General features: G+C 39.7%; 2 protein-coding genes, 1 long non-coding RNA gene and 1 pseudogene across 7 annotated transcripts; 1 reads left to right on the top strand and 3 right to left on the bottom strand.

Annotated features, from left to right (window-relative positions):
• Window positions 1-1,431: 1,431 nt before the first annotated feature.
• LOC112184367 (auxin-responsive protein SAUR63) lies at window positions 1,432-1,761 on the top strand. The gene has a single exon (XM_024322626.1). The coding sequence runs from the start codon at window positions 1,432-1,434 to the stop codon at window positions 1,759-1,761; it is 330 nt and encodes a 109-aa protein (XP_024178394.1).
• An 8,547-nt stretch (window positions 1,762-10,308) lies between these two features.
• LOC112188569 lies at window positions 10,309-12,337 on the bottom strand. 5 transcript variants are annotated; one of them, XR_005805611.1, is made up of 4 exons: window positions 12,118-12,337; window positions 11,937-12,026; window positions 11,109-11,216; window positions 10,309-10,995 (listed from the first exon to the last, which is right to left on the bottom strand). It is a non-coding gene; the product is annotated as an uncharacterized LOC112188569 (long non-coding RNA). The 5 variants fall into 5 exon arrangements; XR_005805612.1 differs by having other exon boundaries at window positions 10,309-10,992; XR_005805613.1 differs by lacking the exon at window positions 10,309-10,995 and adding an exon at window positions 11,490-11,539 and having other exon boundaries at window positions 11,072-11,327.
• Window positions 12,338-13,560: 1,223 nt separating this feature from the next.
• On the bottom strand, window positions 13,561-17,674 carry LOC112184366. Its single transcript, XM_024322624.1, has 4 exons — window positions 16,728-17,674; window positions 16,297-16,577; window positions 14,485-15,986; window positions 13,561-14,376 (listed from the first exon to the last, which is right to left on the bottom strand). Exons 1-4 carry the CDS (start codon window positions 17,672-17,674, stop codon window positions 13,561-13,563), a joined length of 3,546 nt encoding a protein of 1,181 aa, XP_024178392.1.
• Window positions 17,675-48,961: 31,287 nt separating this feature from the next.
• Window positions 48,962-50,865, bottom strand: LOC112187333 (annotated as a pseudogene).
• Between the last annotated feature and the right edge of the window lie 21,224 nt (window positions 50,866-72,089).

Below are 72,089 nucleotides of genomic sequence, written 5' to 3'. Positions count from 1 at the left end.
TAATTTACCCAGTTATAAGTGATTTTCAAACAACAATTAAATGTCTTTGAAAATGCATTCAGACAACAGATTGTTAAACAAGCCTTTATTTTGGTAACTTTAGAAAACATATAAATGTGTTCTTATTACATGTCAGACAACAGCAGTTTTATTAAAACTGTAGTTTGTAGTCCATTTGAACAACATTAATCTGTCGTTGTATATGATTATCAATGACAGAAAGTCCCAAATCCTTTAGTGTTGGGTTGTTCTGACGACAGAGTCTTGTGAAACTTCTGTTGTCTGAGTGAGAAGAGATGACAGAGGATATCTGTCGTCTGATGCCGTAAGAGACGGCAGCTGGATAGACAACATATAATTTACATATCAGACGACAGATCTCATCTGTCGTCTGAAGGCTTTATTGGCATAGTGTGAATTAACATTATATATACTTGTGGCCATGTTTGGTTCGCGGAAATGAAGCGTCAGGAAACTTGTTCCTTTCTTGCGTTTGGGATGGAAAATGAAAAGAAATCGTTTCCTGAAGGAAGGGAAAATAAGGGGGAAAGTGGTTCCTTCCAAATCTGAAAGGAATCACTTTCTCTCCTTATTTCCTTGCATTTATTACTCACAACATATTATTTTACTATATTATTTATAAATTTTTTAACAACTTTCCTGATAATATTCCTTACGTTACCAAATATCGGAATGGAAAGTTGTTGGAAAATTTTATTTCCCTTCCCATGAGAAAGACAATTTCCTTTCCGTGAATCAAACGAGGCCTAAGACGCGACTAAGCAATTAAGCAACTAACTAACTTGTGTGCATTGGAAATTGCCCACCCATTTGAACTTTCTTGTAACGAAACCAGAATTTGTACTTTTGGAAAGGTACATCATGTAGGATTCCTACCAGAATGAATGAGTGGTACGTACGGAGGTTCAGAGAGGCCTTAACTTACTATGACCTAGCCTAGTAAACAACTCATAAGTAAGACCTCTTGATAGTGTCCTTATATGAAGAACCTGATATACACTAGAAGAAAGCATGTCCAAGATCAACTGCCGGTTGTCAAACATTGAAATCTTCTCCTTCTCCGTATAATCCAACATAACTAATCACACAGAATATTTTAATGCCATCGAAACTCACTAACATGAAGAAAGCTACATCAATGGAATTATTATTGGATATGTCTATATATTGGAAGCCCACCCCCATGTGTTCTCAATCTACCAGCTTAGCAATAACAGCATTCAAAAGATTAACACACCTTCTCTCTATAGCTGTGTTTTGTTGAACAAACTCAGCATATAATCTCCATGGACATTCTACTTAGTCCAAAGAAGCTCATCAAACTGACCAGGAACTTGCAGAAGCTACCAGTACTTATTGGGAGAAGGAAAACTTCATACCAAAGAGCTAGCAGCTGTCGACGGTAACAGGATGAATACTAGTACTGCAGATAAAGGCACCTTCGTTATCTACACCCTTGACAAGAGGCGCTTTGTGCTTCCCTTGTCCTATCTTTCTAACTACATTTTCCAAGAGCTATTCAAGATGTCTGAAGAAGAATTTGGAATATCGAGTAGTGATCCTATTGTTATCCCATGCGATTCACGCCTCATGGACTACATAGTCTCACTAGTGAAGCTTGGAATGAGTGTAGAGTTGGAGAAAGCTTTACTCAACTCTGTCATTAGAAGTAGTTGCTCCATATCTACTTTTGATCGTCGAGGACAGACAAGCCAACATTTACTCCTCTGTGGTTACTGAGTTCATACATCCACATATGTAATAGATACTTTTGTATCGAGAGAGTATTGGTTAGACAATACGTGGTAGGGGAGCATTACACCCAGAGGGGGTGCACTTCTACTTTTTCCAACGGCAACCACATATGTCACTGTTTTTGTTAATAAGGTTTGAAGTCAATATAAACTCTGTACAAACATAATGGAGAAAAACTAATGTTAAAATGACGTCTTCTCATCAATATCCAACTTTGTTAGGTGAGAATGTGAGATAGATCAATTATTTGTTTTCAACCTTGTAATTGAATACTAATTAACCTTGTTTCTTTCCATGACTGAATCTACTCTCTCAATTATTCCTCCACAGATCAAAATCTATCTGGTCCAGCTACCTAGTTTAGGAAGACTAAAGTCGAAAATAAGCAAGTGGTGAGATTGAAGTACTTCAATAAGGTGTTAGATTAAAAAATGGAGATAGAAGGAAAACTTCAGATCTAAGAGTAGCATGCAGATCTGAAGGCACATTCAAATTTTCGCAACTCAAAAGGAAGCAGCTATTTTTTATGTGCGCAGTACTAAGATAAATTGGTGGTTCAGTTAGCTAACTATGACGACTTCGACCTCCTCGCCGGAAGTCCTTTCTGGGTCCAAATGCGTGTTTCAACCTGGTCGGACTCTAGAATCTTTGATCGATGTCAAGCTTCACGTTTGGGAAAGATTTTGTTAAATTTGCCGTCGCTATTTTTGTCCACCTAACGATAAGAAAACAACTATTCTACTGCAATGGTGCTTCCGTCATCGGCCTATTGGTCCTCTAGGGTTTCTTCAGGTAGAATAAGATTCTCTGCAAAATTTAGGCGTTTCAGCCCTTCATTGGTGGTCCAGATGCAAATCTGTAGTTTTTGGTCTTTAAGTTGAAAAGAAGTCGGGTTTGGTTGTGTGTCCTATTTGTCTTATATGTACGTCTGTGTGTGCGCGCGGGCGCGCGACGTAGCTTCAAAACATATCCAAGATATGGTTAATTACCTAATATTGGAATTGTCTGACACTAGGACTACGCACCTAATTTACATTGGAATTTTCATTCCCCTTTTTATTTTCCTGTAACGAAATAAGATTCTACCTGAATTTGTACTTTCAGAAAAGTACACATGCTACCGGAACAAATGAATTGAGAAGTTAAACAATGACAAATTGACAGTTAATTCCTTGACCACCTATACATTTACTGTTATTAAGCTGAGCTAGGAAAAACATCGATCTATCTCTCATAACAGTGCTGTTCACCTGGTCAGTTGTTGACCAAAGAATTTATGCTCAATAACCCTTAGATTTAGATCAAATGGTGGAAAACAAAACACCTCAACTTAATAATAATTCTCTCAATATAAGAAATTCACCCCTGACCTAGTTTCTCGAAGCTAGGGTGAGATCGGAAACCTAGGGTTTTCTTTGATCTGCATTGTTTCTTGTGGCCATGAACGTGTTGTTCTGGAATTGTCGGGGGATTTGCAATCCTTCCACACGACGTGCTTTGAAGATCTTAATCTCACAACACAAACCGAAACTGGTGTTCCTGATTGAAACTAAAATCAGAGATGAGGATGAGTTCGAGCGACTGCGATGCAACCTAGGGTTTGATCATGTAGAGGGTGTGATGAGCACGGGGTTGGCTAGCGGTCTGGGCTTATTCTGGTATGACGATATGAAGGTCCAAATCCGGCAGCCTTCTACGGCTCGTTTTATCAACGCAGTGGTAGAGGAAGGTGATGGCTTTATGCGGTGGCGATTCACGGGGTTTTACGGCAATCCGAGAGCTGCTAATAGACACGAATCTTGGGATATTCTCAGGGCTTTGAGTGATAACGATAGCCTACCGTGGGTTGTTCTCGGCGACTTTAACGAAATTCTGTTGGCATCGGAGAAACTGGATGGCAGACCGCAATCGGAGAACCAAATGCGTGGTTTCCAGGATGCGTTGGGATATGCGGAATTGGTGGACCTAGGGTTCCATGGGTGTTCGTATACATGGAGTGACTCTGAGACGATGGTTCGGTTGGACAGGGTGGTTGCTACGGCGGCATGGTTGGACAACTTTGTCCACTCTCGGGTCATTCATTTACCTCCGAGCAAGTCAGACCATATTCCACTCCTGCTCTGTGTTAGTTCAGTTCCTATTATCCAGAAGCAAAAATACCATAGGTTTCGGTTTGAATCACTCTGGTTGAAGCATGAGGGATGTCATGTGACGATCCAACAGCAATGGCAGCGACCGGTTCTGGGACAGCCTATGTTTATGGTCCCGAAGAAGATTGAAAGGACAAGTATTGCACTAGATGCCTGGCAACGAAGTGTGTTTGGTGATAGGCAGAAAGCATTGATGGAGATTCGATCAAGGCTGGAGAAGCTTCTTAGTTTGTCATCGACTCCGGCTTTGTTGGTAGAAAAGGGTAGTTTAATGGCCCGCTTGGAGAGCTTACTCTCGGAGGAAGAATTATATTGGAGTCAGCGAGCTAAAGTCTCATGGCTTAAGGAGGGAGATCGTAATACGGGCTTCTTTCATCGGAAAGCCTCTAATAGAAAAAGAAAAAATTTCATTAGGGGTCTTTACGATGAGGCAGGGGTTTGGCAAGAAGATGACGATGGTGTAGAAACAGTGGTCGTGAGGTACTTTGAGAAGATGTATAAAGCAGGAACTATTGATGTTGGAGCTTTGGAGGAAACTCTACAAGCTATTTCTCCTTCGGTTACGGAAGAGATGAATACTTCTCTTTGTTCTCAATATACTTGTGAGGAGGTGAAGGAGGCTTTGTTTCAAATGTATCCTACAAAGTCACCTGGACCGGATGGAATGTCGCCTTTATTTTTCCAACATTATTGGGAGAGTATAAGGGATGATATTACTGCTGCGGTGCACAATTTTCTACAAACTGGCCAGCTACTTAAACAGATTAATTACACGCATATTTGTTTGATTCCTAAAGTTGCTACTCCTGAGTCTATGGCAGATTTGAGACCAATTGCATTGTGTAATGTAATCTACAAATTGTGTTCGAAAGTTATTGCCAACAGGTTGAAATTAATCTTGCCTCAGATTATATCGCCTTTCCAGAGTGCCTTCATTCCAGGCAGACTGATAACTGACAATACCTTGGCAGCTAATGAGTTAGCTCATTTTATTCATAACAAAAGAGCAGGTGAGGAATATATGGCCTTGAAATTGGATTTGAGTAAAGCCTATGATGGATTGGAATGGGGGTTTTTACAGAAAGTAATGGAGCGTATGGGTTTTGCTCATAGTTGGGTGAAGATGATTATGCAGTGTGTTTCTTCTGTTCATTATTCTTTTCTGGTTCGAGGCAAGCCCCGGGGTTATGTGGTGCCTTCTCGAGGATTGCGGCAAGGGGATCCTTTATCACCGTATTTGTTTCTCCTTGGAGCAGGGGTCTTTTTGCTTTGCTGAAGAAAAAAAAGGCCGAGTTAGGTGTGTTACCTGGCATTTCTATTTGTGATGGAGCTCCCATGGTTAATCACCTTCTCTTTGCTGATGATAGTATGTTGTATGCGAATGCTAATTTACAGGCTTGTCAGGAAATTAGTAATGTATTGACGGTGTATGGGAAAGCATCTGGCCATGCCAGCAAGTAAATTTTCGTAAGAGCTCTGTTACGTTTAGTAAAAGTGTGGACCGTGAAACTCAGAGTGGGCTAGCCAGTTTTCTGGGTGTTACTGTAGTAGAGTCTCATGAGAAGTACTTTGGTTTGCCTACATATGTTGGAAGGAATAAAACTAGTACTTTTCAATATATTCAAGAGCGTTTGGATCAGAAACTTCAAACTTGGCAGGGTCGGCTTCTTAGTGGTGCCGGCAAAGATATTTTGATCAGGGTGGTGGCTCAATATTTACCTACATATGCTATGAGTTGTTTTCAATTAACAAAGAATTTTTGTGATGATATTCAGCAGAAATGTGCAAGATTTTGGTGGGGGAGTTCTAATGAACAAAGAAAAATTCATTGGAAATCCTAGCAGTTCCTTTGTAAGCCAAGGAAAGAAGGAGGTTTAGGATTCCGAGATCTACATGCTTTTAATAGGGCTATGCTAGCTAAACAGGGCTGGAGAATTATTCAATTTTCAAATTCATTGATTGCCAAGATGTATAAGGCTAAGTACTTTCCCGAAACTTCTTTTTGGGAGGCAGAATCTCATCCATCACCTTCATTTTCTTGGCGGAGTATTTCTGAGGCTAGAAGTGTTCTAGTCAAAGGGGCATGTTGGCAAGTGGGAGATGGGAATGATGTATGGATTGGTGATCCATTGATACCTAGTGCTGCTCCCTTTCAGTTATTACCTGTTCAAAGAGGTCGGGATGCTTCTTGGAAGGTCCGTAACTTGTTGAATAATGACGGCAGTTGGAATGAAACTTTAGTACAGCAGGTTTGTCATGTTGATGATATCCCCTTCATTTTGTCTATTCCTTTGAGTAGCCGAAGGGTCAAGGATTGTTAGGTGTGGCATTTTGATTCAAAAGGGATGTTTTCACTTAAGAGTGCTTATAGACTCTTAATGGAGGAGGAGATGTTACAAGAGGTTCCCTTGCAAACACAAGATCTATGGATGAAGCTATGGTCCACCAATGTTCCAGGTACGGCCAAAATTTTTCTATGGAAGGTGTTGAACAATTGTTTACCTACTATAGTTAGATTGATAGAGAAACAGGTTCCTTTGGAGATTCGGCCTTATGTTCTTTGTGGAGTGGGGGATGAGACAATTGAACATCTTTGTAGGCTTTGTCCGTTTGTGATCGAAGGGAGTGTTGGAGGCCGTGCCTGGGATAGAACACACTGCCTATTCTTCTGGTGCTAGGCAGTTGCAGTTTATGGAGTGGTTTTGGAGTTGTGCGTCTAACTTGCCTCCTAATTTATGGGCAGCTTTTGTTTATAATTTGTGGGGTATTTGGAAGGAGAGAAATAATAGGGTGTGGGATAAGAAGACCATGGATGTGAACCAAGTGGTTTTGCTTTTGTCCGCTCGTCTCCAGGAGTACCAGAGACACCATGGTAAGGGCCAGGGTGGAGGAAGTCGGCGCGTACGTAGTTCCTTGGAAACCTCCAAGTGGGTGAAGATTAATGTTGATGGTGCCTTTTACAAAGAAACATGTACTGGGGGGATTGGAGTCATTATTAGTGATGAAATGGGGAGATGTTTAGGTGGTTATTATGCCTCAGTATCTCATGTTTCCTCTTCAAAATAGGTTGAAGCATTGGCAGGGAGGGAGGCAGTCTCACTTGCTATTCAGCGTGGCCTCTCTCCAGTTATTTTTTAGACCGATTCTCTTCCTCTTTTTCATGCTACTAAGCAGAGAGTCATTCCCCATACTTCCTTCATTGGTCGTGTGTATGATGACATTACCTTTCATCTACAGCAGATGCCGGGTTCTTATTTTACTCATGCTTATCGTCAAGCCAATATTGTGGCTCACACTTTAGCTCGTTTTGCTTGTTCTTCTTCTAGTTCTTTATTTTGGGGCCTAGAGTCTCCAGCTTGTATTGTTGATTTACTATCCAAGGAGTTTACCTCCTAATGTATTTACGTTGACAGTTTCTCAAAAAAAAAATAATAATAATAATAATTCTCTCTGCCATTGAATTTACATCAAATGGTGGTTGAGCATTATTTTCTTGGTCAATAACTGACCAGGTGAAAATTTTCGTCACACGAGAACTTTTGGAAAGTTTCTCATTCCCTTACTATTCCAATAACTAACTCATCACACGAGCTCCATATCGATCAATATACTTGTTGTGTCCTTCATTAGTCCAATTACAAAAACAAAGAAAATTACTTCTGTCCTCATTGCGTGGTGCGAGGTTGTAAACCCTCGACATATTGTAGGTCAAACAAAAATGTGGTTAATTACCAAATATTGGGATTGTCTCACTCTACGACTAAGCTACTAATTAACATTGGAAATTCCTCCCCCCTTGGACATTCTTGTAAGGAAACAATGGAATCTTACCCAAAACAAAATGAATAGTTCACCAGAATGAATCAACCAATAACAGAATGAGAGAAACTTTGTTACCCACCCAAATTAGCTCTTAAATAAAACCACATTTGGTATTATTTGAGAGGTTGACTGGTATTGATCGAAGAGTTCAGCTTGTTATTGCTTATTGTTTGTATCAATGAGTGGTACGGAGGTACACTGTAGCTTAATTTAACTAATAACTATAATATGATATCTTACGTAGTAAACAACTCAGAATAAGCATCTCTTACTCCAAAACGTATCCAAGATTTGCCAAACATAGGAATTTTCTCAACTCAGTGAGAGTAAGTAACGAAACAGGCATCTATTCCAATTAATGTAATAATTCTTGTAGTACACGTCGAAGGACCTAGATAATCTCCTCACATATATTCGAAGCCCACCCACATTGTTCTCCATCTACGAGCATTGCAGTAACAAATTTTCAGCATTCAAAATATTTACTCACCTTCTCTGTAGCTCTTCCTATTGCTAAGCTCATCACAGACATATAATCACCATGGACGTATTGCTCAGTCCTAAGAAGCTCATCAAAATGACCAAGAAGTTGCAGAAGCAGGTACCAGTTATTGGGAGGAAAAGAACAACACAGCAAACAGTTGTTCGCAGTAACAAAATTAATAGTACTACTGCAAATAAGGGCACTTTTGTTATCTACACCCTTGACCAAAGGCGTTTTGTACTTCCCTTATCCTTTCTATGCAACTACATTTTTCAAGAGCTTTTCAAGATGTCCGAAGAAGAGTTTGGAATACCAAGTGACGGACCTATTGTACTCCCATGTGATTCACTCCTCGTGAATTACATTCTGTCACTTGTACAACTGGGAACGAGTTTAGAATCGGAGAAAGCTATCCTCAACTCTATCATTAGGCTTAGGAGTAGCTACTTCTTATCTACTGTTGATCGAGAACTACAGACAACACAACAATTATAACTTTGTGGTTTCTAATTAAATAGATCAGATATGTCTACATATTTGGATTTCACTATCTATGTCAATGTTACGTGGAATTTGAAGTAAATATAAATTTTGTACAAATTAATATAATGGAGAAAAAGTATAATTTTTGTTATAGTGATGTATTTAATTTTGATTTACTTGCAACTATTTATAGAGACATACCAAGTACTATAATTCAAATCAAGGTGTAAAAGCCTAGCAACCTTCTAAGTTCTAATGATGAGAAGTTGAGAATTAACCCTAATGCTAGAATAATTAAGCAACTTTTTTTTCTCGAATGAAGCTTAATATATGCATGTTTTATAACCGATGCATGTGAGACTAGTTTTTTTAAATTAGAAGGCGACCACGAACATGAAGAAACAAAGATGAATTTCTGAAAGAGTTCTCTGAATATGTGCTTTTCACACAGAGATATTGACTAGTGTTCTAGCAAAGATTAACAGTAGCTTAACAGCTATCTATGCAACCTAGCTAACTACCACAGAACTGTGCATAATTGGCAGCTGAGCTAGTTTTCGGTTATAAAGCTAATAAAGAGAAAGACACTGAGTTTGTAGTCGTTGTTTATAATGGAAGGGATTTATTATGCGAAATGATACCCTTTAATTTTTTGTTAATAGGAAAATCCGTAGTTCCGTACAACCAACGTAAATAATAAAGTCATTTTCAATCTTAACCAAGAAGCATAACCGAATAATTAAGAACAATTCTTAACATGTTCACCTCCATTGTCGATTAACTCACTTTTACTTAATAAATTTATAATCCAACGGTCCATATCTTAAATTAGCCTTTAAAGATTATCTCTGTAAAAAATCAATTGAATCGAAAATCGTTTAATTATCTACTTGAATCAAACAAATGGACGGTTCTAACAACACTTACTGCTATTATGATGAACCGTCCATGTATTTCATAAAAACGAATAACTAAAAAGTCTTCAATTTAATTGATTTTTTACAGAGTTAATCTTTGTATTACATTATACAACATAAATTGTTGAATTAAAAATTTATAAAGTTATTATGCGTTAACCATAAAAGATGGTGAATATGCTAATTCACCCAAGGGTGAACCTGAGAATTGTTAGAAATATGCTTCTGTGTCGTTAATTTCTGGTGTAGAGTTTCATAGCGACTGTGGGTATTTTTATATGCATGTCCAAGCAGCATTTCTGTGGCTCAAATTATGTCCTTATCAAAGATGTTTCGGTTGAAAAACATTGAAGTTTCCTCCACACCGAGACTAACTAGGCCACTAGACTAGACATTGGAATTTTCCTTAGCTCTGGCATTTCTTGTAACGATTTTAACTGAAGTATCCTACCAGAATTTGTACTGAAAAAACAAGAAGCATCCATGAGTGGTACGGAGGTTCATAATGGCTCTTATAACAACTTGAAAACTATCTTTTAAAGCAAAAACAAAAATTCTGTTATATTGATTCCTTCAGGCATCCAAGGACCAAGATGTTTTGGTTCTAAACATTGGAGTTTTCTCCAACAAGTACTAACTAGTACTAATAACAAAAATGATTATCATAGAAAATCACTACAACAAGAAGCCCGCAATACATTTATAAATCGTCTGAAGGTCCTAAGAGAACTTTATATATATAGTTAACCCACCCCTATTGGTTTTTCCATCTCTCATTATCACAGCAATAGCAATATTCAGTATTCTGACACAGAAACTTCAACTGCCTGCAAAGCTGCCACTGCTTTCTTGCTCAATTTCTCGAGGCCACTTCATCCGCATCTAAATATGGACATGATGCTCAGCCCAAAAAGGCTCATTAAAATGGCTAGAAAGTGGCAGATGAATGACGTTATAGGGAGCAAAAAAATTTCATACCCGAGAGGAGTTGGTAGAAAGTCATGTGATACTACTGCAGCGAAAGGCAATTTTGTTATTTACACCCTTGACAAGGCGCGTTTTGTGCTTCCCTTATCTTATCTTGGTAGCTACATTTTCCAAGAGCTTTTCAAAATGTCTGAAGAAGAGTTCGGAGTATCAAGCAATGAGCCTATCGTATTACCATGTGATTCACTCCTTATGAATCACATTGTGTCGGTTGTCCACCTTGGAATGAGCTTAGATTTGGAGAAAGCTATTGTCAAATTTGTGAGTAGGAGTAGTTGCTCTGTATCTAGTTTCAGTCGAGAACAAACAAGCCAACACTTGCTCCTTTGTGGTCAATGGCGGATCCAGGAATGAAAGTTCGGGTGGGCTAGAACTTCTTAACCAAAAAAAAAAAAAACGTTAACCAGCAGGGCCTCCAGTTTGCAGTCATATGTAATATTAAGAAGAAAGAAAAAAAAAGTAACCAAATTATATTGAATAACCCCATACATGAGGAAGTAGAACCTATTGGTGCACCAACATCACTTGAATACACCAACACACTACTTTGCATGCTCTAATGAGTCCATCTATGCAGAAAGGCCTTCCAATCTGTAACTAATAAGGCAACAACATCTTCTCCTTTAGTTACTGCATTTGCAAGTCGAATCAGAAAGTAATTTTCTAAATCCTTGTCTTAGCCTTCTGTGTTTCTCCTTCCTGATGTAACTTCAATAAACAACATATCATAGCTATAGACATTAGATTTTGGTATGATATTTATATAGGTTGGCAATCAGCAAAGATTTCCAGTTACCAATCACAAAGCAGCTGGTTATAACTATAACCCAATTCCAAATTTCTAATAGCAGCTGGATATGGGATGCTTACATCTAAAACCCATGAACTCCTTTTACAATTAATGTCAACAGTAGTCAAATCTGAATCCAAGCATTAAACAAGAAGGTCAGTAAATTGATACTAGTATCAACTTGGTGATTACAGAACACAAGATGAAGCAAAACAAGAATTAAAAATCCATAGAACCAGAGACTCCTGAAATCCCATCATTTTGGGTCTTGGTTTTTTTCGATACCCTTATTCACAACATTGAAACTTTCTCTTCAACTAAGCTTGAGTATTCACCATTTCTTAGAAACACGCTTCTTTTCCAAATTACCAAATCAATTTGAACTAAATTCAGCAAAACAACTCTGTATACACTAATTGAATCAAATCCTAGCTCTAGCTCAAGAGAACCTTAAGCCTTTACTGCCACAGATTTAGTGAAAACTCGAAGAACTTTCAGTCGAAACTCAGAGAGAGAGAGAGAGTTACCATGGTTGTGGATAGCACAGCAGCAGCTATCCCTCTTTTGACCGCAACCAGAGCAATAGAATTTGACCGCAACCTTCATTCTTCAATCCACTACAACATACGAAATTGAATTTCACATCAATCCTTAACCCTATAAATTGTCCCAAATTGGATTGATTCAGTTAAATAAAACTGAACTTACATTGAATTCAATGCCCCAAACTGAAGAGGGAGAGTAAGAGAAGTAGATACGACTTGATCTCTGAGAGAAGTGGGGAAGGGCAGAGCAGCAGAAGGCGAGAGAAGGAGGAGGAGAGACTGGAGAATGACGCGTTCGAATAGGCCGTAGTCTCCAGAATCCAGACCAAACTTCGAGTTCGGGACTCGGGTGTACTTCGGGCGGGTGGGCTTCACTATGGAGTGTACCCAATTTTTTTTTTTTTTTTTTTTTTTTTTTAAAAAATATATATATATATATATATATGCATCTAATGTTTTTTAATGCCCAGATATCTCGGACGGGCTTCACCCTCTACCTAGATCCGCCAGTGTTTGTGGTGACTGATCAGCAATTACCTGAGATATACGTATCTATTAAAATTTTTGTAAAAACATCAGCAAGTAACTGATAGAGGTATTTGAGACTTGAAAACTGAACGTAAATTATGTATGTAAGATAGAACATGGTTTTTCCCTTCATATGTTGTACTAGTATTTCCAATGATTCATCAATTGAACCTGAAATATTTGGCTCCTTAATCGTCATCAATATAATCTTAATATATAGCTCCAAAGGCGCATTTGATCATTTACTCTGATATATCATTTGACCTTGAGATCTTTGATTATGTCTCTTGGTATCCTCAAGCTTCAATAGTTTGTTCCTTTCCATGTGTTGCATAAATTTGAATCTAGTGCTTGACATTAGATGCGTGATATCTTAATGCAGAAATCTAGAGGAAGATTTGAACTTTTGTCATGAGTTCTGCATCATTGATGTCAGGAACTGAATAGCTAATTGCTTTTAGTCTTCTTACTCAATTCGTCATCATAAAGTAATAAAGCGAAAAGCTCTCTCAATCTTCTGCTCCATTCTGTTTTTTCAGTCTGAAGAAGTGCATTTGATTACATTTCTTTTGGCATGAGTGCTAACTTACTGCCCTTGATCTAGATCGACAATCTACTTGTAATGTACATAAAACTATGAATAAATAAATAAGAAGTTTTATTTATTATTTTATTTATGTTTTATTTTATTTTTTTAACTTGGGATTACTCTCTTAAAAATGTTGGTGTATTTTATGTAATGGCTCTTTTTAACAAGCCTCTTGTTTCTCTGGTTCTTATTCTATCGCTGCGCGCTAAAAACATGTAACATATGGTAGAATTTTTTATTTTTTTTTTTGAAATAAACATATGATAGAATATAACAAATACATATAAGTTATTGACAAAAGATGACATAACAAATACATCTTTTAAAGATTGAATTAAACATATAAGAACTAAATCTTACAAATAATGGCAATCTGCTCTCCACTTACCACATGTCATGAGTTAATTTACCTTTTTACCCTTAACTACTTTTTTGACTTCTTATCCTTTTTTTTTTTTTTTGAACAAAGGACTTGTATTGATAAAAACCTCAAGTGAGGTACTGGAGATCGTGACTGAGAACATCACGAATACATTCAGGGACTAGTCCCAACCATACAGAGTTGTGGTTTGCCTCAAAACCTATTCCCGCCAATCTATGTGCTACCAAATTACTAGATCGAGGTTGATAGCAAATGCGAATGCTGGGGATGCATTGCATGGCACATTGTATATCATCTATTAAACCTCCATTAGCTAACATGCTGTGATCTGGGCTGAGAGCTTCAGCAATAGCCACTGTACTATCACTCTCGATGACAGCCTGCTGCACTTGAAGGGAAACCAGAAAATCTACTCCTGCTCTAATGGCTAAAAGTTCACATTGCTTAGGAGATGCAGCATGCTGAACTGGTCTTGCAAAAGCTGCAACAAAATTTCCTGAGGCATCCCTTAACACTCCCCCTATTCCACCTGTGGTTTGTTGAGGTAAGAAGGCTGCATCCACATTCAGTTTGAAGGCCCCATCATCAGCAGGCTTCCATCTTGTTCTTGGCTGTTTGTGAGGCTGCTTCACAGTACCTCGAGCTCTTTGATACTCATCACACCATGCAAAACTGCTTAATATGACATCTTGAGCTGTCTGCCTGGTTCCTGCCCAGAGCACATTGTTCATGTTCTTCCAAAGGGCCCATATTATCATCATTAAACGTGCAAAAATATCTGAGCTTAGAGTTAATGCCCGTTCCAACATCCAATCCTTAAAGTTGATCGATGGCAGTAGGGTAGCTTGTAAATGAAATGGTGGACCTGAAAGAATAGTTGAAGCTATTTGACACATACAGAAAACATGTGTCACATCTTCTAACTGGAGGTTACAGAGTATACATTTGTTGTCTCCACTATAACCTTTAGTAAGTAATCTCTCTCTCGTGGGGAGTAGGTTGTTACACGCTCTCCACACACATATGCTTACCTTTCCAGGTACTTTGGCCTTCCATAAACATCGCCAAAGTTCTTTGTATGGATCACCATTGGAGGTAGACGTGAGAGTATTTTGCATGACTTCGACCCTTGCAATCCAATATGCCGACTTAACAGAGTAATATCCTCTCTTTTCCGGACTCCAAATTAACCTATCCGGACTATCATTTCTGCTCAAAGGAATACAGAGAATGCTAGAGGCTATATCATTTGGAAAGAGACTATGCACTGCCCCCGGTTTCCATTGCCGGTTTGGAGCATCAATAAGATCAGCAACTTTGTTAAAAGAAGTGTTTTGGGGTCTAGTGGCTTGATACGAAGCATGTACAGGAATCCATCGATCACACCAAATATCAACCTGTTCACCATCCCCAATTTTCCATTGGACACCCGCCTTAAGCACTGCCCTACCTTGGAGTATACTCCTCCAGGAGAACGAAGGAGAATCACCCACTTCAACCTCCCAGAATGAACATTGTGGAAAGTACCTAGCCTTGTACAACTGAGCAACTAGAGAGTGAGGATTGGAGAGAATCCTCCACCCCTGTTTAGCCAGCATTGCAATGTTGTACGCATAAATGTTTTTAAAGCCCATACCTCCCTCATGCTTGGTTAAACATAGTCTCTCCCAACTTCTCCAATGGATTTTCTTTTTCTCCTCTGTGTCACCCCAAAAAAAAGAAGCACATAGTTGATGTATATCATCACAAAGGCTTTTAGGCAGCAGGTAGCAATTCATGGCATATAAGGGCATTGTTTGAGCAACTGCCTTGATTAGTATCTCCTTGCCAGCACAACTAAGAATCTTGGACTTCCAATTAATCAATTTCTTGGACAACTTGTCTTTGATATAAGCAAACTTTGCTGTTTTGGATTTACCAACTCTCATTGGTAGACCGAGATATTTATCATCTTCATCCCTCCTGTCCACCGCAAGAATAGAAGCTAGACTATTTTGAAGATCAATGTGGACATTCCTGCTAAAAACGACACTGCTTTTTTGGAAGTTAACCCGCTGGCCATAGGCTTGCTCATATATATTAAGAATATGCTTAAAAGCAAGGCATTCTGCGGCATTAGCTGTGCCAAATAGAAGGGAATCATCCGCAAAAAATAAATGATGAAGGGTAGGAGCTTGAGAACACATAGTAAGTCCCTGAATAACATTGGATTGCACTGCTTGTGTGATGAGAGCAGAGAGACCTTCTGCACAGAGAATAAATAAGTATGGTGATAATGGATCACCCTGTCTGATTCCTCTGGTAGGCAGTATGTGTGAAGTTGGTTCGCCTTGCACTAAAATAGAGTAACTGACCGAGGTCACATTGTTCATGACCATAGTGATCCAATTAGGATGGAAACCTAATTTGGTGAGGATAGCCTGCAGGTATGGCCACTCTAACCTGTCATAAGCCTTACTGATGTCGAGTTTGAGGGAGAAAAAGCCAGTTACTTGTTGACGAAGTTTGTGCATGAAATGTGCGACTTCATTTGCTACCAAGGTATTATCAGAGATTAGTCTATTTGGGACATATGCACTCTGCAGAGGAGATATGATCTGAGGTAGCCAAAACTTAAGTCGATTTGCAACGACCTTAGAACAAATCCTGCAAATGACATTGCTTAGAGCAATTGGTCTGAATTGGGCAGCTTCTTTAGGGTTTTTTTATCTTTGGTATCAAGCATAAGTAAGTGAAGTTGGTGGAACGACTCATATCTCCTGTTTGTAGAAATCCACGCACTGCCACACAAACATCAAATCCCACAATATGCCAATATTTCTGGAAGAAGAAAGGAGACATACCATCAGGGCCGGGACTTTTTGATGGATGCATTTGAAAAAGTGCACTCTTAATTTCTTCGTCAGAGTAGGGCTGCATAAGATGCTCATTTATTTCAGGAGATACTTTACGTGGTGTTGCTTGCATGATTGTTGCAATAGCCTCTGAGTTGGTGTTTTCAGTTGAAAACACATGCCTGAAATAGGTTAGGAGGAGTCTTTGAATCTCACTTGGTTCCACTTGCCATTGACCTTGTTCATCATTAAGTCCCCTGATTAGGTTTTTGCTTCTGCGGTTAGTAGCTCTACGATGAAAAAAAGCAGAATTTATGTCACCATCTTTAAGCCATATTGCTCTGGATCTTTGACGCCAGTATTTCTCTTGCTGAGATAGCAGTTGACTGTGCCTCACATGCAACAACCTTTGCTCTTCATACTGTTCTGGTGAGTACTACCTCTTCATAAGATCATTAAGCTTTTCTTGAATAACCCGCAGTTCTACCTTTTGTTTTGCAAACTCAGTTGCGTGCCACTGCATGAGGTTTTGCCCGGTGTCTTGGATTTTGAAAGCCACCTGCTGAAGTACATTGCCTGTATAAGGTTTGGACCAAGCCTGTTGTATTAATTCCCCACACCTAGGGTTTTCATGCCAACACTCCTCAAAACGAAACTGATTGGTGGCTTTCTTGTACCTAAGCTTCTCAGCGCTCACAGTGATTAAGAGCGGACAATGATCGGATTCACTAGGGTTTAGGGTGATGACACGACTGTACGGGAAAAGAGACCTCCATGGTGCAGTTTGAAAACTTCGGTCAAGACGCTCTTTCGTGTACTTATTACTCCAGGTGAAGCAACTACCAACAAAGCCCATATCCAGAAGGTCACAATCGGCCATGGTTCTTCGAAACGTAGCCATTGGCGCTGCTGCTTTTCGGGGGCCGCCCGATTTGTCATTGTTCGACATGATCTCGTTAAAGTCCCCATCCATAAGCCATGGCAAGGTGCAGGGTTCAGCAGCAAGAGCTTGGATGAGAGTCCAAGTCCTGTGTCTTTCTCCACGAGCTGCAACCCCATAAATACCAGTGAATCTCCATTTGTGTGTGTCTTCTGGTTTACCAACAACTACATCAATGTGATTTGGGGACCGGGATCGGAGAGAGGCGTGTGTATCATCATTCCATATCAGCGCTACTCCTTGAGACTCCCTTTCCTGTGGATAACAGAGATTATCTTTGAAACCAAGGCGTCTGGTAAGAGCATCGATGTGTTCTTTCTGCGCTAGGATTTCTGCTAAAAAGATCAAACTAGGTTTACGTGCTTGGACGACGTCTATGAGGGCTCTTTGTGACTCAAAATTAACAATGCCACGACAATTCCAAACAAGAACGTTGCCTTGAAACATGATCGGAGCTTAGTGGCCGTAGAGAAGCTTAAGGGCGGCGCAAAGGTGCAGCGGCGCTTAGGGTTTTTTTTCGTGTGAATCGTGATCCAATTAAATTCTTCCCGTGATAGTACTAGTGCTTGACTATTATGCACGCGCAAGAAGTCAAAATTAGATTCGCACTTCTTATCCCTTTATAAGGACTAAATCTCATAAATAAGGACAATTTGCTCTCCACTTGCCATATGTCATGAGTTAATTTACTTTTTTACCCTATATTACTTCTTTTGACTTCTTCTTTTTATGTTACATTTTTTTTCTTCTAAGAATAATCCCTTTATGTTACTTTTTCAATTCCTGAGAATAATCCCTTTATGTTAATTCTCAAAAGCCAAAAAAAAAAAAAAAAAAAATTCACTTCCTTAACCCGAGTATTTTGGTCATTTTCCATTAAAATTATGAGTCAGGCTTGCATTATTTGACTTTTGGGTCTGAGCTCATGTCCTTATTTGTATAGATATTTTTGAAAGTGGGTTTTCAGTATTTACATATTTGGTCATGTGCTACTATATAATTTTCTATAGCTACTTTTTTGACTTCTTATAGAATATTTTCAATCCAAAAGGTGGCAATATATCACGGAAGTTGTTGTTATTAAATAGGGTGGTGCTATTCACATACCATTTTTCTTTATTCACACACCCATTCTATTTTTCTATTACTTTAAATAATTTTTTTTATAAATTACCCTAACTACCCCCTCTTGCAATTAAGTTTTTTTTTCTTCCGTTTTTCTTTTTCTATTTGGCAATTCAATCATCCCCAAATCCTAAACCTTTATTTTCTCGCAGGGAGAAAGGATTTCAAAACTCTTTTTGATTCCATTTTCCATAAAAAACTTCTCTAGCATAGTCATTCTATATCTCTAATGTGATGCTTTGAAGTTCAATCAAAGCAGAACAAGCAACTTTAGACCCATCTTCAACGAAAATTTTACACTTGATTTGCAATGGATAAGTGTGAGAAAAATATGAGTTCAGTGATAATTCGAGTCCCTTTGAATCCATCATTCCTGGTACGATTCTAACTGAAATTATTTGGTGTATTTGAATCCATTAAGCAATTATAGAACTTTACAACAGCGAAATAATGATGGCCTTATGATCAAGGTTCGAAAAATCGCTAGGCGCTAGTTGGGCGGCGGGCTAGGGAGGCGCGCCTAGGCGGTTTTGTATTTTTTAATTTTTATTTTATTTTTATAGGTTTTATTTATGTAATTAAAAATATATAAACAATAATAAACTAAATATTTATCATCCTCAAGAAAAAAATAAACTAAATATTTATTTAATTAACCATTTATTTAATTAAATAGAGGTAGCAGAGAGGTAGAACTGAAGTTGTATTCATTATTCAATTATCCAACAGAAAAAAAAGAAGCAGAATGCAATTATACTTCTTGTTGCACACGTGCCCATGAGCCCATCCTATCCTTCTCTCTGCCGACTAAATACAGCCACAAGTTATACTCGCTCTCTGACACAATTAACCACCCCCATTCACTTTCACTCCCTTCTCTCTCTCTCTCTCTCTCTCTCTCTCTCTCCCCTGTCTGCGAAACCAGTAGCCACCATCTCCACCTTCTCTCTTCATTGATTTTTTCATTAACAGAATGAATAAATCATTACCAAGAGTCTAAGAATAGAGGCGCGGAGGAGGCGTGGAGTTGCGGTGGCTTGGGGGGAGCTGCGGTGGTTTTGGGGAGCTCTGGTGGAGGTGTGGAGCAGAAGCGCTGGGGCTTGGTGAGGAGAGCAAATAAAAGCTCCGGTCTATTTTTTCAGTTCTGGGTTCCAATGGGTTCGCTGATGTCAAATTTAGGATTCGGGAAGGAAAAAAACAAAAAAAAAGGAAGAAACCGCCCAGAACTCCCAGACCGCCCAGTCGGACGCCCAAATCCTATCCGCCTAAGGACTCCGATTTGCCACTACTCGCCTCGGTTTGCTGCTGCCTAGCCGGCCTGGGCGGCCGAGTTTTAGAACATTACTTATGATTATAGACATGATTTGTTCTACTATATTATGCTAGAATACGAAAGATTTTGCCATAAAAAAACTATACAATTATGAGTTGGGGGGGGGGGGGGGGGTTTGAGATAAGGAGTGGTTGTTTGTGGAGGTGGAAGTCGGGTTTCAGCAAGGGTTTGTGTTTTCTTTTTATTAAGGGTTGATTAGTTTTGATGCTTCTAGGTACTCTTGTTTATTAGATTTTATTTTTATGAAGCAATGTTGTGGACTGGTACATTAGTTTTTGTTATTTCCTACCAAATTATTTGGATAATTCATGCTCCAATATATATTATGGAAGTATTTGTGCTGACAATTTTATCATTGTTTCGAGTTGAAAGCAATTAAATATGTTGAGATAAGGATAGCTTGCTCTTTGCTGTTGTAAGTTCATGTGCAACTGTTTACTCTCTGGTTTTGCAGCCCCAATTATGGTTTATGCATTTCATTTTTGTATACGAACCAACTTTTTACAATCTATACATTTCAGCTTAGTAACTATAACTACTACTCTAAATAACCAACTTGTTATTGTATTGGCATTTTCTTCACAATGCTGAATTAGGTATGATACATTTTTATCTAAGAATCAGAGTGTGGAGAGCAAAACCATATTTACTGCTGAAAATTAGTGTTGGAAGATCTTCGTATCATAATATCTTAGTAGCAAAAAAAATTGACTTATTGTATCATGATGGTTGATTCATGATTGACTTGTCAAATAGAAAAAAGAAATAAGAAAAATAAACATAATTGCAAGGGAGGGTAGTTAGGGTAATTTGTAAAAGAAAATTAAATTAAAGTAATAGAAAAATTGAGGGGGTGTGTGAATAGCACCACCCATTAAATATTATCAAAAATACGGTGAAAATAATTTATTTTTAAAATATAGAATCATATATAATAAATAAATGTGTACTTATGTGTCGTTGCCGCACTTTCATCTATACCCTGAAGTGTCATGTACTGAGGTGGAGCCTGAGAAAGTTGGAGTATCGTCAACATTTGCTATGATTTTTGATAGAAGTTTATTGTTATTCAATAACCAACAGCCAAATGGCCATAACTTACAAAACTTACATCAGAATTCCAGCAAGAAAATCCGGTAAAACCTATTCAAGCTAAAGCAAACTAATTAACATCATTGGGAAGCTCACAATTAAGCAAGCCTATCCAAGCATGACAAAACTTCACTTCCTACGGGAAAAAATCATTCAACTAACCGTCACTTGCCAATCACGGAATTGTGGTACAAGCAAGAAGCTAGAAACGTCATAGAAAGGCTCATAGAAACTTGATCACACTCTCACAGGCTTAAAACCCTCGCCAAAACACCTAATCAATGTCATGAGAGGCGAACCCCCCAAATGCAGGCCCTTCTAGCCCAGTCTCCACCCCAGCATCAGCTACAACCAGCCCAAGCTCCACAAACCCCTCAACTTGACCCAACTCCATCCCAGACCCAAGCCCACTATCCTCTGACCCGTTAGGGTTTCTCAGAAGAGAGTTTCCCGCTGAGATACACGGAGACAGTAGCGTAGCCCCGGCTGCAATCCTCGCTGCCGCTCCAACCATCGCCCTACTAAGCCAAGCATCCGGCAGCCCCATCGGCGAATCCATCATGAACCAGGACCCACCCTTCTCTGCCATTGACGGACCATCTCCAGCCGCCACTACTAACCTTAACAACATCGATGAACTCAACCCCGAGCCCACGAACGCCGCCCACAAAGGCAAGGCCGCCACCAATACCAGTTCGATCCCAGCAATGCCCGGCTCTAACTCCGACTCCTCTAGATTCTTATCGACCCACAATCCTCCATGAAGAGCAAAGATCGTCGTCTCCTGTTCCTGGGACTAGGAGACTCCCCCTTCCCTTTCACTGATCAGATCCTGCAATCTCTTCACACCAAAGATCGCCGCCGATACCACCAAAAGCCTTGCAGGCCTCTCCAACAATAGCCGGCCACACAGATTGAAGAAAGGGACTTCGATAATCTCTCCGCCCCCCATCAGGCTGGTCATGGCCTTAACCAACAATGAAGGAGTAGTTGCTGCTCCCTCCTCCACCATCGCAACATAATTCTCGATCAGATTCTCAGTTAGGGAGAAAACCCTAGCAGAGAGAAAAGTCGACATAGGGACCTAACAACGATGAAAGTTATGTTCTCACCATCAACGATAACCCGTTAGATTTAATAACATTTGCTATGATGATAGTTCCCTTATTACTAAATCAAGGAACTCGTCCCTTTAGATAACAACTATCCTATCTAGGAGATTTTTTAATGCTCAGAGCCTTAGAACGAAATAAGAATAAGTGAGAACATAAGTAATTTAAAATGCTAATTTTTGAGGTCCAGTTTTTTTTTTTTTTTTTTGAATAATTTGAGATCAAGTTAGCATACCAAAGTCTATTAAAAATTAAAACTAGCTAGTACTAGACAAGTACATATGTGTGATGTAAGGTATCCTTTCAGAGTTCAGACAGCCAATTTGAAATGATTACTGTCAAGTTGCAAGTATTTGAGAGACTTGGATATCAAGCTAGCAATTAATAATTTCCAAATCTTTATAAGCTGGATAAGTAAATGCAAGCATAACTGGACAGCTAGAGTACTTGGATAGCATGCTAAACACAACTAATGGCAAGGAGAACAAAAGGAGAGAAAAAATATACAAGGAAAAAAAAAATGAATAACAAATATTTATTGGAAATCAAAGTTTGGTGTCAAAAGGTTCACCAAATTTTAAAATGCTCACAATACTTTTTAGAATAAAATTAAAAAGTCATAATAAAATTATCCAACAAGTAAAAAAACATGTTTCTGCCTCTCGAAAGAGAGTTCTCTCCTCCGCCTCCTTTTGCTGGTGGAGGCCGTGTACTTCAGATCTAGAAGGATGGTTTTGCCTCCTTCTATGGTCTAAACTGTGGAGGTGAAGACGGGCCTCTCCGTCGAAACCTGCCTACTTTTCTCTCCCAAGCTTCTGATGGCGGAAGTGATGGTGATCTGGTGTTTGACCGGCTATACAGAGGTGTGCTCTTGGGTGAAGCGATTGGTAGCGCTTGGTGTCTGCAGCCGCCCTGGGTTGCAACATCTGGGTCGCGTTGGAGACCTGATGGATCCAATCGAATATGGAACTTGAATTGTAGGAGGCTGAATTTTCCACGTGACGGTGGTGCTCTCGGCCATGGGTGGGATTGGTTGTTTCGATTGGATAATAAATGGACCAGTGGTGCTCTCAATTCTCCTTCCCTGGTAGAGGTGGATGTCGGGCTGGATTTGGGTATCGAGTATGGTGGTGGGGTTTATTATCTTCTGCTAGAATGGGATCCATTTCTGTTTGGGTTTCTTGCTTGTATAGGTGGCATCCAGAAGGGTGCCATCAATGGTGGTGGTAGCGCAAGCGTCGAACTCCGACGAGTAGTGTATGGCAGTGGCGGCTTGACTGCATTCTCATCTAGGGTTTGCCCTAAGTGTTTTGGTTGGGCCTGGTATTGGCTGCTCGGGTTCTGTTTTGGGCCCATGGTATTGTTTAAATTTTTTGTTAGGTCGCAAAAACCAGTTGCTCTGAGGATCATTTTACTCTATTAGCTTTGGAGTTTCTAGGTTTTTGTTTGAAATAATGGTGCATGGACTTTCTAAAAGGTGGGTGTATTGGGGGTTTCCTGGGTCTTATTCTTGTTTTAGAATATGTTTTAGGGTTCTCTATGGAACGATTCTTTCTGTCGACCCCATAGGGGTGTTTCGGTTTTGTATTGCTTGCTGAATCTATATAATTGGCTGATCTCTCTTCTTCTTCAAAAAAAAAAAAATTATCCAACAAGTTTATTACGATAATATAAAAAAATGCAAGAAACATAAAAATAAGGAAGTAGATGAGAAGAAAACTTCTACGTTCTCATCATTTCAATAATATCACGTGCATCGCAAGGGTATGACCGTATGAGGCTAGTAAACAAATAAATCATTGCCTGAACTAGTCTTTTTCATATACCTGATGGTGTGGCTGATAAGGTCAAATGGTCAAAAAATGGTTCAAAAACACCACTAGGGGGCCTACTGCTCCTGAAGCGTCACCATTCCCGCCTCCAAAATGACGAACTCAAATCGTTAGTTACTTCAGACACTCCAAATTTGAATCATATATTCAAATTGTTCAGACACCATGAACTAACTTTACGGTTTTCTAGTTCTAGATCCTAAACCAATGACACATACCACCAGGAAAAACTCCTATTCTTCCTGCAATTCTTCTTCTCCCATCTCACGACGCAAACCTCATTGAATTTTTTTTAAACAAAACGATGATTTCAGCGACCCTTGGCAATCTCAGTCTCAATCTTCCTACGCTCCATCCGAACCAAAAACTAATTCACCAAGTGACCAATTTTCACTCCCCGAAGCTAACAAAATCAAACCCCCACCTTGTCTGAGTTCACCATCCACCTTGCGAATGGAAAAAGAAAAAATCACTCACCATCTCCGATCATACTAAGTCCCTGCCTCTTCGCCTCCACACTTTTACTCTACCACCATGCAATATTGGATCTAGAGGATAGTGACAGTAGCAACAAGTTGTCCATTCTTATTGTGAATTGCATATTAACTCCAGTACTCCACTAACAAAAATAGAAAAATGAAAGATAGAGAAGTGAAGAAAACAAGAAGTTGCTTTGTATGGTTAGTGGGGTCAGTGGCATTAAACAAAATATCGAACATCGAGAAAATTTCGACAGAAAATTTTTTTTTGACAAAAAATCAAAAAAATATCGTTATCAATAAATATATGACAAAACGATCAAAATTTGGAGAAAAACAAAAAAAATGTTAGGAAATGTTTATTTCATCAACTATACTCTATTCAAAAGAAAATGTTGAACAAACATTATTACATAATAAGGCATTGTAATTTAAAGTGAATTGGTATAAATTGATTCACATATGTGAGTACTCGTCGAGCAAGTTAACATATCTACAATCCTTTCTATGCTTGATGTGCGATCCCAGGGAGGCTTTAGACTGATAACTAAAGAGTTCACTCTGAAGTCTGAAGTAGCTTTCTCGAGGTTCCAAAGGAGTTGTTTCACTTTCATGCTTATTGATGAACAAGTTCCTTGCTAGTAGCCAAAAGCTGTAGTTTGGAGTGGGATTTTGAAAGATAATAGATTAGGATGCCACTCTCCACTTGCCAATGACTAGTCATATTTTTGGAATTGTAAGAAAGCATTTGTGAACATGCAAAGCAGGCTAGGCTTCAAAAAAAGATTGGATATTAGTGTTTAGTTAGTACCTGCTTGTTTCACCCTACAGCAGCTTTCTTGAGGTTCCAATGGGCTTGGTTATTGATGAACAAGTTCCTCGCTAGTAGCCAAAAGCTGTAGTTTGGAGTGCTGAAAGAGAATAGATTAGGATGACACTCTCCACTTGCGCAGGGATGCCAATGACTAGTCATAGTTTTAGAATTGTAAGAAAGCATTTCTGAAACATGCAAAGCAGGCTTCAAAAAAAAAAAAAAAACACAGATTGGATATTCGTGTTTGGTTATTACCTGTCTGTTTAATGAGTTAGACGACTGCAACGTGACTGGCACCAGGCTGTGAAGTAGGCTCTTGGCTGTTGGTGATTCCTAGTTTTATTCTCTGGCTTTGGTTCTTCGTTTTTGTGCATTCTTGGCCGGCCTAACTGTTCCTTTGTTTTTTTCAAATGAACTTTGTGAGAGACAAAATTATATAACACATCAGTTGGTTTCAAATTGAGCTTGATTCGTAAAAGAAACTAATAAAATTCGTAGAAATACATGCCAAATTTGATATGTTCAGTTCATGGAATATCTGTGTTTTTTTAAGGCAAAGTTTGATTTTGTCTCCAATCTAACATTTTCTCCAAAAGTATGTTTTTTTATTCTTTTAGTATAGATAGCAAACTGTGTTGAAAGTAAGATTACAATTTATACATATAGAAACTACATCAAAATTAAAAAATACGAAAATAATACAAGATGCTTCAAGGTTTTAGAAAATAAACTTAAAAAGAATATTGCTAGATGCAAGATTGCATCTAATGAAGCGTTGAATGTAAGCAAGACTATGTAAAAAATTACCAATGGTATTCCAATCATGTCTGTATCAATAAAACTAGTAATATGATCGACCAAATATATTTCTCACCAAAAGTTCTTAATAGAGTGCTACCTTCAATCCAAGTTTTTAATAGAGTGCTACCTAGATTCCGTGCTTGAATCTCAAATCTAGCCCAAGACCCACCAACAAGAAACCAGGCCGAAGTGAGGTTTCTCCCAACACCTAAAGAACCATTAACATAAATCCATTGAGCACCATATAGCAGGCAATATTTTGCATTGGGCACCAGAACCGAAATCCCTGCCGTCTTTGTCGTTGATTTACCCCACCAATTTGCTGCCCACCCCAATTTAGGTGGGCAAAAGCCCATCTCATAGATTAATTCCATGTGTTCCCTTGACTAACTATGGTTAAATATTTGACATTAAATGAATTTTTTTATAATAAGAGAGATAACATAAAAGAATGAAAGAATCTGGAAATTGTTGAAGAATGTTGACATTTAGTGTGACTTGTCAAACTAGGATTAGTTCCATGATTGTAATCAAGGACTAAAACTCAAAATTTTCGCCGATATTTTGGCGAAAATTTCATTTTTGAGAGACACCGATACTTTCCTTAGTTACCAAAGGAATTTTGACCGAAATTTTAGGAATTTCGCGATATTTTCGAATATTTTGCTAAATTCTGATCCACTTTTCCTTTATCACGCGGCCCCACCAACCTGAAAGCCCACATGCCCAATGACACTTGAATTTGCAAACAAAAATTATGCCCGGACCAAGAGTCAAACCTTGGTCACTCGTGGAGAACATTAATGACTCAACCATTCTTGCAACACATCCACTTCAGCATTTGTTACATCTTTCAATATAAGTAGTGACCATAAGGTTATAGTACATATGTAATCAATAACCAATTTACGATTATTTTTCTTTTACCCCCAATTCTCAATTTGAAGTACCAATATTTCAAATATTTTACTTCTGGAAAAAAAAAAAGAACATTGTCATCGAATATATTACACAATTCAAGTTTCGTAGCTTCATGCTTCAGGGTAAAGCTAAGGTATGTTAACATTTCTCATACATCAACTATTTTTACTACTTTAAGAACTCGTGTTACCACTTTGATGACTAATATTACTATTTTGAGGACTCATATGGTAAACTAAGAAAATTTACCACTTTAAGGACTCATGTTACCACTTTGAGGACTAATATTACTATTTTGAGGACTCATGCGGTAACTAAGAAAATTTACCACTTTAAGGACTCATGTTACCACTTTGAGAACTAATATTACTATTTTGAGGACTCATTTTACCACTTTTAAGGAAATTGTATGCATGTCATACGTTAACACATTGTAGAATTTTCCCATGCTTCATACCTTTCTCATGCTGTTATTTCGGTAATAAAAATTACTAAGTTTAATATTACTAGGTATACAATTATTTACAATTACTAAGTTTTGGTTTACATATTGTATTTTATTGGTCTAATTAATTATATTCACCATTTCATCTAGTATAAAAGTTGAAAAACATTGAGAGTATTAAGTTAAATATCAAGAAATGTTAGATGACTCAGCATATACTACTTCACCTTAAATTATTACAACTCAATATATAACAATTTTTATTCAATATTTTCATTTGAAATAAAGTAGATAATTGATCAAATAAACATATGTAAAAATTCCATTCAAAATTTCTAAGTTTTTCTTTAAATTTCCATAATTTTTCTCAAATATTTACTGATGTCCATATTTCCATCGAAATTTCCATTTTCCAGACTGTCAATATATCCTCGATATTCGATATTTTAGTCCTTGATTGTAATAGGAGAGAAGGTTCTAGAATTCCTAGTCCTATTCGGAATAGTTTTCCTTGCTTCATTAAAATATGTACTTTGTAATCTCTATATATAGGGCTCCTATTATCAATAGTGGAACACACAATTCTCTCAACAATCTCTCTCAAATCCTTTATTCTTAAACACGTTATCAGCATGAGCCCTAATCCTGAAATTAAAAACCAAAAACTAGAAAATTTCCTACCGTGCACCTAGCCCATGCTAGCCTCACAACCACTGAAGTTAACCGCCGCCACTACCATACTCACCTGCGCACTGCCCCCGCCTGTCCTGCAGCTGGCCCGTGTGCCTTCGCTACCCTCGTAGCCCTCTCAGCCAGCCAAGCAGCCAGCCCAACCGGTCAACCTTCAGCACATCTCAACCAACTCTCGACCACGCCTCGGACAAGTAATAGCAGCCCTCAACCAAGCTTCCTGCAGCCTTCGTCCATCCTTTCTAGCCCCGACTTGCGACCCCAAAACAACTTTGGTTCATGCTTCCAAGTTTTCAAGGTTTCAAGCTTCGATTAACTAAGTAAGTATTTAAGATTATAGTTCTCGCTTTCTTGTCTTTTATTTTCTTTCTTTTTCTTCGGGGACTTGCAACCTCCCTTCTTCTACATCCCACCTTTCTTATAATGTAGGTTCGATTCTTTAAATAGCGGAATTGTGGGGATTCATGCTATATACGAACTAAGAGTTTTCGTAAGACTTCGGACTAGAGCGTCCATAAGCATCGATTTATGACCATATAAACATCATTGTTTCGGTCTAATCCAAAAATTCTTGAAAATCTATTTCTTGGTAGCATAGCTCGAAAATCTTATTTATATTAGTTTTCGTGGAAGTTTAACTCCGAAACTAATCTATTTTCTCCTTTTTCCTTTTTCAGGATGCCGAATGAGCCAAAGCTTGACTTCCCCATATTGGACTCAACAGGATCCAAGTACCATAGCTGGGTAACTGATGTTGAAAACCATCTCACTTCAAAGGAAATTCTATTCATAATCCGGGAACTAAATCCGGAGCTCGTATTTGAGCACACAACTATGAGACTTGCTCAAGGTCTCATCTTGATGCGATAACACATGGATAAATCACTCTGTTTGGAGTACATGTCGATCAAAGATGCAAGAGAATTATGGGTAGCGCTAGAAGAGCATTTTGGAAACGTCCAAGATTCCCTCCTCCCCAAATTGAAGGTCTAATGGAGCAATTTGCATTTTGCAGACTTCAAGTCCATTGCTGAATATAATTCAGAATCTCTTCACCTACAATCCATGTTAAGATTTTGTGGACTAGCGTCGCTTCAATCATTTTCGCTCCACATTACTAGTATAATTTCGAAACTCAATTTCAATCTCAAATCCCAAAACAGGTGGAATAGTAAGATCATGTAGTTGGCTTTTAGACACTAAAGTAGCAACAAAACCCATAACATCCAAAATCCAATTTTGGCGTGATTGACGGTGGGTCTCGCATAGCGATACCAAGAAGTGGGCGACGATACCAATTTCAATCTATGACCACGTTAGGGAGCCCAGGTTTCACAAAGCAATACCGAGAGGTAGAGGGGCACAATGTTCTATTCAAGACACTGTGTAAGGGAGCAAGACTAGAATGGCGAGCTTGTTCGATGCTCAAGTGACAAGTTGATGCGACCGAGACGGAGACTGAGAGTTGGAGCTTGCCGATACCGAGAGGGGATGGTACAGAGTATATACTATCCGATACCGAGTTGGAGGATCGGCGAATAACATTAATTGGTTCTCCGAGAACTGGAGTTGCCTAGAGCTGCCATGGGCGCAGAGATGAAATGGCAACCTGAGTTTGAGAAGAGTAGTTGCAATAGAAATAGATAATGGAGTTTGTGAGAACTTAGAGGCAAGCTCGCCAGGGAAAGTAGAAACCTAGTTTAAAGCTTGATTAAAGGAAATGGAGTTCACGAGATCGTTTCAAAAATTGAGGGAATCACAATAAAAATAGAGAATTGGACTAAGCACAGAGACTTCCTCTCTACCGGCTCTTTTCCGCCTTCTGCCTCCTTTGCTTGATGGATTCCATAAACCCAAATTATGGGCTGGGAGAGTTGTGGGGGAGGCGAGTCTCTGGTGATGGAGATGGTAGTTGCAGCAAGAAAGTTTTGAGGAGGCTCTTGGTTAATGGTTTTAGACCCGATATGCTTGGCTTTGTCAAAGTGTCCGTTGGCGAAAGATGCAGTGCCCCAGAGATGGTTTAAGCAGTGTTGGGCTTAGAGCCAGTGAAAGTGAGGAAGAAGTGGTGGCGGGGTTGCAGGAAGGATGTCTGGCAGAGGATCTGCAGCTGTAGGTTATGAGTTCCAACAAGGAAGAAAGCTTGGGTGCCCAGAGAAAATTTTGAGTATCGACTGTGATGGCTTGTGGGCTCACTTCCAGCTTCGCCGGACGACGTGAAAGCTACGTTGAGCTCGTTGGGGAGTGGTGAGTTCTGTGGTGGTAGAGGTGAGGCACGGCGATGTTTGTGGACCAATGGTGGAGGAGAGAGAGAGAGAGACTCAGATCTACTTTCTCTCTCCTGAAACCCAGAAGCTGAATGAATTGATTTTTATGATGGGTTGTTTTCTGGGTTTGATTTTCAAAACACAGAACCCTTTGATGTTGGGTTCAGAGAGTGTGAAGGAGGTAAGCTGCGTAGAGATCAGTTATGGAGGAGAAAGAGAATCTCATATCTACTTTCTCTCTCCTCAAAGCTTTCTATAAGTTGAAAGGAAAAGAAACCAATCGGCTGAAAAATTCTTGGTTCCTCTGTGATGGAGATGAAAATCAAGAGAAATATGTGAAGAAGATGAACTCTTGATGTGTGAGTGGAAAGATCTGAGAAGAAAGAGAACATTTGTTGCTCAGAACAAATTTTCCGGCTAGGTGATGAAATTGCTCGTGGTGATCTCGTGGCACCACCGGAGGGCTCCTTCTAGCGCCAAATGTTTCAGTGATAGAAACGGGGTTATCGTGGGAGCTTCCACCTCAAAGATCCGATACCTGTCAACCATGAATAGAGGTCAGAGGAAAGACCGGGCTAGTCGGCCTTCGACCCTTCGATTCTTAAGTCAGATACATGTAAAAATGTAGACTAGGTAGGAGAAAATAGAGAGTGGTGGCTTACCTTGAATGAGTGGAGAGACATGTATTTATAGTGTGGAGATGGGCTTGTCACCTCTTTGTTTCCAATGTGGGACTAGCTGTGGTCCACCTGATACCACTAGTGTACGGTATCGGTATCAGTATACCTAGTTGGTATCGGTATCGGCATCATTTTAAGTAGCTAGTGAGCCTTGTGCTTCCGATATTTGTGCCTAGGCGGTATATATACTAACACAACCTATCATCGAGCAAGAGCCAATTGAGAAAACTCTCTCCACCTTCCCTATCTGAGTAGTTTTGGTCTCAAAGCAATACAGAGGTGAGTACAACGATGGACGGATTACGAGGTTTCATCAGCTAATCAATGTTATGTCTGTAGCTAAGAAACATGACAACATCCTCATGAAGAATTATAATTCAAGGCTCGTTGGAACTAAGAGCGTTCCTGAGGCAAATTATAATGCACCCAAAGAAGAGCGCAAGGAGCGGAGCCCTAAAATTAAGGGACAAAACGGACATGTAGGTCCATATGACCGCCCTAAAAGGAAGGAAACCGCCAAAATGGAGCGGGATCACGCCTTAAGAACGCCACAAAGGGGAAAGGAAGGCATGGCGCAGCCGGCCATAGTCATGAAGCCACTGTCCAACATGGACACCAAAATTTCCCTCGTGCACAAGGTGCACCTCAATTGAAGGGAGGCAACCACAATGACGTGTGTCATCGATGTGGATCAAGTGAGCATTGGTTCAAACAATGTAAAGCAAGCAATCAATTAGCTGCACGATACAAGGCATATAAGGACTTGAGAGAGCAAGAAGTCTATCTTGTCGAAGAAGGAGACGATGGTGATGACAATGATATCAACCTCACTACAGCGGACTTCATATCTAACAAAGAAGTGAACAAGGATGCCGCAGATTTTTATTAGAATAGTCCTTTATTTTTTCAAGAATTATGTAATGACAATTATGCCTTAATCAATCAAATGACATTTTGTATTAACTCTTTCTCACTAGGCTCATCCAAAATTAGTTGTGATGTCTAGGAAAGGTCTAAACTAAGAGAACGGTTTTACAAGAAAGCATAGCTCCACCAAAATCTTGACTTACCTTACCTGGTCACAATCAAATTGGAGTTACCGAACGGATTGAGTGACTACGATTTGTCAAAGTTTGATTTTATTTTGGATTAGATTTTTGGTCAAGAAACATTGATGTAATCATTGGCTATTATTGATAAAGCATCGATTTATTTCAATTGAATGTCTTAGGCATATTTTAATTTTGAACTTTATTATTTTTCAGTATGTTTCTCGGAGAGCTCGAATGCCTCATGGATAGTGCAACCACACATACTATACTTCGAAATACGCAACTTTTCTTATGGTTGAATCCTATTTGTTCTTCTGTGACTACAATGGTTGGACAATCACAATTGATTCATCGTCGAGGACCATCTCAATTTATGTTGTTAAATGGCACAAGTATTAATGTCACTGAAGCTCTATATTCTCCTAGGGATGGAAGAACCCTATTGAGTTTTAAAGATAGAAGAGCCAATGGTTTTCATGTGGAAATACATTGTGTGAATGGACAAGAGTTCATTTTTCATCACCTGTAATGATTATAGACATAAACGAGTTTTAGAGAAACTTATGTATCGTTCTAGTGGGCTATATGCGACCATTATTTGAATTATTGAATCCAACCAAGTCATGAGAGATTACTTATGGGATTTCGACACATATAGGCATTGGCATGACCGTTTGGGACACCCAGGTCATGATATGATGATCCATACCTTAAAGACTTCACACGGACATCCATTTTTCAGAACAAAAAGAAGTAAAACTCAAAATTTGGATCAAGGAAGAGCACCTGCGCCTCACAGCACCGTCCCCCTCCATGTCCAGCTATCAAGGGCCCGCACCGCCCTGTTGCCCAAAAGTGGCATTGACGCCACATATGCTCATTCGACTCCAATTTCTACTTCTAAAGTCAATTGTGACTTCATGGTTCAACCAAAATCCTCATTGGTTACTTCTAAAGCCCATCATTTATTCTGCAAAGCATGCTCTTTAGCAAAATTAGGATCGAGACCATCCTATGCTAAGGACACTAAAGAAAACATACCATTCTTGCAAAGAATCCAAGGTGATATTTGTGGACCTATTCAACCACCTTGCGGACCGTTTAGATATTTTATGATGTTAGTTGATACATCGACACGCTGGTCACATGTCATACTTTTGTCCAGAAGGAACGCTGCATTTGCTAAACTCGTAGCACAAATTATTAAGTTAAGGGCTCACCACTCTGATCATCCTATTAAGTCTATAAGAATTGACATTGTTGGGGAGTTTACATCAAAAACTTTAGATGATTATTGCATGTCCACTGGGATTGAAGTTCAATATCCAGTTCCTTATGTTCACACCCAAAATGGTCTTGAAGAAGCTGCCATTAAATGACTACAAATAGTTGCTAGAGCATTGATTATGCAAACCAATCTCCATATTTCTGCTTGGGGATATGCAATATTGCATGCAGCTATGCTTATTCGTTTGAGGCCCACTACCACTCAATCTTTTTTTGTGTCCTAGATGGTGACTGGTTATGAGCCTGATGTTTCACACTTACGCATATTTGGGTGTGCAGTTTATGTGTCAATTGGGCCGCCACAACGCACCAAAATGGGTCCTCAAAGATGATTAAGCATTTATGTTGGATATGACTCTCCAACTATTATCCGCTACTTAGAACCCTTGATAGGCGATCTCTTTACCGCTAGATTTGCGGATTGTCACTTTGATGAGATAGTCTTCTCATCATTAGGGAGAGATAAGAAAAGAATATTGAGTAGGAACGACATGAATTATCGTGGTCTAACCCAACTTTGTCTCATCTTGATCCCCGAACTGCACAATTCGAAATTGAAGTACAGAGAATTCTTGATCTTCAGAACATAGTAGATTCGATGCCTGATGCGTTTTCTAATATCCTTAAAGTGACAAGATCACACATACCTGCTGCTAACGTGCCTGCAAGGATTGAGATCCCTAAAAATAGAGGAGATGGCGTCGTCCCTAGTGTTATTGGGCATGGCGCTGCTGCCCACAATGGTGTTGGCGCAGTGGCTCAGGCCGGGCTCCTTACAAGGAAGTGAGGGAGACCCAAAAGTTCGATGGATTCTCGCCCAAGAAAGAAAGCGAGTTTGGCACAAAATAATCCATTAATCATCGATGTAAATAAGCGGTCTCATGAGAACATTCTGGATTATGGTTATGTCCAAGAGACATCATTGAGGGACGTTCCATTGTCAGAACTAATTCCAGAAAATGGAGAGATCTCCATGAATAGTATACATGAGACGATGAATATGAACTCTTTTTCTATGGATGATGCCTTTGCATATTCTATGGCAAAAGGAATTATAGAGTATGATGATATCGAACCTTGCTCTATTGAAGAATGTCAACAAAGAGCAGATTGACCTAAATGGAAAGATGCGATCCAGGCTGAATTAGATTCACTAGCAAAGAGACAGGTATTTGGGTCTATAACGCAAACACCCCCAAATGTAAAGCCTGTTGGCCATAATGGGTCTTTGTTAGAAAGCGTAATGAGAAAAATGAGGTTGTTAGATATAAAGCCAGCATTGTGGAGCAAAGTTTCTCACAACGCCCTGGAATTGACTACGATGAGACATATTCTCCAGTAATGGACGTCATAACGTTCCGCTACTTTGTCAGTTTGGTAGTTTCCGAAAAACTTGACATGCAGCTTATGGATATAGTTACAGCATATCTCTCTGGGGATCTAGATTCAGAGATATATATGAAGGTTCCAGATGGATTTCAATTACCCAAATCAAGTGGCTCTAAACTACGGAGCGCATTTTCAATAAGATTAAAACGTTCATTATATGGGTTAAAACAATCCAGACAGATGTGGTAAGCTATCTAAGTGACTATTTAATTGGGAAGGGATATATTAACAATGAAATATGCCCATGTGTGTTCATTAAAAGAACAAGTTATTAACAATGAAATATGCCCATACGTGTTCATTAAAAGAACAAGTTCCGGATTTGCAATTGTAGCAGTTTATGTCGATAACATGAAACTAATTGGAAATCTAGATGAGTTAAAGGAAACTGCTAAGTATTTGAAATCTGAATTTGAGATGAAAGATCTTGGGAAAACACGTTTTGTTTCGAGTAAGAACTCGAGCATCGTGATGATGGGATTTTGATCCATCAGTCTGCGTATACTCAGAAAATTCTAAGGCGTTTTAATGAAGATAAAGCAAAGCCTAAGAGTATTCCCATGATTGGTCGTAGTCTTAAACCTAGAAAAAATCCATTCCATCCAAAGGATGAGGACAAAGAATTATTAGAGGCTGAAGTGCCCTATTTAAGTGCAATAGGCACATTATTGTACTTAGCTCAATGCACAAGATTGGACATCTCATTCGCAATAAACTTGTTAGCTAGACATAGCTCTTTGCCAACACGTCGCCATTGGATTGGTGTAAAGATAATCTTTCGCTACTTAAAAGGTACGATTGATATGGTTTTGTTTTATCTCTACAGAGAGAAAATGAATGACGGATGTTTGGGATCAGACCTCAGAAGGTAAGAAGCCGCCATCCATAATACCATAACCGGCCAAGTAGCCTGCGCCGCCATCATCCATGGTGGTCGGCGTCCCCCCTACCCTCCATCAAAATGACAATGATGTTTTGATGGGTTTTGCTAATGCAGGGGGTCTCTCTGATCCTCACAAAGGTCGCTCCCAAACAGGTTATGTCTTTACCATGGGAAGCACTGCTATATCTTGGAGGTCTACAAAACAGACTCTTGTTGCTACTTCCTCGAATCATGCAGAGATTATTGCTCTACATGAAGCAGTACATTAATATATATGGCTAAGGTCTACAATTAGATATATCTGAGGGACTTGTGGTTTGAAGTCTACCACGGATAAACCTACATGCAGTTATGAGGATAATGCAGCTTGTATTGAACAAATAAAGTTAGGTTTCATCAGAGGCGACAACACCAAGCATATATCGCCTAAGTTCTTTTATAATTAGCAACAACAATCACTTCTAAAGATTGAAGTGAATCAAATCCGATCAGAGGATAATGTAGCAAACTTATTCACTAAGTCGTTACCTAAATCTACCTTCGAGAAATATGTGAAGAGCATCAGATTGAGAAACTTATCCGAACTCTCATGATTGTACCAATAAGGGGGAGATATCAACATCAGGGAGAGGTATGATGTCTACATGTTCGATCTCGAAGAGTGAAGGACGTGTTGTACTCTTTTTCTCCTCCTCGAGGTAGTTTTTGTCCTACAGGGTTTTTCACTCGAGCAAGATTTTTAACGAGACAACTAATTGAAGCGTCACCACCAACTTTGAGCGGTACAAGGGGGAGTGTTGAAGAATGTTGACATTTAGTGTGCCTTGTCAAATTAGGATTAGTTCTATGATTGTAATAGGAGAGAATGTTCTAGAATTCCTAGTCCTATTCGGAATAGTTTTCCTTGTATAATTAGAATATGTACTTTGTAATCTCTATATATAGGGCTCCTATTATCAATAATGGAACACACAATTTTTTCATCAATCTCTCTCGAATCCTTTATTCTTAAACAGAAATTAAAAAAACAAAAAACAAAAAAGCCACATATATGTCTCTCTCTCTATGTGTCTTCTATTGTCATTCTTCTGCAACAGAAAATTATATAATAGATTTTGAGAAAATTCTATTACTATCAAACAATAACAACACGTACTACCACCAATTAACAAGAACAACAACAATCAATTAAGCCCATTAGAAATAGAAACAGATATGGAGCTGAAATGAAAGCTGCAAAATGTAATCAAATTTGGTGTCTAAGCGAGAAGAAGAAAGCTTGATGGTGGGCTTCAAAAAGAAAGGAGCAATGAGTTTGTTTCGTTTGAAAATTAAGAGATTTCATACACAAAAGCAAAGGCAAAAGCTTTGGCTATGCAAATCGCATACACACACATACGTATATATACTTTTTTTTTTCTGGTGGCACAGGGAAACAGATTTATTCAACAACCCATTGTTTAGATCAAATCTGGAACGTGACCTAAATGTTAAATATTTAACCATAGTTAGTCTAGAGGACACATATTTAGGGGTGGGCCAGAAATTTCTCCCCAAACAAACCATCGTCATCGACACCCATATGCATCGCCATCACGCTTGTTCCTTCAAGACATGCATTTTTTTTTCTCTATTTTGAGAGGTGAATCTAACTCGGGAGTTTATAAAAAATTCAAAAAGTAATCTCTATGTTTTCATCTTTGACTCTTGATATGATGCATAAACTCTCGCAAACGTATGAATCGTTGTCAAGTAAGGGAAATATTTGAACCTTGATTATCGTACCTCGGGGATTAGGTGTTGGACCTAAAGAGGTAATTGGCGCTAGAATAACTTAAAAGCATACAATGAAAAAAATAAAAATAAAAATAAAATTAAATATTCACAAGACACCAAGCCTCGGCAATGCTGACTTAGCTCACACTAAGCCTAATCAAAGCCACTAACTTGTAGCCCAAATGAGTAATGCACAACGGAAGGTAGAATTTTGTTTGGGAGTTTTGAATTGAAAATTAACTAAATTAAATGCAAACTAAAATAAAAGCAAACAACTAATTATCAATCAAAAAATTAAATTTGGATTTTCAAATTAATGAAAACATAGGAGTGTCAGATGATTCACACTAACACTCTTGTAAACATCGATGTCAATTTCACAAATACATGCATTTCCTAGATGTGTCGAGTCCTGTATCTAGTACCGATTTTTTTTTGCAATTAAAATAATTTATTAATTAAAAAAGATAGTACATAAGGGGGGGGGGGGGGGGGCGTATGAAACCAAGACCCCTTAGAAAAGAAAAAAAAACAGCTAACTCAAAAGGCAACAAAACATACGAAAGATTAAGCAGAGTCGATTGAATCAAAGATCAAGACGCACAACGGGCATTCGATTGCGGGTAGGGTAAGGATCACGTGAATCTCTCTTGGTCTTCAATTTTTTATTTTGAGACTTTGAGAGAGACTTAAGAAGATTCTCATATGCCAGAATTGCTTCACCCTCATCAAACCAAGAACACACTAGACTTATCTCAGCCTGAGCATATGTATGATGACGAAGGGGTTCTTCATTTTCCAAATCACCCCAACAAAACTTAGCTTGATGAGCAATAGATTCTACCAAAGTAGAATTTGTATTATTATTGCCAACAAAATTGTGATTGCGCTCTCCAACTTCCTCTTGCTCATCTACAACAATGCTCTTTCCTTGCTGCATTTGAGAAAGAATCTCAAAGCTATTACCAGTGGAAATATTGACATTAACATTACCTGGAGAGTTTGTTGAATTGAACTTGCAACTGGGCTGGAGATAATTTGTCATATCTCCTGTACTATTGGAACAATGGCTTGCTCAACAACAGATGGACTAGTAGTTGGAGCAGTAAGCTTCTCAACAATTGGAGTTTATTCAACAATATCCATAACCCTATTCAATTCTTAATCAACAACCACTGTTGTAGCAAGAGGATGACATACTTGTGCCAATGAAGGACCCTCTCTAGCATCTACATTCACACTTGGCATAAGAGCAACAACCATCTTCTTTCCCTTATCCACTTGCTCAATATTCTTTGCAACAAATACTTTTTTTGTCTTCCATCGACAACACTTACACGATTGACCTTGACCCATCTCAATCACAGTCTGACCAGAAGCTGCATGATTTCGTAGAAGCTTACAAGTTGTAACGTTGTACCCAACATTGCCACAATGCGGGCAAAGATCAGGGAGACGCTCACAACAATATCTCCGTAGTTGCGACGAACAGCCAATTCATGTGGAGGATCAGAAGATAAATCAATATCAACCAAGACCCCAGCAAAGAGACCAAGTTTTCTATCCAAGGTATTCTGATCAATTTTCACAGACACCCCAATTCTATTTGCAATCTCAAACAGCGTCAGAGGCTCCCAAAATTCAAGACCTAAATCCCAAAATTCACCCGAACCTGAGCATTGATGTTCTTTTGATTTGCAGGGAAAAATTGGGTGCGCACCTCATAAACCTCAATATCCTAGGCTTAAGGGCAATTGCACCCTTCTCCCAAACCCTAGAATAAGCCGCATCAGATGTAAAACTGAAAGAGAAGTATCCCTTGCCCATAGGAATAATTCTCCAATGGCCAATATCACCCCAAATCAATCCCAACTTACGATACAAGTCTGATGGAGAATAGGGTTTATCCTTGGCTACCATATAGAGATGACCCAATAACATGTGTTTGCATTTTTCTAATCCGGATTGGTACCCTTCCTCTGAAATTGTCACAGTTGTTCTCTCATCATGAATAACAGGCGCAGGTAGATTCGCAATCAGAATGCCCTGCGCCGTTGTTGCAGAAGCATAAGACCGAGGTAGAGCTGGCGAAGACAGAGGCAGAGCTGGCGTAGTTGCAATGAGGAACGGCCACGGACAAAACGATCGTGGCTCAAACATACCAAACATGAAGAAGTCAGAATGATTAATAAAGGCAGAAAGAGGGCGAGACTCTGTAGCATGAAAACCCTAGCAGAGCCATCAGTCCTCCTCCTCAGGAAAGAACAGATAAAAGACACCCTAATGACATTCTGATCGTTTAGTTTTTGCATTGACATAAGAAAGATTAAGCAGAGCTGATTGAATGAACGATTAGGATGCCGTATCTAGTGCCGGTTAAGGCTACTAAACCAATTATCCTTTCGGTGTATTGACTATGCCGGTTAAGGCCACAATCAATCCTCCGCCAAAGAATCGAAGGTTACTGCTGCAAGTTTTTTTTTTTTTTTTTACTGCCATGACTTGGGCACAAGCTGTCGCCAAATATGGCATTTTTTTTTTTTTTTTTTTTTACTGCGAGACTTGGGCACAAGCTGCCGCCAAAGAAGGAATTTTATTTTTTGTTGGCCTACCGCCATGTACCTTTGTATATGTGTTACTGCTAAGTGTGGTACACAATGAAGGAAGTCATTGGAAGCTTTTGTGTGCATTTTACCGCTAAGGATGGAATGTGTTGATGCCAGAGCAGCATGCAAAATTTTGACGGAGCATAATTGCCAGAGAAAAATGTTGGCATTGATTGATTTTGATTTGGCGTTTACCTAGCTCAAATGTGTGAAAAAGTGAGGAAGCCTTTGTGTTGGCTTCCCACAGATGGCGCCAATGTTAATGTTAGAAACCGAAGGCTCTAATTAACATTAAAGAGAGAGAGAGAGAGAGAGAGAGAGAGAGAGAGAGAGAGAGAGAGAGAGAGAGAGAGAGAGAGAGAGAGAGAGAGAGAGAGAGAGAGAGAGAACACCGACAAGTATAGTGGTTCGTCTCCCACTTTGGGGGAGACTACGTCCACTTAAAGCTTTACTATGTATCGGGCCTTGAGCCTAAACAAGATTACAAGAGTTGTAATGGGATGATGAGTAAGTGGGAAGGTGATGCGCCTGAAAGCAAGCGCACAATTTAACCCTGAAATATCGTTAGTAGTATAAGCAAATAGGGATCGTTCTATTCCGGGGATTGAGGGTACACTTGTAATTGTGAAACAAATAAAGAAAAGTATTATTTACAAAAATAAAATAAAGAATATAAATATATACAATTGTATAAACAAATAAAGAATTAAAATAATAAAGTATTATTTACAAAAATAAAATAAAGAATAAATATATACAAGTGAACAAAAATAAGGGGGGATTTTGTTTTTGGATTTTCGAAAATAAAACTAAGTTAACAAAATAATTAAAATGCAAAAACATAAAAATAAAATAGAGTGAGAGAACAAAGATCAAAAACCGAAACATATGATTAAAATTGATTCAAACCCTAATATTGTTCATCTAAGTCATGAGAGAGGAGTTGATCATGTGAAACATTCGAAAGCAAATGATTTCCCATATTTTACTTTTCAATGCTAATTAACCTAAGCGAAAGCACCTAGATTAATCCTATCAAACATGCAATCAAGCCCTAGAAAGCTAGTCAATCATGACATGTTTAATGCATTAGACATAGAGAAAGGCTATCAACTCAAGTGTACAACTTAGTTATGGAAAAGTCCACCTAATTGCAATCCTCTTCAATTAAATTCGATTCTTGTCCAGAACCTTTACTACTTTTGATTCAAGTTACACAAAACGAAAAGTCGATTTCATGTTCTTAAACCTAGCACCAATTACATGCAAATCCTATAAGTGTCGACCCAAATAAGATAAACATATAAAAGTTTTCTGTAAAGCAAATTTAATCGAACAAACTCACATAAGCAACTTAGAATCACAATTATATGAATCTAAAAATTCTCAATTAATCATAAAATTCCAGAAATTAATATTCATTCAAACACATATGTCAACTAGAACAAAACCAACGAAATCAAAGCAAAGGTTACAAAGGAGAATCGGATTACACCGTGAGATGGAGATGAGATGAACGAATTGAGGATGTGGTCTCTTGAATCTCGAAAGCAAGCTTCAAGGATGGTGATGGAGGATGATGCTCACGGCAATTCTTCTTCTCCCTTGGCCTTGCTTGAAATGTTGAATGCACTAGAGGATGGAGAGAAAATGGAAAGGAAATGGAGAGACAAAGAAGATGGAATGGATGAAGGAATTGGTGGGAAAATGAAAACTAAGGAAAATGGAGAGGAAATGGAGAGACAAAGAAGATGAGATGGATGAAGGAATTGGTGACTAAGGAAAATGGAGAGGAAATGGTGAGACAAGAAGATGAAATGGATGAAGGAATATGTGTTATGGATTCAGAAATTGGTGATTGAGAGTGAGAGGAGAAGGTGTTTAAATAGGGAAGAAAAAGAAGAGTGAAATGATGAGATGAAGAAAAATAATGAAAGTGGAGTATGAGAGTGGTTTGTAAAATATGTAAAAGATGAGGTAATGATGAAAGCAAAACATGAAGGTGAAGAAATGTGGAAGTGATGATGATCTTTTAGGGTAGAAAAATTGTATCCAAGGAAAAAGAAATGCTTTCTTCATATGGGTGGGAAACATGAATATGTGGTGTTGAGCTGTTTTCAGGTCAGTTTCTTCCCCTTTATTCCTTCAATTATTTCTCCATCAAAACTTCAGAATGAGCCTTCGACTTCTTCATAAAAAATGTTCCACTATGAGTGTATATCATCCTCACAAATTTTCAGAGCTTTATTCCATGTGGTTGGGCCGGAAATGCTGCTGGACCTCTTACAGGTCCAGTTTTCCGGTTTTGCTTCTGTAGAAAATTGGGCTGATTGTTTGAAGGCCTTCCACTCATATTTTTCTCTGGCACTCTTCATAAGAAATGATCCTTTGGGTGTCTAGAATGGATCTGGAGAGTTTCAGCTCATTTCGAGTTCATTTGGTCAGGTGGCCGCTCCTTCTTCCTTGCTTGGCTCTGATTCTCCTAGCCGGAGTAAGAAAATATTCAAGGTTGACTTTTTAGTGCATTTTCATTCTTCTCCATCATTTCTAGGTAATTATGGACGTAACACTCATTTCTTCTTCATCTACTCCAATGTACCTTTATCTTTACTCCCCTTGGTGTTTGCAAGCTCCTCTTTCCATTTATGAGTTCATTTCCATATTTTAGCTCGGAGGTCCTGAAAATAGAAACTAATAAGAAAAATAGAAACTTTCCTAAACTGAAAAATAGAAACTACCGAAAATGGAAACTTACTAAAAATGATAAATAGAAACTATAAAAATAGAAACTTTCTACAAATAGGAACTTTCCCAATCAAAGAATGAAAACTTTCCTAAACAGGGTTTTAATAAGGAAATAACGCAAGAAATGTAGGGAAAAGCAAGTAAAACGTCGCATTAAAATGCTCCTATCAGAAGGAGTCCCCTTTTATAGGGAAGGGAGGCTCCTTCCTTCACTTGTTTTCCAATGTGGGATACAAAAATAACTATTTTAGTCTAGAAAGTATGTTTTGAAGGCAACTTGGCAAGGTTGGGAACTTGGCTTCCCGACAAGCTCTTGAGCACTTCCGACCATCATGGCGTAGTTTGGACGTCGGGGTACGGGATGCATATCATCGTTGGGTCCTACCATGGCTTGTGGGGCCCCCCACGAGGGCGTTGTTTATGCTTGGTGACATAGATATTAACCTTGTTAGTAGAGGTATCTACAGAAACTATTACAATATATAGGATTAAAGAGAAACTAAAGTTGATAATGGTTAACTCATGCAACCGATACAGGATGCCTACTTAGCCTAGTAGGTATGATGTAGTTTATTATTAGCCATGGTAATGCAATAAACATGTAGAAGGTAGATTGGTAAACAGATCAAATAAATAAGTATTTTAGGTCCATTCTACCACCACCATATACTGAATCATACATATCTCTCTACTTTGCAATTATTAGAAGAATCTACTTTATGAGCACTAACTTCATCACTTCTTATTCTAAAATCTTTCCTAACGTAAATACTAATAACCCAAAAACAAGCAAACGATCAAAACCTGAATGAATTGCAACTCATGTCCCAAAACTTCCAAATCCATTGTAAATGTGCTGGGCGAGTTCAACCTGCAACAGCATATACAAACAGTTTCAATAAAACAATCTTTATACAAAGGAAAGCTCTTCGTAACCCAAAATGCATAAAAAATAAATGAAATAGAATTGGAGAGAGAAAACCAGTTTGGAAGTTGAAGTGATGAAAAGGAAGGAGCTTACCTGAAACTGAAATGGGCGACCTTTCAAGAGTTTGCAGTGTTCACTCTCTGCCAAACTCTACATATAATTGGAGTAACTGCAGAACTAAAGAGGTTTAAAGCTTTATACTTCATATCTCAAATTAAGCAAGGAAGAAACTTCAATAATGCTTAAAAGCATAAACCCAACTCACAAAACAATACCAATTACATCAGCACGAATATGAAATCAAAAAAAAAAAAGATCGAACCTGAGAGTATGGTTAGGAGAGCAAGATTGAACCTTTCAGTAGTGAGAGTAGCGATTATGTGGGAGTGCCGCAGCCGCTTCAGTGTCTGCAGGAGACTCCGGTGCCGCCGTTTTTGTGCAAAGACATTTGATTTGGTGGACGACCCGTCGCTGGATTTGATCATATCGTGGGGTTCTACTAGAAGAAGCTTCGTGGTTTGGGATCCTGTGGCATTTGCGAGGCTTGTCTTGCCCCGGAATTTCAAGCATAGAAATTTGCAGAGAGAGAAGGAGGAGAAGTTCGATGAGCAACAGATGTTGCAATGTAGTTTTGACGGTAAAGAGGGGATGAAGATCAAAGCTGAACCCTATTTGTTTCAATGTAATTTTTTTGAAAAGTAGGAGGACAAAATTGGTAGTTTAACAAATTTCATTAAGTTTCTGCGGTTGCTCTGTGTTTTTCCCCAAAGCAGCTCCGAATCAACCAATTGGTAGCTTCTCAAAATCAGCTGTAGGGAGAGCTATTTGGACCTAAAGCTGCTTTTGAAAATTTTACCAAACACTCTAGAGTAGACTCAAAAGCAGAAACAGGTCAGGAATCAATGCCAAACTGAGCCTTAAAGTAAAAAGGGTAAAGAAATGAAGGTCAAGGTGCAAAATCAAATGGTTCAAATGCCATTTCATTTGGATTATTTGGGAATGGTAATGGTGTTTGTTGCTTAAGAAAGGAATACTAGACAATGGCATTAACTATTGAACCTGAACTATATTATCGAAAGAAACATGATCACCATATCCCGAATGAGCTTACCATTCTAAGTAAATTGTTTGGGAATGGTTTCTAATAATTATCGATCATGAGTTATTTGGTGAATTTTAAAGTGAGTTATGAATTAATCACTTATCGGTATAATTTTTGTTAAAGGACTCGTGCATGTGCATTTGGAACTGGACGAAGTATTGAAAGTCGGAAACGACGCTAAGTTTGGACGAGCACTCCAATTCCAGGTAGGGTGAGCTGTCCCTTCCTTGTTAGAGACTTTTCGATATATTTGGAATGATATACTAAGATAGTATGTTGCCTGCAAGTGCGTTTTTGGTTGTTCATTAGTCTATGCCTCGTGATACCTGTGTTTTCATAACTGATAATTCTGATAGCGAAAACTAAGGGTAGACTTGCATGTTGAGATACTGTACCCAATGTATGTTTGTACTGGTGACCTAAAAGTGAATGGGACCTAGATGCGTTGATTCCTAGGGATCCCATGGTGTTGATAACCATGAACCTCCGGAGGGGGCTATGCTCCTATGTTTGTCGACGAAGGGTGTGTACCGACAGTGAACTAGTCATATGAGACTCAGGGCCAGGAAATGGACACTTTCGCTACTTGTAGTCACAAGGACTACAGAATAGTTAACCGGTTCTCGAATGATGACGAACCGGGTTGGTCACTGATTTGTTTTAGTTTAGCCGGCAGGTAAGTATCTCGGAGCTCCAAATTGTGTGAAGCATGCTGCATATGTTTTATAAAGGAGAACAAATGTTTGTGGTTGCCTCTTTTTAAAGTATTTTCGAGAAACGTGTACAATATTATGGAGTAAATATTTTCAAGTATATTATTTTTCAAACCTAATATGGTTGGGTCAGCCCTTATTGGGCATGTGAGGACGAAAGCTCACCCCTACAATAATGTTCAGGTTTGAGCACGTGGTCGGGGAGCGTACAGAGGAGGCACATGGCTCAGCTTGTCATATTCTTCTTTGACTTTATTAAAAGAAGGTTTTGACCCCTTATCGGATTTTGAAGTAGCTTATTTATTTACTTTTTATTTGTTTTCTGCTGGCTTATTTACTAAATTTCGGGAGACCCGTAACCCTGGGGCGCGTCTCCCATACTTGTATTTACTTAGTGATTTATCATTTTCCAAATTAGGCTCCTATTGTAAACCCAAATCCTTTAGCCCATTTCAAATTCCGCTTTTGCAAATATGTTGTTCGGTTGCTAGAATGATTTGTCTAAGAAAGTGTTTTGTAAACCAACAATCTAAACTAAAAAGGTCTTGCGGTTTCAGGTTGATGAGCTCTCGGGATGTCATTCGTGACATGTCAGTTCCTCATAGGCTCGGGGTCGCGGCGCTGTGGGACCCCCTTCTCGGGTAACCATAGGTGGACTTGCTCTTATATTTTATGGGCTAAATACTATTTAGTCCCTGAACTTTTGCTGAAAAAATACTTCAGTCCCTTGCCTTTTAATTTGACATGTTTACTCCTTGCTATTTCAGTTTTTCACCCAATATGTCCATTCCGTTAGACTCCGTTAAATTGTGCCGTTAACTTCCTATTTTAAGGATAAAATTACTATTATAGCCTTGACTTTCTCTTTCTTCACATTTTTTTAAATTGTTTTTATTCTTCTCTTTTATTTTTAATTTTTCTGATTCACAACAATAAAATTACTTTTTTTTATTGTTTTTATTCTTCTCCTTTATTTTTTAATTGTTTTTGTTCTTCTTTATTTATTTTTAATTGTTTTTATTCTTCTCCTTTATTTTTGCTTTCTTTTATTTTTTTAATTATTTTTATTCTTCTCTTTTATTTTTTTTCTCTTTTAAGGATAAAAATTACTATTATATTCCCTCCCTTGTTTCTGCCGTTATGACTAATTTTATTGGGTGTTTGGGTGAGCCGGAGAAGAAAAAAAATAGTCATGGCTATAATAGTAATTTTATCATTAAATTAGAGAGTTAATGGTACAATTTAACGTATATTGGTTATGAATATTTTTTTTCTTCTCTAGCTCACCCAAACACCCAATAAAATTAGTCATAATAGAAGAAAAAATGGGTGGAATATAATAGTAATTTCTATCCTTAAAAGAGAAAAAAATAAAAGAGAAGAATAAAAAAAAATTAAAAAATTAAAGAGAAGAATAAAAACAATTAAAAGAATTAGTAATTTTATTGATGCGAATCAGAAGAAAAAAAATAATTTAAAAAAAATTAAAGAAAGAGAAAGTCAGGGATATAATAGTAATTTTATCCTTAAAATAGGGAGTTAACGGCACAATTTAACGGAGTCTAAAGGAATAGACCTATTGAGCGAAAAACTGAAAGAACAAGGAGTAAACGTGTCAAATTAAAAGGCGAGGGACTGAAGTGTTTTTTCAGCAAAAGTTCGGGGACTAAACAGTATTTAGCCATTTTATTTATTTATTTTGTTTCTTAAATTTATAAATTTTAGATTAACCATAAATATTGTGAGTGAGAAGGTTTTGTCACTTTGTGTAATGCATTAATTGCATCAAATCTTTTTTATGTTGCGAAGATTAAGTTTAGAATTAGAGTGTGGAATTGGGTTAGCATTAGGCTGGGTAAGAGTTCGTCTAATAAATAAAAAAATATTGACCAAGGTCCCAATAGAGAGAGAGAGAGAGAGAGAGAGAGAGAGAGAGAGAGAGAGAGAGAGAGAGAGAGAGAGAGAGAGAGAGAGAGAGAGAGAGAGAGATAATCAATTGGGAAAAGTTATGTCATCTAAAGATTTGTAATTGCATCTGGGCCGTTAATTTCACACGGGGAAATTCAATAGTTTTAAAAAGACCAAACCAAAAAACTAGCATGGACTGTTATGTAGGTAATATTACCGCTAATCACTAACAATCGTATTTAGGAGATGGAGCAAATCAAGACATCTTGTGCGTTTTCAATCGTATTTCGCAGGTGTTTTTGGATTCCTTTGAATTGTGTCAGGGTTCTTAAATATAAGAGTGGGTGATGAGTGTTTGGGAAATTTGAAGGGGTTTTGTAAGAGATTTCGAGGGGATTTCAAACTCAGAAAGATGAATGGTGATGGTTCATTTGAGTCCCCATTCAATCACACTGAGAAGTGAAGGAATCAAAACTGGCCAGTGCCAAAGCCATGCGTCGAATTACTTTGATCTTCTTTCGTTATCTTATTTACATTTATATTGTGCCTTCTTGCTCAAATTCAAAGAAATTCCAAACAAATTCAATATGTGGCTTGGCGGCCAAAAGCAATACATATCAGCAAATTATTTATAAGCCAATAGTGACTTTACATAATGAATAAATGCAATCTCTTGATCTAAGGTCTCCATGTGGACTCAGGATTCAATCTTGATTGTTTGGCGGCCGAGATGTTGGAGGCAGATTGTAGAGACCGCAAAGTCATACATATATTGATCATATGCCCGTTTATATTAAAACGGCGCAAATCAAACTTCAACTGACCGCACATCGCATATATATCGTCAATCCACACTATTGGGGCAGAGAATCAGACTTCAACGGAAACCCACAATCAAATCCGACTATTTCTCATCAAAGAATATAAATTTACAACTGACCATCGCAAAAACTCCAGTTTGGCACGATTTCAAGCTCGGAATTGATTTCAAGCTCCTTGGCGGCGAGGCGGCCAAGGAACAGTGTTTGCCGAGAGGAAGGAATCAGTGTAAAATGGACAGCTCAGATACAATTATGAATTTTAAGATATTGATACCTTAAGTCACTCAAGGGAACCTACCAATTTTAAGTGCATATGCGAACTCAAGAATTTATGATCTCCTCTATTTATCTTAGATTACTTCCATGAAAGTACTCATGGCAGTCTTTTGAAAGTGAAAATCACTTACTTAGGTGAATATGTGTGCTCACACATGGTTTCACAACTACTATTCTGCGTTATAGTTCTTCTTTGCATTTAGCTTATGTCCTCCTTTCTTGGTTTACATGTTCCTATTAATTTATTAGGTAGTAGGCCTGCATATGTGAATTTTATAATTTGACCAATATTTCACAGGTGGTGGATGCTTCAGACAGATACGTACTAACCGTGATTGGGAAAATCCCGTACTTGTTTGAGTTTTTCGAACTCACTGTATCAAGCAAGGGGACTTCCTATTGAACAGAATCCAGAAGTTGTCGTGTGTTATTGATCTATAGGCTTAGGCTTTTCTGCATTTTGAAAGTCTAAAGAGCTCCAACAACAATTCATTCCTTGTTATAAGACTGGGACTGTTTCACCAAACTAATTAAATGCCTAAGCACACCAAAGAAAAAATCCTGATTCATTGTCTCATGCACGAGATTGCTCATTTACAAACGAAACAGGAAAAGGTGAATAACTGAATATATAAGCCACCACTTTAAGGTGGACATAAATCACATAAATACAGCAACTTCTTATTCCAATACGTAGCCAAACATACTTCAAGAATTTAATTCCAAATAATATAGCGTAAGTAATACAATTCTGGACGCACAACTGATGTCTTTTATCATATATTAAGCTGATGAATATGGAATAGCAACGGCCTTAAGAGGGTCTTCTTTATGAATGACTGTACCACTAGCTGCCTCAGACATGTCTAGATCTTCACTTGTTACTCCGCCAGGCAATGTCCAATCAAACTCGTGCACTAAATTTGCTAGAGCAATCTCATTAACAGATGTACCAAAATGAACCCCGGGACACAATCTCCTGCCAGCTCCGAACGGAATCAACTCAAAGTCATTTCCTTTATAACTCAAACCACTATTAGCATTCAAGAACCTTTCTGGCTCGAACTCTTCTGGTTTGTAAACATACGACTTGGGATCCCTCGCGACTTGCCAAGCATTCACTATGACTTGTGTGTTGGCTTTAATGTTGTAACCATTTATTTTCACATCTTGGTTTGATATCTTAGGGAATAGTAGTGGAAGCGGAGGATGCAAGCGAAGAGTCTCCTTGATCACTGCCCTCAAGTAGTGCATATCGATCAAATCATCCTCTGTTAATATGTCGTCTTCAGCTTTCTTTACTGATCCCCTTACTTCATTCTGCAATTTGCTCATGACACTTGGGTGCTTTATCATCTCAGCCATGGCCCGGCCATTCTAGAACCACAGCTGTGGTATCAACCCCAGCAACAAACATATCCTACAAATTAGCATTAATCAATATTAATTAACAATGAGTGATGTAACATCTCCCATGTACTCCTTTCACATTACTTCTGGAACCAATGAAAACACACACACACACAGATATGTGTGTGTGTAATTATATATATGTGTGTGTGTGTGTGTGTGTGAGAGAGAGAGAGAGAGAGTTACCATGAGGACACCCTTTATGCCAATTCTGTCAATACGAAAACCAGGCGAGTTTTCCTTCTGAATCTCAAGTAAAAGGTCTATAAAATCCTTTTCGCCCTCCTCCTTCTGATCAGTACAATCTATATGCTCTTGAACCACTACATCGAAGAAGTCATCAAACCGTTTAGCCACTTTGTCTAGTTTCGCGTCCAAACCAGTGACACGGCTCAACCAACCAAGCCATGGAATATAGTCCCCAATATAAAGACTTCCCAGCAACGTCGTATGCTCAACAGAAAGCTCTTTAAAACCCCCATCACTGTAGTAGCTCTTCCCTAGAGCCACTCTCGAGAGGACATTGTGTGTAAGCGTCATAATCATGTCCCTCAAATTCACTACTCCTTTTGAATCCCTTATCTGCTTGATCATGGCTTTGGTTTCCTCTTCCCTAAGGCCGCGGTAAGACCGAACCCTTTTGGTGCTCAACAGATTCATTACGCATATGCTCTTCAGCTGCCTGAAATACTCCCCGTAAGGCGCGGTGGCCACATCTTTTGAGTTGTAGAGAAGCTTTCTGGAGACGGTGGACTCGGGCCTGCTGCTGAACGTGAGGTCATGTGTTTTCATGATCGCCTGAGCAGCCTCGGGAGACGAGACGACGAGGACGGGGACGCTTCCGAAGTGGAGGTGCATGAGAGGGCCATGGACCTGAGACAAGGCTCCAAGTAAGCGATGTGGCGGAGACCGTGGTGAGACTAGTTGGTGAAGGTTTCCGATGATGGGGAGTTTTGGTGGAGAAGGTGGTGAGTTTTTTCTAGTAGAACTGGAAGCGGAAGTGGAAGACCACCTGTATAGGAAAATGAAGAATATGGCAGCAAGTAGTAGTGAAAGGGTTTCATTATTGATAAGCTCCGCCATTATTTGCAGCAGATTCATTAGCGTACGTATAGCTAGATCTTCTCTGCAGGTGATTATTTTGATAGTTTGGTTTGTGTTATATAGGAAAGTTAATCAAGAAAGAAATGTTCAATGATCAAAATGGGCCCCAGCATCTCAATTAGTCCATAGTTTAATACGGGGAGCGATGGAGCATATATCAGGATTTACTTAATAACTATGTTTCTCCTTTCTTTTTGTTTTTTATATTACAATGTGTTAATGGGGGATTGAGATTATTTTATTTCTTCTAATAGGAACGTGGGTCTCGCAATTGATTCCACCGCCAGCAGTGATGTCCTTTCATATAGATTCATATAAAATATAAGGGAATAGACTCGTAGGAGCCAATGTTTTGAAAAATTTTAGGAACATATTTAGAGAAGCTAATTTGTAAGTGATCAATTAGCTTCCTTAGCTTATAATCATCAGAATGTTAGGATTTGGTTTTCCTACTTGCCCATTTATGTGTCCCAAACGTTTTATCTGGATTAACTGAGAATGTTTTGCGTGGTTTTATTCTGTAACTTTCTCTCTGTCATAAAATAAAAAGTTTTAAAAACTAATAGACAGGCAGTGAGAAGGGACCAGGGTCTTAGGAGCCTATTAAACAATATATAAATAAGTACAATTAACTAAAACAAAAATTATACTAATTAGTAGTAAAATTGATTGCAGACATAATAGAAAGTTTAACATATAATGAGTAGTTACAAATAAATAGTCATTTGAAGTATTTGACAAAATGAAATAAATATTTGAACACTTTTTAACATTTAATGCTGCGACCTGGAGTGGCTGGACTGCGGCAAAACCTGCCAAGTCGTGGATCAGAGTCATCAGAGTCGGGTACTGAACCGGGTCGTATTGAGAGAGAATTGAGAATAGGGTTTTATGACTAAAATGGAAACTTCCCGAAATGGAAAGTTTCCATATACAACTTGCTATTTATAGAAATTTTGTGGGAATAGTAACTTTTGTTTTTCATACCGTAACTTCTTCATACGAACTACGATTTTAGCGTTCCGCATGTCCATAAATTCAGTTTAACGTGCTCTAAAATTTTCATGATGGAAGTTTTTTTTTTTTTAAATGAATGAAATAAAAAGTCAACTTTTAGTGCATCTAAAGTTCAACTGAGGGTAAAAAGTAAAGATAGTTATCATTTACTGTCTAAATGAGTAGTAAACGAATAAATTTAAGTACGAGGCATAACGTCTCGTCGATGCAGCGCAAATATTTATTAGAGGATTGAAACTTCAGAATAGATATAGATAATATGCATGTCCTGGCGTGCAAATTATGAGGAACAGCTGTGAAGCCACTAATGTATTTAATAAGGACGAATAATTTATGTGAAAAGTAATGAAGCAGAAACATTTGTCTAATTTAAGCTCCATCACGTACTAAACCCTTTCGGCGAGTAAGATCACTAAGATGCCAATCTTTTAAGTTAATGGGCTTCGTCATTATGTGCAACTTATTTGTCCTAGTAAAGTGGTGTACTATTTGTTTTGTCAATTGGTTGTGTCATTTAGTTTTATTTTCTTTTATCTAATTGTGGGTAGGGTGAGGCTATTGTCACCCTATAATTTTCTTTGTTCACCCTACTTGCTCATTACACCCTAAATTGTAATAAATTGAAATTTGGATGGAAAAGATGAAGATTAATGTTATCAGGAGAAAAATTAAGTAGTTTTTTATTTAATTAGTTATGTATTTAGTTTTCCTTAAAGATTTAAATTTTAGAAAATTAGTGTGCTTATTAGTCATTTTGTATTTGGGTAATATAGTCTTTCAATAATTCAAATATTTGTAGAGTGAATACAGAAAATTGTAGGGTGGCAATAGCCGCACCCTTGTGGGTATCTTACGGGTCTACGGTTTGTTAAGATCGTTTCTATATGCTTTGCCAACAATTATTTATTTTTATTGTACCACAGTTAAGTGCTAAGGCGGATTAATAGGTAAAAGATGATCTTGCATTGGGAAAACGAGGTGTTCCTAGTGGTCCATGGGCTCGCTCGCAAAGCTAGCTTTAAGGTGTTCTTATTAATGAGCAGTATTTATCAAGTTTTGAGTCAATCAGTTTAGAGTTTCAGATTTTTTTTTTTTTTGTGTGTGAATAAATGACTAGTGCGGCTGTCTCCAAGTCTTGATTAATGAAACTGTCGGATACAATGGGGGACATTATGCCTAAACCCCTGATTACAATAAGCATCTAGAGTATGTCCCGAAATAATATCAGAAATTTCTTCAAAATTCATGTATTCTAACAAGCACTAACTATTAAAGAGTGCTCTACTGGCTACTCTATTTGCTTTGACATAGACGTGACATAAAGAAAAGATAAATCGATATGTAACACGATTACAATGTAGCATAATTTCCAGACGCACAGCTTTCCTACTATGTTGCCGTCAGAGGATAAATCTGACAACACTTAGCTTCACCCTACCACTAGGCGGTAGCGACCATTTGACAAAGCAAAGAACTCGCCGTCTACCTAGAGCAGACAAGGGACTTTAAGTGCACACACAGGTACAAACCCTGACTAGCCCTACACAACCAAAGTAGGGACTAATTGCTCACGTAAAGCGCAACATAACTAGACAATGTAAACAAATAAAAATATTAAATAACATATAACCTAAGGCTGGGCCCAAATAGGCTCCAACACCATCTTCAGCCTACAACGAGCCCACAAGCAGTACCCAATCCCAAAGGGTCAAACCAGAAAGTGGGTCGTATCCAGCCCTCCCGACCCTAGCAATTGCTGCAATGCGCTGCCTCCAAGTCAGCCTCCCCAGCACTAGCGTCAGGCCAACAATGCGAGTTTGATGTTATCCAGGCATCGACGATTGACGCCAACCATCCCCGTTCCCAAGCTGCACTAAACAGCACCTGGAAAATCTACCCTAAGATCTGAAACAATCATCTGATCACCATCACCAGCCAACCAACCAACGTCTGATCTCATCCATCTAACCCGGCCTGCCGACCGCTGACCCCTGACCCCCATCAAACACTGCTCTGACTCGGTAAACCCTCAATCTCCCTCCAATCCCAGCCTGCAGCCACGATTCAGCCAATCCCATCCACCGAGAGAGAAGATGCAGTACACCTCCCGATTCCATACTCCTAGCTTTAGGCATGCCTACCAAACAAGTGACCTGTCCGGCTACACACCTAGTGCGCTGGCTAGGCCAGAGGCCGTCGCCAACGTCTGGACACAGCCGGACAGGCACTAGTACAGCCAATGGCATCCTAGAAAGAGAGTTTTTTTTTTTTTTTTCCTAGGGGTTTTCCATAATTCAATAATCTATATTCATGAATATCTTCGTCTCGGCAGAAAAAGAAAAAAAATTAGAGTTTTAAATTTTATTTATGTACTATTCTGAACTTCGACTTTGATTAATGACATATGTTTGATAAAAAAATAAAAAAATAAACAAAGAACGTCCACTTTGATCATATAAAAAGCAAGACTTATTTTCCACATGATCATATATATACATATAAACAAACAAAGAACGTCCACTTTGATCATATAAAAAGCAAGACTTGTTTTTCACATGATCATATATATGTGTGTAGTTGTTTTGTTTGGACCTACTTTTGGGCTAGTTCTTTGTATTTTTTTGCTTTTTGGATGTTCAATGAAATCTCATTATAACAAAAATAACAAAGGGTAAATCTTCTGTTGTTTAGTGTATGTACGTTACCCCTCCACTCACTTTATAGTCTAGTGGAGACGGGCTATTATATTGATTGAGGTCTTTTTTTCTTGTTTAATGCTCACACGTTTTAGGTTCTCAATTATTGACGAGGGTGGAATGCTTACTTTGATTAATGAAATAAATGCGTTTGATAAAAAAAGAAAAAAAATAAAAAATAAACATAAAGCATCCTTTTTGATCATATCAAAGTGTGTGTGTCTATTGTTACAGGTAAGGGCAAATCTAGTGTACGTACACCACACTTCCACTCACTTTATAGTCTAGTGCAAACGGGCCATTACATTGACTGAGGTTAGAAGCAGAAAAAAAAAATTAAAATTAAGTTACATGCATAAGCTATCTTAACAGTTTATTCTCAAAATTACATATAATAAAAGAAATTTTTATACTACTAGAAAACCCCCCATCACACACGGATGAGAATCCGTGTGAAACCGAAGTATTTCATAGGAAATCTGTATGAATACGTTGATTCACACAGTACAACGACGGATTAACAATCCATCCGTATTACTGGCGTTACTAATACTACTTGCACACCGATTTTTTTTGTCCGTGTGAATGCATATGGTGGGTCCCACTTAAATCACAACTCCACACAAATTTTTTTATTGAATTTTATTAAATTATTTAGATTTTCACATATTTATTTTTTAGTTCTTCAATTGATTGTCCTCTTTCTTTCTTTTTAGCAGACATTAACTGATCTCGTGAGGGTGGCACTCCGCCATTTGAAGCCCAGACTATTTGTTCAAGTTCTTGTGGCTCTTTGCTGCTCCAAGCAACTGTGAATCTGAAGAACACCGCCATGATTTTATCTGTGAGATTTACAAAGCATTCTGGCCATACCAGTCCATCCATTATGCCTCCTAGTACTACTCTACGGATATCCACTAGAAACAGACAACACACAGTTAGTACTCTACCAAACCAAAACAAAACTAATATATCCAAATTGTACATGCTCTCCAGCAAAAGAATAACAGTATCGGAATACCCAAATCGCCTAAGCAACCCTCAGCTTCTTCAGCCTCCATCGCCACTTCCTCAAGTTGGCCTTCCAAAGTCGCCTGACAATCAATTCCTACATGGGTTCATAAATATCAATCCCTACTACCACCATAATTGCCTTGTTAGATCCATTAGACCAGCTCCAAAAAACCCAATTTATGATTCAACTTCGAGAATAACCATTGCAAGTGGTCTAGTGGTTCTGCCTAGTTGGGTGTGCTCCCCAACCTAGGTCCGTCCCCGAAACTGTCAAAGTGGCCAGGCACTGTGCTGCAATGCACAGTTGGAGCATTTCACATGCGTCGAAGGGCTTTATCTTGGGCCTAGGAAGCCTTTGGGTTCCCCTTGACAAAGTCAAAAAAAAAAAAAATGATTCAACATCGTGAGAAAGAAAAGGTACTTTTATGAATCAATTGTAAAGAACAAGCCCAGGGACAAAAAAAAAAAAAAACAAAGAAGCAAAAGTGATTTATAGAAAACTAAAGGGGAATGGCAAAGCAATACATTTCCACTGAACTAGAGATCTGGACACCAAGTCCTCCATTATGCCTCCCAGTACTTGTTCGCAGAATTTCTTCTCTGATACTGCGAGTTCAAAGTGTGTATCCAAAGAGTTATGGCTTGAGGTGGGAGACCTGTTATGATTCGAATCCAAATTGAGGGAGCCTGGAATAGAAGCAAGTCGAAACATCGTATTAGAATAAGCAAGATTAGGATCTACAAGAAATAATAAAAGAGAGGAATTTGAAACGATGTCTTACCTGAGAAAGAGCTAGATCTGAGAGAGAACTCTCAAAGAGAGAGATTTGAGAGAGAGAAGTATTTACGAGAATATTGGAATTTAGGCTATTGAAAAAAAAAATCGTAGATACGGATATCTGTGTGAAATAAAATGTTTTCAAAATTAATGTGCTGTATATAAATACATTAATTAAATTTTAAATAGGTAAGTTGTTTTTATTTTATTTTAAAATAAGATTCACACTGAAGTCTGTGTGAATGTTTGACACAAATATAATAATTTTTAAAGTAGAAATAATTCTTTACATGGATGTCTCTGTATCACCATAACTCATACTGATATCCATGTGAATTTTTGAGGTCCAACTTTTAGTTTTCATTTCACACGGAAGACTGTGTGACTATATTTTTGCACACAAATATCTGTGTGTTTGCAGTATTTTACATACAGAATCTTTTCCGTGTGAATATCTGTGTGGAATGGCTAGTTTTTCTAGTAGTGTTGGATTTCTATTGAAGAAAGATAAATTTTTTTAATATAAAGTTAACGTATTTACTATTAATAGTGTATTAAGGTAACAAATAAAATTCACGTATTTACTTTTACACGCAGTCCTATCTACTAGCCCGGATGCTTGTTGTGAAACCGGCCCCATTGCAGGACCTCCGGCGTTTCTTCCGTCGGGTTTGGGTCCCTGAACGTGACTTCAGGATATAAGAGAGGGCTGAGAACCCTTTTTTGATTGCACTTGATCTCAGACGAGATCATAACAAGGTTTTACGTAGTGGACCTTGGCGCTTCAACCAAGCATCGATCATATGTAGGAATATGATGAAGTTGCGTCGTCGCAATCTGTAGCACTGGATGCCTTGTACTTCTGGGTACATATCACTAATATTCCTCCACTCTTTGAGAACAAGGACACCATCAAAGACATCATTACCATTGCTGGAAATGTCACGGAATTAGATGACAAACTCTTTGACAACATAGGCTAGATTAGGGTTAGGGTTAGGGTTTCACATGAACTCTCTAAACCTTTTTTTTCTTCTGAAAAAGAAGGTGAAGTTGCAACTATCATGATCTGATTTATCATGAGAATGCTATATGTCCTGCAACAGATGGCTGGGAGGTACTAAGAATGGAATTAGCTTATGTTCATAGGAGGTTGGAAATCATGAGTTCATCTCTTGGTTTCATACGAAGCCGCTCTTAGAATAGCATGTTCAAATTCCAGGGCCTCCAGGCTCCAATTCTACCTCCAATAACACACTTTCTTTTTCACCCAAAGGAACCAGGAAGCCACAAATTGCATTCCACAGATGTCAAGTCATCTTCCAGCAAGGAGGAGGACGATACAACTTTGGCTCTGGTCCCAGTGGAAGCAATTGCTCTGTCCAAACGGGAGCGGCAACCTTCTAAATATCAATCCCAAAAAAAACTGAAGGTACTCTTGCCTGATCTTTTTGCTAACTCTTTGAGCACTGATGCACCCAGAAAGAAGCTCAAAATGATGGAATTTTGTTCCAAATTCAATGCACGGTCGTTGGGACTAGTTAAAGCTCTATGTAGCATCCTTGACCTAAGTCTGAGGTGGTGTGCAATAAGGACACTAAGAAGAAGATAGGTAGAAATCTTGGGTAAAAGAACAAGAATCCATCAAAGTCGAGGAAGATTGCTCTGCTCAGCAAGCCTGCTTGGCATATATGACATGTTAATATCTAAGATTCAGTGGTGGTTAAACCTTTGTTAATGCTGGTCCGGTGGGCGAACCGCTACTCGTGATGTGATCAATACTTCCACTACCTGTCAAGTAAAATACAAAGGGCGTCAAAGGGAGACCGCGCTGGGCAGTCTTCTCTTCTTCGATGCCTAAGTTAGTCAATGTATTTATGTTGACAGAATAACAGTAGGTAAGAAGTAAATGCGTAATTAATGAGGAGAGAGGAAAGAACATTTTACAGGTGAGGGCGAGGCTGACCTATTCCATGTTTTCGATGTGGGACTGATATGCTTCAGTTCCCAGCTTCTAGACCTTCTAATGCTATCTTGGCGAGGCGCGTGAAGGCACGTCGACGGTGGTCTGAGGGGGAGCCGAGGCTCAGGCGATAGCCTGTCTGGCGGTGTTTCCGTAGGTCACACCCTTGACGGTCGTTGGTACCACTGGCGGTGGTATGAATGTGGCTCACTATGGCTAATTATGCTTAGAAAATGCTCATGTAAGTACAAGTCCCCCAAGTCCCCAGTTAAGGAGGGCAATCTTGGTTGGGGAGTTGCCTCGCGGTTTGAAGCGTTACCTCCTCTAGACTTGCAAAAGCATAATTAGCATCAGTGTGTTGTCAACCATGGGCCTACTGAGCAAACGCTTTATACCCCTTTCAGGTGGGCCCCTGCTAAGCCCCCCAAGGGAGTCCCCCACTCCTCGGCTAAGATAGACCGTCGTTTGGTCGGTATATTGTTTGTTGAGGGGAGCTGTGCGGAGCATAGGGTGTTGGGTAGCAAGCCCAATCTTTGATACCTGAGTGGCGGGGGTCAACATGCCTGATCAGGGCCATCGTAGACTGTTGACAAGTCCTCCTGTCCCGTATGGACGTAGCTTCTATAACACTGTGTGGCGGTTATCGTAGATTGTCGACTGTAACGCCACGTGGATGTCGCTGTCGGAATGAGGCATTACCTCTAGAATCGCCTTGGGCGAAAGTCCCTCCACTAATAGTAAGCGGCCAGAAGTGTCGCAGGGGCCTGGCTGGTTGCCGTTCAGCGGAGACTGTCGCTTTCAAGATGAACAGGGAGAAGTTCCGCTAGCGGTGTTGCGCTTAGCGGACATTCTCGCTTGCAAGGTGAAAATGGAGAAGTTCTGCTAGAGGTTTTGTGCTTAGCGGAGACTCTCACTTGCAAGATGAAAATGGAGAAGTTCCGCTAGCGGTGTTGCGCTTAAAGGAGACTCTCGCTTGTAAGATGAAAAGGGAGAAGTTCTGCTAGCGGTGTTGCGCTTAGCGGACGCTCTCGCTTGCAAGATGAAAAGGGTGAAGTTCCACTAGCGGTGTTGTGTTTAGCAGAGACTCTCGCTTACAAAATGAAAAGGGAGAAGTTCCGCTAGCGGTGTTGTGCTTAGCGGAGACTCTTGCTTATAAGATTCAAACGAAGAAGTTCCGCTGGCGGTGTTGCGCATAGCGGAGACTCTCGCTTGCAAGATGAAAAGGGAGAAGTTCCGCTACTGGTGTTGCACTTAGCGGAGACTCTCGCTTGCAAGATGAAAAGGGAGAAGTTCTGCTAGTGGTGTTGCACTTAGAGGAGACTCTCGCTTACAAGATGCAAAGGGAGAAGTTCCGCTAGCGGTGTTGCGCTTAGCAGAGACTCTCACTTGCAAGATGAAAAAGGAGAAGTTCCGCTAGTGGTGTTGCACTCAGCGGAGACTCTCGCTCGACGGTTGGTATACCTGCTTTGTGTATGGTTACTTCAGATAGACGCTTCGTTTGATGGCGCCCGACACGTGGCCATCTTGTATTGGGTTAGTGTGTGGAATAACGTCTCCTCAGCATGCCTGCATCCTCGCCATTAATGTGAGTAATTATGGATTTTTTAGATAGTTGAATCTGGGTTTTGGATGTATATGCGCTGTGTTCTTGTTTTAGCACTTCTTGGGGTTTTTTGGGTATGGTCGTTCTTGAGGTTCTTGGCTAAAATCTGACATAGGGGTGGTTTAGATCTTGTTGGAATTGACTGGTTTGGGTTTTAGGGTTTGTGATGGCTAGCGTCGTAGAGATTTCAAGCAGTGAGGATTCCGGGTCTGATGTGTCGCTGAATGTTGCAGATAGGATTTTTATTGATTCACTGCGTCTATCTGCTCATGCTGGAACCTCACTGTCGGAACTGCTAGACAACGAACCTTTACAGACCACACCCTGGGACATAGCAATGGCTAAAGGTGGGTGACTAGAGAGTTCTAGGACAAGGGAGGATGCTGCCGTCCGTAATCTGCTCGAGGAAAGGCTGGCGAGCAATAGGGCCGCTAGCCGTTCCGCTGATAGGGGAGAGGTTGGCGGGGACGAGATAGAGTCTGCCTGGGTTCTACGTGATGGTACTGCAGTTGATGAGGTGGAAGGGCCGATGAATGTGGCCGCCGTTAACCGTCTGAAGCGGGTGTTCCGCCTTCCTGGAGTGGTGAAGTTGCGCCGGCCTACCGCTAATGAGAAGGCTTCCATTCTGCCAGAGGGGTATGCTGCCGTTCATGAGGCCATCTTCCCCCAAGGTGTCACCTTTCCGCTATTCCTGAACCTCTAGATCCTGGTGTGCGAGTTTGACCTCTTCTTTGGGCAGATTTGCCCCAACATGTGGTGGTTGCTGATGGAGTTGAACTTGTTTTCGCGTCTATCTGGGTGTGAAGGGCCAACCGTAGCGGAGGTACTTCACTTCTATGAGTTGGTCTATGTGAGGCGCAAAGGATGCAGAGGTCAGGTGAACTTGAGCCGCCTCCAGAGGACGCCCAAGCTAATCGAGAATCTGAAGGATTCCATGACTTCTTGGCGGGGGACCTTCTACGTTGCCACCGCGGGATGGGAATATCAAGCGGGGTCGAATGAGGGGGCGTCGACGTTCAGAATTAAGTCGAAGTTCCAACCTATTCGAGGTTGTCGCTAGCTTCCTCTGATAGGAGTTGCCGGTTTTGCTTGTGTGAAATGCCTCTGTACTTCTTTTTTCTGTGTAGCGGGACTGCGCTTTAACTTGACGTGCCAGGAAGAGTGCCGTGTGGCCAGGATTAATGACTGCTGGCGGAATCACAACCTGCTTGACCTTCATCTGCTCACCAGTTGGGAGTTGTTGATAGACCTACAGTTGACGCGTACCCTTAGTAAGTAACTTTCGCTGAGTGGTGCCCTAGCGCAATTTGTACCAGGCTAACTCGTTGTTTTTGTTTTAGATTCTCTGCCGGGTAACAAAGCGAGCCGCGAAACATTTGATAAAGCTATGGACAACGCCGAAATCAATAATTTTTTAGAGAGCATGTACGCGTAGGGGCTGGCGGCTCAGCAAACCTTCGTCAATCCACGGACACTGGCGGTGAGCCAATCTGAGACTCCTGTGGTGATACCGATGCCTTATCACTCACACATCGCTCCCGCTGATCAGACCGTGGTGCCGGCTGAGGGTGACGACGAGCAGGGGGCTGTTGGGGGGAGCAAGGCCCATGCCGCTCCTGTGCAACTGAAGGAGAGTGTGCCCGCCAACAGGCGTGGGCCCCAGAAGGAGAGGGTGGTGTCCACGAGGGAACCAGTTTCCATTGCGGGGTGGGAGCCGCAAATGACATCGAGGCCTGTCGTCGCTGGTGTGACATGAGTGGTTCTGCAGAGGAAGCGGTGGCAGAATGACAGCGATGAAGAAGAGGTAGATGATGCGGAGATCCTCCGTGTCGGCCAGCAGAAGAAGGCAAAACAGGCCCCGCCGAAGGTGACCGTGGCTGTAGCTGGGAAGGTGCAGCAGGGCAGCTAGACTCGTTCTCTGTCTATAAGGAGTTTCTGACAGATCCCGAGCGAGAGTTTCTATTCCATCTCTGCCAGCGGCTCGAGTTCAGTGGACTAGATGGGACAGTTCGCTCGACGACCATCTAGCAATGGCCATTTAGCTCGGCGTTTGGACATCTGTCCGTCGGGTTGCACGAGCTATTCCTCGCAGCGTCGAGCCAACCTCGGGTTGAATGGCAGCTGAAGGAGGAAATCAGAGGTCTCCAGAGGGAGTTGCATGAGGCCCAAGACAAGTTGGTGGATACCCAGCGGTGTTTGACCAAGGCGGAGTGTGATTCCCTGGATGCCCGTGGCAAGCTAAGTGTTGCAATTGAGTAGGATATTGAACGGAATGACCGCGTGTCTCAGCTGAAGCAAGACATTGTTCTGCTAAAGGATCAGCTGGCGGCGAAGGCCAAGAAAGTTGAGATCCTCCAACAGGAGTCTGCCACCAAATCCACGGAGCTGAAAAAGTTCGAGGATGAAGTTGCCCGCCTGGGGAGTGAGAAAAGCCATGCTGAGGCCGCCACGGTGGACACATTCAAGCAGTCGATGGTGTACCAGTAATCTTTGACTGAGGCAGCGATGGCTGGTGCTGCTGCCAACCTAGTGCTGCTGAACAAGAAGGGCACCATTGACTGGGTCAAAGCGTCCCAATCTGCTAGTACTTCGAACCAGACTCCCGTGCCCATGGGTGGGTCTGCCGCTGCTCAGACTGGGGGTGAGCGCTATTATAGCGGTGAGCGTGACCATGGTCCGACGGATGATGCCCAGCGGACTCCCATGCCTACTCAATCTAAAGTGTCCCATGCTGAGTTCCTGGCAGCCAACACTCGGGAGGATGGCACCATGGTGACGCCGAGTCCAACCGCTCATGGGTTCGACCAGACCAGCCGGTTAGCTGGGCAACAGCCACCGAAGGATGGTGAGGATGACACCGCCACACCCAACAATCCCTGAAGATCATCGTAGGGCCGGGTCATCTGTCATTTTTGTAATGCCTCTAAGGCTTGGTTTCCTTTTGTATTTTGACAATATTTTTGGGCGGGGAGTCCCGACCCTATATATATGAAATTTAGGAAATTTTGCCAAAGTGTGATTGTTTCTTGATAGCCTGATTGCATTGTTTGCATGTTGACATACCGCTAGAGTTTTGACTGCTTTTGTTAATCAATGAAACATTAAAGGAATTAAAATTGTTCCAAGTGCACGACGTAGTGGACGTGGTCCACCAAATGTTGTTGGCGTTGCCAGTTAATTCTTGTGCTTGGACTTGGTGATAATGGTTTGAATAATTCCTCATTTCATTGATAGTAGACAGATCAGCGTTTACAAAAGCGGAGTTGTACCCGTTGGTTAGCTTCCCTTAGCTAAATATGGAACAAAAATTTAACTAAGTCAAGATACTCTTGGGTAGCGGCATGACTATTTGTAATAATACCGAAGGTGTTCGGTATTCCAAGGGCTGGTCGTTGTCCAGTAAGTAGAAGGTACCGGGGCTAACGACTTCCACAATTTTGTATGGTCCCTCCCAAGTTGGGCGGAGTGCCGTTGGCGGTGGAATGACTTCCTTCATTACCCAGTCCCCTAGTTGGAGGTTCCGGGCTTTGACTCTGGCATTGTAGAAACCCGATACCCGTTGCTTGTTTTGCAAGTTGTGCAAATGGACCTTATGGCATTTCTCCTCGAAGAAGTCCTTATCGAGGTTAATGCCTTCGCCGTTGGTCTCGAAGCAGTAACCCTCGACCATAGAGGTAGGTTGGGTGACCTCAATGAGTAGGACGGCCTCAGTTCCCTACATCATACAGAATGGTGTTTCACAAGTGGCGGAAGTTGGGGTAGTCCTGATGGCCCACAGAACTTCTGGGAGTTTCTCCGCCCATAAACCCTTGGTGTCGTCGAGTTTCTTTTTTAGCAGTCTTGATTATCTTGTTTGCTGCTTCGACTTGGCCGTTGGTTTGGGGGTGAGCGACAGATGCAAAACTCATCTTGGTGCCCAGGTTAGCGGTGAGAGATATGAGTTCCTTGTTGTTGAACTGTGTGCGATTGTCTGTGATGATGGTATGGGGGATGCCGTATTGGCAGTAGATGTTCTTCCAAAGAAAGTGAGTTACCTTGGTGGTAGTTATTGCCGTCAATGGTTCTACCTCTATCCATTTGCTATTACAGTTTATGGCGACAGTGATGTACTTGAACTGATGTCCTTAGCAGTTGGGAATTTTCCAAATAAGTCTAGGCCCTACATGGAGTGATTCCATGGGCCAATGATGATTGACAAGGGTTTCGCCGGTGCATGGGGAAGGTCAGCGTACTGTTGACACTTGTGGCAACATCTAGAAACCTTCTTGGCATCGACCCCGAGAGTGGGCCAGAAGTAGCCTTGTGGCATTGTGCGATTGGCCAGAGATCTGGCGCCCGAGCGGTTTCCACATTCCCCGGTGTGTATCCTTGCAAGAACGGCCTTTCCCTCCTCTGAGGTAAGACATCGGAGGTTAGGATGGATGAATCCCTGGCGGTAAAGCTTGTCGTTCTGGATGTTATAGCGGGTTGCTCTCCGCTTGAGTTGCCTTGCCTCGACCCTATCCGTTGGCAGTGTCCCATTGAGTTTATATTATATAATTTCATCCATCTAGCTGGGATTGACGTCAATGTTGAAGATCTCCGCTAGGGTTTTTGTGATGCTTGGTTTGTCAAGGCATTCCACCCTTGTGTCCGCTGGACTTTGGTGTGGTTGAGCAGTTGCTAGTCTTGCCAAAGAATCAGCCTTCGCGTTCTTTTCCCTGGGGATCTGTGTGATAGTGTGAAATTTGAATTTCTTTAGAAGTGTCTTGACGTACCCCAAGTATGCAGCTAACTGTTGGTCTTTGGCTTGGAAACTATCGTTGACCTGGTTAACTACTAGCTGGGAGTCGCTGAATATGTTTACAATGTCAGCCCCCGAGTCTATGGCGAGGAGTAAGCCTGCTATAAGCACTTCATATTCCGCCATGTTGTTCGAGGCTGAGAAATTGAACTTTAACGCGTATTCCACGTTTATTTCCCTAGTCCCGTCAAGATGACTCAGGCGCCGCAGGCCTTGGCGCAAGCGGAGCCGTCCACATGGAGGTTCCAGTCTGAGTGTTGCTGGGGGGCTGGTTCCTTAACGGTTACCATCTCTACGTTGGCCTCTTCTGGCCCTTGGCTGGGCTTATCCTAACGCTTGGTGAACTCAGTGATGAAATCTGCCACCACCTGGCCTTTCATAGCGGTCGGTGGCCTGTAGTCAATGTCGAACTCGCTGAGCTCAATGGCCCACTTGCTAAGGCTCCCGGAGTGCTCAGGGTTCTGCATCACTTGCCTCAGCGGCTAGTTTGTTAAGACATGAATTGTGTGGGCCTAGAAGTACTGGCGGAGGCGTCTAGCGGTGACAATTAGTGCGAGGGCTAGCTATTCCAGGAGGGTATATCTTGTTTCCGCCCCGTTTATGCCTCTGCCGAAGTAGAATACTGGGAGCTCTTCATGGCCTTCCGGTCGTACAATGGCGCAGCTTACCGTCGATACGGATACCGCTAGGTATATGTATAATATCTCACCCTGTACAGGAATGGAGAAAAGTGGGACTGTTGCCAAGTATTCTTTCAAGCTTTGGAACGCTGCCTCACAGTCTGTGGTCCAGTCAATTTCTTTCTTGTGGGTCCTCTTCAGGACTTTGAAAAATGGGAGGCACCTGTCAGTGAGTCTAGAGATGAACCGAGAAAGGGCGGTCAGCCTTCCCTGTAAGCTCTGTACGTGCACCTTCCATTCCGGGGCCTTCATGTTGAGGATTGCTTGCACTTTGTTAGGGTTGGCCTCTATGCCTCACTCGCTGACGATGTAACCCAAGAACTTGCTGGCGGTGACGCCAAAGAAACATTTCTCAAGGTTGAGGAGCATACCATGGTCCAACATAATGGCGAATATGATGCGGAGGTTGACCACGTGTCTACTGGCCTTGATGCTTTTAACCAACATGTCGTCTACATACGTAGACCTCAATTATTTTTCCAACCGACATGGCGTTCATCAACCGCTGGTATGTTGCCCCAGCGTTCTTCAAACCGAAAGGCATGACATTGAAATAATAAAGGCCCTTGTTGGTTATGAAGGTGGTGCATTCTTGGTCGCTGGGGTGCATCTTGATTTGATTGTATCCTGAGAAGGCGTCCATCATGCTGAGCAACTCATGTCCCGCCGTAGTGTCAACCAGTTGGTCGATGCGCAGGAACGGGAAGCTATCCTTAGGGCATGCCTTGTTGAGATCCTTAAAGTCCATGCACATCCGCCATTTTTCGCTAGGTTTCTTGACTATGACCAAGTTGGAGATCCAGTGAGGGTAATTGACCTGGCGGATGAACCCAATGCCTCGAAGCTTGGCGACCTCTTCCCCTATTGCATGGTATCTCTCTTCATCGAAGGCTCTTCTCCGCTACTAGACTGGATAGAAAGATAGTTTTATGCTCAACTTGTGTGTGATGATTTCAAGGGAGATGTCTGGCATGTCAGCGTAGGACCATGCAAAGACGGCGGCGTTATCACGTAGGAACTGAGTGAGCTCTGCCACTATCTTTGGGGCTAGCTGAGTGCCTATGCGGACTGTCTGCTCAGGGTGCTCGTCGGAGATGCTGACAACCTTCAAGGATGTTTCTGGGTTGACAGGTTCCTTGATGTCGCTTTTGGGAAGCGACCAATTTAACCCTGAAATGTCATTAGTAGTATAGAATAAATAGGGATCGTTCTATTCCGGGGATTGAGGGTACACCTGTCATTGTCAAACAAACAAGCAATTAAAATTAAAACAAAGTATAATATTTACAAAAATATAACAAAATATATACATATTTACGAAAAGGGGGGATTTTTGTTTTTGGTTTTCTTTTTTCGAAAATAAAAGCTAAGCTAACTAAATAATTAAAATGCAAAAACATAAAAATACAAATGGAATGCAAGAACAAAGATCAAACCGAAATATATAATTAAAATCAATTCAAGTTCATCATTGTTCATCATAGTCATGCAAGAGGAATTGATCATGTGAAACGTTCTAAGCAAACAATTTCCCATATTTTACTTTCAATGCTAATTAACCTAAGTGAAAGCACCTAGATTAATCCTATCAAACATGCAATCAAACCCTAGAAAGCTAGTCAATCATGTCATGTTTAATGCATTAAGCATCTAGAAAGGCTATCAATTGAAATGTGCAACTTAGTATGAAAAAGTTCACCTAATTGCAATCTCCTTTGATTAAATTTCGGTTTTTGTACAAAACCTTTACTACTTATTGATTCAAGAACACAAGACCAAAAAGTTGATTCATGTTCTCAAATTCGTAGCAACATTCACATAAAAACCCTAAATGTTTCGAACCATTCAAGATCATCATACAAACGATTTCTATCATGCAAATTTAATCAAACACTCACACAAAAGCAACCATAACTCGCAATATATGAATCTGAAAATTAACAATTAATCATAAAATTTCAGAAAACAATACTTGTTCATACATATGTGTCAACTAAGGCAAACCAACGAAAATTACAAAGCAAAGGTACAAGGAGAATCGGATTACACCGTGATGAAGATGAGATGAATGAAGTGATGAGGTGGTTTCTTGAATTTCGAAAGCAATCTTCAAGGTGGAGGGTGGATGGTATGCACGGCTTGTCTTCTTCTTCCTTGGCCTTACTTGCACTTCGTGGTTGCCCTAGAGGATGGAGAGGAGCACGGCTAAGCTAGAGAGTTTTCTGAATTTTTCTCAAAGTATAAAACGTAAAAATGGAACTAGGAACTCCTTGACGTTGTGGAAGGGGAAGAATATATAGGAGCACGGCCTCCTAGGTCTCCATGCCGTCCAAAACCCTAGAAAATCTCACGGCTATTGCTTGCTTCGTCCACATATTTTCCTCCAATGAATTCTTGCCACATAAGCCCTATGAAGTGGTGCAACCAATCACAAAATTCCAATATTAATTCCCTAAATAATTCTTGCCGAAATAAAAAGATAATTTCTGATTTTATACACCAATTTCAGCAACAATATATTTAGGGATTAAAGGGGGATGAATCTAGACTCCTTTTAGAGCTTTTTTTTGTGTTCAACACATATTCTCTTTCCTTTAAAAGCTCCCTAAGAAATCTCCACGAAATCTCTCTTGAATTTCTGATTTTCCACACGGCAAAACCCTAATTTCTCTCTTCATTATCCCTTGGCCGAATTCTCTAGGGTTTCTCTTTTATTTTGCACGGCAATTCCTTGTTTCTCTCTTGCTTGGACGGCTAGGAGTCTCTAGGGTTTATCTCTTGATTTATTTCCATAAAAATAACCCTAGAAAATCTCCTTTTAATTTCTGATTTTCTTGGACGCCACCTCCTTGTTTCTCTCTTGCAAATTCACGGCAACAACATCTTTAGTGCTAGGGTTTGCGTCACAAACCCTAGTTCCATGGGCTCTTGTGGGCTTTTATCCAATTAGCCGAAAATCCAACAAGTCTTGAGAGTTTATGGGCCTCCATGCGTCACTTCTGTGCCATGTCATCTTCCAACGTCACAACACTTCATTTTTCCATTTCTTTTTCATAGTAACGTTGGAAACTTCATTGGTGGGCTTTCCTCCTTTCCGCAGGGTTTCCTGGTTGGACCAGGAAAACTTCTTCTCTTCATTTCTGCTCATTTCTGTGGCTCATTATTCTTCATCTTTGCTCCCCTTGGTGATCGCAAGCTCCTCTTTCCATTTGTGAGTTCATTTCCACTTTTTAGCTCGGAGGTCCTGAAAATAGAAACTAATAAGAAAAATAGAAACTTTCCTAAAATGAAAAATGGCAACTTTCCTAAACTGAAAATGGGAAACTTTCTAAAAATGAAAAATAGAAACTACTGAAAATGGAAACTTACTAAAAATGATAAATAGAAACTACAAAAATAGAAACTTTCTACAAATAGGAACTTTCCCAATCAAAGAATGGAAACTTTCCTAAACAAGGTTTTATTAAGGAAATAACGCAGAAAATGTAGGGAAAAACAAGTAAAACGTCGCATTAAAATGCTCCTATCAAATTCCCCCACACTTAGCTTTTGCTAGTCCCTTAGCAAAATCACACTAAGACTCAACAGAAATTAAAGACTCTACAAGAACAATGACTCTATTGCCCTTCAACTATTTGTCTCAGCAATCTCTTACTTTCATAACACCAAGATTAGCACTTAACCAAAATTCAATGTTAGGCATTCGAGAGTTAATTGAAACATATAATTTACACATACACAAGTAGGACTTGGTTGTAACAATGGTGATGGTTTCTGTTAAGCATGTTTCAGACAAGTATGATTCAAATCCTCACAAGGTATATCCACTCTTTCTTTTCTCAGAATTCAAGGCAATGCTTAAAAGCTTATACACTCAAGTATATGTGAAAGATAAACAAAGTATCACATATGTAAGAAACGAAAGCACATGTATAATTTTCTTAAAAGATCTCATGAAGGATATCAACTACTTGCACAGATGGACCCAAGCCATAGGTTCAACTCTTGTAACTCATCTCCACATCAAGGGCTGTCCCATCTTAAGGATCAAGAAGGTCTTCTTAAGGGTTTTAATGGGGCCAAGGCTCAAGGTTTTAAGAAACGAAGGGTAAGGATTTATCAAAGTGTCCTAAAAACCTAGCAGAGCATATATAGATGTAGAGACCTCAAGGAATCCACCAAGGCATTGCAAAAACGTCACTTTCCCTAGAGGTAGCATAAAAGGGCCTAATGTCTTCATGTTGGGCCCAATCTTCATTGTAAACTTCCCTTGACTCTAGTGGAATGGACAAAGGCCAAATTTTCTGTAGTGGGCCTTCAATTCAAAGTAAACTCCAAAATCACTAGGTATGGGGGACTAAAATCCATAAACTTTTCTTTTCTAGCCGTACACAATTTTCTTTTCATTTCATTTTTCACGGCTTTCACAGATTTTTTTTTTCTTTTCTTTATGGACAAGTCTACCCCCACACTTGAACTTTCACCTCTTCTCAATCTTCATCCTTAGCACCAAACCCATGTAGTATGTCTCAAAAGATAGCTCCACTAAGTTCTTAGAACAAAGGGTAGGGTTGTAACTATACTAAGCTTCATGGTTAAGGGTTTCAAGGGTGATGAATAAAAAGGCTCAATGTAAGCTCAAAGGGGCTTATCTAGGGGAGTCCCACGACGGGCACAATTGGGGACACAAGTTTATATGGCAATGGTGGTAATTCCTAAGGTGCCTCTATCCCTTCCAGAATCAGGGCCATGTATTGATACACGTCTCAACAAGCACAAGAGCGAATTCTAGCATTCTCTAGTCCATCAAACTTAATCTATGGCAAGCAATCAATCAAAATGAAAGAATAATGAGATCATCAAAACATCGCCAAGAAATTAAGAATATATTTCATTTATCACTCCAGGAAAAAGGGACATGGGCTCAAATATCTCACATGGGTTTAATTATGAATCACAACTCATCTTAACATGCTTTATATTCTGTACCAAAGTTTCGAAATCCATATCCACTACACATGCATACATATTTCATATATCTCAATTAACCAAAGAATACCATGTTAAAATATCATCTCAATCTTGTGATCCTCTTTTAGTCATGATTTCAGAGATATAGAATCATCCTAGACAGTTGAAAGGGCATCCTAAGACTCAAAACAAAAACAAAAGCAACGAAAATTTTTGACTTTTTTGACATTTTTCAATTTTTTTTGTATTTTTCAATAGATGACTCAAGATAAAAAGTATAAATCCCTTCCCCCACACTTAAATATTGCATTGTCCTCAATGTAATCAATTATAAGCATGCAATGAAACACTTAAGCATATAGGGATGAAATTTACGAAAATGACTACTAAAACAAATAAGCAAAAACGAAAAATAAAAGATAAGGATAAAGAAAGCAAATCTGATTTGCATGGGTTGCCTCCCAAGTAGCGCTTGGTTTTAACGTCTTCTCAGCCTAGACGTGGTTTCCTCTTGTCCTCAGTTGGTTTGACCTTCAAAGCCTCCATTTGGGTTTGGAATTGTGTTGCTCGGAAGCTTACCAGTTTCATGAAACGCTTTTGGGAGAGCACAATTTAACCCTAAAAATATCGTTAGTAGTATAAGCAAATAGGGATCGTTCTATTCCGGGGATTGAGGGTACACCTGTCATTGTCAACCAATTAAACAATTAAATTTAAAACAAAGTATAATATTCACAAAGATATAACAAAATATATACATATTTACGAAAAGGGGGAATTTTGTTTTTGGATTTTCGAAAATAAACTAAGTTAAGAAAACAAATAAAACACAAAAACATAAAAACACAAATGGAATGAGAGACCAAAGATCAAAAACCGAAACATATGATTAAAATCGATTCAAACCCTAATATTGTTCATCTAAGTCATGAGAAAGGAGTTGATCATGTGAAACGTTAAAAGCAAACAATTTCCCATATTTTACTTTTCAATGCTAATTAATCTAAGCGAAAGCACCTAGACTAATCCTATCAAACATGCATTCAAGCCCTAGAAAGCTAGTCAATCATAACATGTTCAACGCATTACACATAGAGAAAGGCTATCAACTCAAGTGTACAACTTAGTATGGAAAAGTCCACCTAATTGCAATTCTCTTTAATTAAATTCGATCTTTGTACAAAACCTTTACTACTTTGATTCAAGTTTACACAAAACGAAAAGTCGATTTCATGTTCTTAAACCTAGCAACAATCATGCATAAATCCTATAAGTGTCGACCCAAATAAGATTAATACACAAAGGATATCTATAACGCAAATTTAATTAAACAAACCCACATAAGCAACTCTTGAAGAACAATTATATGAATCTGAAAATTCTCAATTAATCATAAAAATTCCAGAAATTAATATTTGTTCATACATATATGTCAACTAGAACAAAACCAACGAAATCAAAGCAAAGGTTACAAAGGAGAATCGGATTACACCGTGAGATGGAGATGGTGATGAACGATTGATGTGGTGGTCTCTTGAATCTCGAAAGCAAGCTTCAAGGATGGTGATGGAGGATGATGCTCACGGAAATTCTTCTTCTCCCTTGGCCTTGCTTGAACTCGTGGCTTGCTCTAGAGGGTGGAGGAACTCACGACTATGCTAGAGAGATTTTCTGATTTTTTTCTAAAGTGTAAAACACAAAAGGAGGGGACTAGGAACTCCTTGACGTTGTGGAAGGGGAAGAATATATAGGAGCACGGCCTCCTAGGT

Source organism: Rosa chinensis, chromosome 2, assembly GCF_002994745.2.
Source record: "Rosa chinensis cultivar Old Blush chromosome 2, RchiOBHm-V2, whole genome shotgun sequence".
Lineage (NCBI taxonomy): Eukaryota > Viridiplantae > Streptophyta > Magnoliopsida > Rosales > Rosaceae > Rosa > Rosa chinensis.
This window is presented reverse-complemented; position numbering and strand designations above follow the sequence as displayed.

Excerpts from the sequence above, each read along its gene's own strand:
- LOC112184366 (XM_024322624.1), bottom strand. The coding sequence starts at position 17,674 with ATGTTTCAAGGCAACGTTCTTGTTTGGAATTGTCGTGGCATTGTTAAT. Across the intron at positions 16,578-16,727 it reads CTTAATGATCTTATGAAGAG|AGCTACTAACCGCAGAAGCA; the intron begins GTAGTACTCACC and ends TTTTCATCGTAG. Across the intron at positions 15,987-16,296 it reads AAAAAGTCCCGGCCCTGATG|CAAATGAAGTCGCACATTTC; the intron begins GTATGTCTCCTT and ends ATACCTTGGTAG.
- LOC112184367 (XM_024322626.1), top strand. The coding sequence starts at position 1,432 with ATGAATACTAGTACTGCAGATAAAGGCACCTTCGTTATCTACACCCTT.